This window comes from Humulus lupulus, chromosome 3, assembly GCF_963169125.1.
Source record: "Humulus lupulus chromosome 3, drHumLupu1.1, whole genome shotgun sequence".
NCBI classification, from domain to species: domain Eukaryota; kingdom Viridiplantae; phylum Streptophyta; class Magnoliopsida; order Rosales; family Cannabaceae; genus Humulus; species Humulus lupulus.
This window is the reverse complement of record NC_084795.1, coordinates 112,070,739-112,142,827: the sequence shown is the minus strand read 5'-3', so window position 1 is coordinate 112,142,827 and position 72,089 is coordinate 112,070,739. Positions and strand designations below refer to the sequence as shown.

The window sequence follows — 72,089 nt, the reverse complement described above, 5'->3', positions numbered from 1 at the left end:
AGAAAAAAAAATAAGGGTCGTAAAAATGTATATTTATGAAAAAAATCCCTAAAAAAATATGGGAAATTTAATCCTATCTAATTAAGTTTAAAAAAGTCTTTATATTTTGAAAGAAGTTAAACTCCCATATTTATGTAAAAAAAAAAAGTCATATTTTATATAATTTCCTCGTATTGAAACTATATACAATAATATGACAGAAATGTTAATTGCACATGTATCAATAATGTCTATACTTGAATTTTAAAAATGGTAATTCAGGCTTTTCAGGCAACCACCATTACTCTCCCGTACCAACTTATCAATATGGCATCTCATGCAATGAAATTCCTATATTTTGTAGGTGTGTGATTCATAAATAGGATCGCCTCTATTTCTACTCCCAAAGTCAGTAATCAACCAAAATCATATCCAAAATTTTCCTCTCCAATTTCAAGAGATTAAAAAAAATCACCAATAAATTCATAAAATTTGAAAAATGATCGAACCAAAATCCAACATTAAAACTACAATTGAGCTTCATTTCTAGATAATATTCAATCCGCATAACACAATCAGGCTACTTTTAAATGATTTTCAACAAACAAAACACAAAAAATCTCACTATGTAATTAATCTGACAAAAGCAACTAAACATCACAACTACATTTTTTGTCATCAATATAATTCCACTATGTAATGAATTAAATTGAATTTCATAAGTTTTGTTCATCAATATTTTAGCAATTTTGAATTAAGATTCATGTAAGACATTACTTGTTGGTAGCTTTTTCAGATATTTGTGCATATACAATGATCACGGACGAGAGCAATGGTTGTCACCGGAATCCATGGTAATTGACATAATTCAATTATGGAGTGAGATTTTTTGTGTTTTGTTTGTTGAAAATTATTTTAAGAGTGGCATGATTGCGTTTTGCGGATTGAATCTTATCTAGAAATGAAGCTCAATTGTAGCTTTAATGTTGGATTTTGGTACGATCATTTTTCAAATTTTATGAATTTATTGGTGAATTTTTTTTTAATCTCTTGAAGTTGGAGAGGAAATTTTTGGATCTGATTTTGGTTTATTACTGACTTTGGGACTAGAAATAGAGGCGATCCTATTTGTGAATCACACACCTACAAATTATAGGAATTCTGTTGCTTGAGATGCCAGATTGATAAGTTGGTAAGTGAGAGTAATTGTGGTTGCCTGAAAAGTCTGGATTACCATTTTTTAAATTTAAGTATAGACATTACCGATATATATGTAATTAAAATTTCTGTCATATTATTGTATATATTTTTAATATGAGGAAATTACATAAAATATGGCTTCTTTTTTTACATAGATAAGGGAGTTTAACTTCTTTCAAAATATATGGCTTTTTTAAAGTTAATTAGATAGGATTAAATTTCCCATATTTTTTAGGGGTTTTTTCATAAATATACATTTTTTGTGTTTTCTTTACATTTTTACGACCTCTATTTTTTTTTTCAATTTTACTAACTCAAATTTTCAAAAATACGATTTTAAAGTTTCATAATTACAAAAATACGGTTTCAACTAGACATCAACTCCACAACAAACAGTGTTAAAAAAGCAACATAAAATCAACTAGACAGCAACTCTATAGCAATACAGTGTTGAAAAATCAATTAGACATCAACTCATTGTATCAAACTAAAATAAACTAAAAAATAACAAAAAAAACAACATCAAAAAACATATAATTGCATTTTAAAATGTATCAAAATAAACTCAAAATATATATCAAAACAACTAAACATATACAAAAAATAGACTAAAAAATAACCTGAAAAATATTACCATTAAACACAAAGATTATTTTCAAAATATATATATATATATATAAACTCAAGGTTTACCTAAAATAAAAAATTAAGCCAAAAATATTCTCAATTAAAAATCAACCAAAAATATACCTAAGGAAAACTAAACATATACCCAAAATAAATGAAAAATCAACTAACATAACAACAACAAAATTAAAAATATACACTAATTATTTACCTAAATTAAACTAAATAAAAAAACACTAAAAATACCTTAGAACAACTACACATATACTCAAAATAAACCACAAAATAACTAAACACCAACAGCAAAAGTCACAAAACAATTAATTAATCTTAAAAAAAACACTAATCAACCAACATATACTTAATATAAATTTAAACCGTACGCAAAGTATACCAAAAGTATACTGAAAAGAAACTTAAAATTGCATATTAAAATGTGCCAAAACAAATACGCAAAATATACCTTAGAACAATTAGACATACATTATGTGTGGAGTATTTATAATAAAAGTATACAATTTTTTTACCTATTTAATTTGTAATTTTTTTTGGTAAATTATATAATAACAAGTAATGATAAATATAATATATATATTATATGTAATGTTAATACAAATTCTGATGGTACACATACAAGAGTAATAAAAGTTATATGCTGAGTCAACTTATAAGAACATCACACAGGTCCATATTTCCCTACTTAAGACCATGCATTAGGAGAGCTTGACATGTACAACTAGCAACAAAATTAAAAGCCACCATGTTGGATACACTTTTCTTGTAAACACAATATTACTAAAAGAGATTAGGAGGAAGAGGATGAAGTGCTCCAATTTGGCAAGCTCCATGGGTTAAATGATCTTAGTTTTATGACTATATGTATTGTTAAAAAAAAAAAAAAAGTCCTTATGATTGGGGAGGTTGAAGAAAACGTTAAAAGGGTATGTTTTTGTCTTAGATCTCTTTCTTCTAGTTAATATATATATAGAAGATTTCTTCATGGTTACTATCCATAGATAAGTACTAATAATTATGATGATGTACCAACATAGTGACTTGGTATAGCAAGTCACCAATAGGTAAAAAAAAATTTCTACATTAATTTCGAATTTAGTTTTTTTTTTTGCCATAATTAATGTTGTTTCCAACCAATGAAAGACACTAGCTATATTTAGAAATTGACATGCATTTAAAAAATGAAAAGTTTACAATATTATATTTTCATAATAAATAGACGTTTTTTTATCATGTAACCCTTCAAAATTTTTGAAAAAATCAAAATTTATTTTTAGAAATATTAATTAACAACTATAAATATGGATCATTGATCTTAATCTAATGGTTAATATTAAAGTAATCATTCATGGGTAGTAACCATTAAGAGTGCACCCATATATACCTATATATATATATACACTATAAAAATAAAAGGCCATTATTTGTTTTCTTTCCCACTAACTTGCTAGGCACTTATGCAGAGCATTGTAAAAATTGGTTAAGTGAGAGAATTGATTGGCAGAGAAGAGAGTATCTTAAATATCTCAAATGGCACATAATAAGGGGAAGGGGATCTGGTCATGGGGCAGCTCGGTGAAAGTAGGGAATGGGTCTTCTTCATTTGCCAACGACAAGGAAGCTTCCTAGTGACGACATCCCAAGGATCGTCTTCTTCGGTTCAGGGACCGTTGCTATCCTACAGCCCAAGATCGTCCTTTTTTGCTCCGGCTCCATTCAAGTAGACGATAAGCCAAGTTATGGGGTTTGAGTGGCCTTGGATGATGACGCTTCTGGGTTCGACCGACTATGATGTCGGCAAGTCCGATCAAAAGAATAAGAAGCAGTAGAAACCATAAAAATGTAAAACATACATGTTGATCGTATAAAAGTAATTTTTTCCGTGTCACAGTATATAAGTACAATTCTATGTAAAATTTAGCATTTTAGGTCAAATTCTCTTTTTTTTTATGATTTTAAAATAATGCCATATGTTTTAGTTGAGATGAGTGTTTTTAGTTTTATACTATTTTTAGAACAATTTTGTTATTTCACCCTAATTTTTTATTTATAATTTTATACATATTTATGTTTTTTATATTTCGATATTATATCATTCTTTTTTTTTCTTTTTTTTTTATATTTTAATTTTTCAATTATATTTTTGGGCATTTTGTGTTTATAATTTTTTTAACCTTTTTTGTAGTGTATGTATTTTTTTTTCCATTTTTTTTAGTTTATGTAATTTTTTTTATCACTTTTTTGATGTGCGTATTATTTCTTTTCAATTGTTTTTTAGTTTATATATATATATATATATATATACTAGGTAGAAGCAAATGTGTAATGCACGTGTACTTAGTTTTAAAATTGTAAACATTGTTTAGTTTTAAAATTATAAATATTGTCTATAATTTTAATAAAAACTGGTTCACTATTTTTAAATATATATATATATAATAGAATAAATTATAGTTATATAGTATATATAAATATTTATATGAATAATCTCTACATATATGACATCTAAACGCAACATATAGATATATATTTACATAGCTACATGACATATATATAAAATACAATAATATTTAAAAATAATTAATAATAGAAATAAAATGAGAATAGAAAAAGTCATAGTGTGAACAATAGTATACATGCATAAATTATTTTTAGTTTCTAATGTATCACACAATGTCCTTTGGTGAATTTGATGAAGAAAAAAAGCTCCAATCACTTGATAAAAAACAAATTATCACACAAATTTTTAAGATAAAAAAAATGATATGTATGTACGCCCTAAATATCCACGGGTTATTAGCGAGCTGGAAAATGGCTTAATTTTATCAGCCACGTGGAAGCCACCTACCCGAAGCTGCTGTTATAGGTCTTTACCTCTCTAGCTCGAGATAGCCAAGGGTTTAGTGAGTACTAAGGCATCGGGCCAGCAGTGTGGACACCACGAGCTGAGACTACATCAAGCTTGGGGTACGAGCTTGAGCTGACACCTCCGACCCTTTATAAAGTCAACCACGCAATGTAAACGTGCATATATCAGACATCACGTGTCTGCTCCATTCCTGAATTCTTGGACACGCAGCATAAACGTGCGTGTTCAGACACCCCACGACTGGTTTGGGCCATGCGGCCCATTATCCCCCTTACCTATTGATTAGACCACACTTCATTGTCAAGTTTTAGGAATTAATCATGAATGTCGCAGAATTGACATGATGAGTAAGAAGGTCACGGGATGACCTCCTTTGCCAACACCCAGGTGTCCTCTCCCTATAATTATGGAGACCCTGGGAGTTGCAAAGGGTTGGTTTCTAATTTTTAAAGAAATACCTTGTAAAGAATATCAGAGATATATCAATAATATTGGCTGGTGGACTAGAAGGATTTTAACCTTTGAATCACCTAAAAAAGTATTCGAGTTATAATCTTCCTTTGAGATCATTCATCTATTACGATTCATCATTTAACACTAATCCCTCTCCTTATTCATATAATTATCTGTTGTCGAAGAACCACGTCAACAGTTTGGTGCTTTCATTAAGAGCTTTTAGATTGGTGCTATCGCAAATACCCAACCATGGTAGTTACTCGCTCAAGACATGGTAACGAGGCGGACCAACATGATGAGCAGGAGGCTCACCATGCCGCCATGTCCGATGATCAGAACCCTGAGGTTCAGCAGCGGCCGGGCAAGTAGCCAATGGGCCAAGACGACACTGGAAGTTCGGCTCCCCGGCCGCCCAATCTGAACCCGAATTTCTACACGGCAGTAGAAATGGAAAATGCACAGTTGAAGAGTCAGCTGGCGAAAGCAAACCAGCAGATTCAAGGGGTTTTGGCCCGATTACCCCTCTAACAACCGACGCTAACGTCGCAAAGAGGCATGGTGAGACTCATAAGTCCCGCCAGGGTAACCGGTCCAGGCCCAGTCAGTCGGTCAGACCCCCGACATCAAATTCTACTCCCACGTCGCACCACCGGGAAACCACATTTAAGGAACTTCCTAAGGCCGAGCAACAATTCAACCGATCGGTCCGGACCTCAACTCCTAGCTCACTTCCGCCCTTGAGCGCACCCAGGAGGGCTCGAGGAAGCTCGCGAAGGAGATCCGGGGAGGGCTCGCGACGACAGCCCGCCCCGGGCAGCCGTCCTGTACCTCGCTCAGACCGCCGAGCACAGGACGTGGAGGATGGTAGAGCGGAGCGACTGTAACCTAGCTTGATCCACCCTGACAGGACTAGGATCGTGTCCCCAGTCAGGCACCCTCCTTCACTAATAAGATACCCATCTCCTCCCTGTCCAGTCCGAGACATTCCAGCTCATGGGAGCAGCAGGAGAAATCCTCCTTCCGTCGGACCTTCCCATCGTAGCCGGGCGCCCAGAGAAGTCCCGGATCCTCAACCCCAGCAGCGAGCTCTGAGCTTTTCAAATGGAAGTTATTGGACCGGAAGTCGTTGAAGTGGCATGTCCGGCGGAGACCTGCACCATCAGTTGAGCTCGGCACAAAGCCCTCAGGCCGTCCCGAGGGGTGACCTCCAAGATCGTCTAAACTCTCAGAGAGGAGGCCCAGTTGGAAATGGCAGTCGTCAAGGCCGACACCCTGGCGAACATAAGACAGCAGCCCGACGAGCCTTTGAAAGCTTACCTGAGCAGATTCGCGAACGTCGCTGCTCGAGTCAGGGATGCAGACGACAGCTCCAAGCTCATGGCCTTGAGGACTGGGATTCTCGTCGAAGGCAGACTCTGGGAAGAGATACAGAGAAAGGGAGTCAGCACCGTAAACGAATTCCTAAATAGGGCCCAGGGATGGATAAACCTGGAAGAGGCGCGAGCATCAGCCACGGGAACCAGCCAGGCCCCTGAGCAGCCCGCCGAAGTGGGAACGGATGTCGTGGCAGCGACACAAACCATTATGCAGAATAACCAGTTTGGTGGAGGCAAGAGAAAAGGGAGCAGCGAGGGCGGCCAGCACGGCCCAAAGAAGAACAAGTCCGTAGAAAAATTTAAGCCGGTCTACGCGACTTATACCGAGCTCACACACACAAGGGAGAAAATTTTCCTAGCAAACTCTACTCGCCTCCCCTAGAAGAAGCCAGAACCGTTGAAGCACCATAAGGGTAAGTGTAACGACCCAAAATCGCTAATAAGGCTTAAGGGCCTTGATTAGTGTGCCGGAGGGCATTAATGGATTAATTGTGATTTAAATGTGTAATTATATGTTTAGTAATGTTTTTATGATAATATGAACTAAACATGTGATATATGTAAGAACCACATTATTATGTGGGCAGGTCCGCAGAGCACGACTCGAGACGATCCTAGGGTCAGATAGCGGGGAAAGTCACAACGGGACTTAAAATATGACTTTGGATAAGTCAGGGGTACTTTAGACTATCGGGTCATGAAAATAAATATATGGAGATATATTTGAGGTTAGAATGTCTAGGCGGGAGTATTGGGGGACTTTACTGTTTTGGCCTCGGGGACGGTTCCGGCACCCTGAGCCCTGGGATTTACTTAAGGAGAAGGACAAAAGTTAGGAAGCTTTATTAAACCGACTTTATTTTCTACTCAGTTGGTTACTCTCTCTCTCTCTCTCTCTCTCTCTCTCTCTCTCTCTCACTCTCAAGGGAAACAAGGGAAGAAACACTCAGAGGAAAATTGGGAAATTAGAGCTGAAGAATTGCTGGAAATTTAGAGGAATTCAGGAGCAACTTAAAGGATTAGCTCAGTAGACAATCAAGGATTAAACCAGGGCTAAGGTAAGCATGAATTTCTTTCTTTCTGTGGTTAGAACTTGAGTTTCAGCTGGGTTATTGAGGTGTGTTCAATTGATGGTTAGGGTGGATTTGAGCTTGGAAAATCCTTGGAATCAGTTGGGTTTTGCTAGAGGAAGGGTTCTATCAAGAAGGTAAGTTTTACTCCATGAGTTAATGATTTGAATTTGAGTTTTGACTGGTTAAAATTAGGTGTTTATGTTCTTAGAGTTTTAAGAATTGAAAGTGAGATATCTATGGGTTTTTGAGCTGAATTTATGTTGAATTGTGTAGCATAAGTTGTTTAATAAGTTGTGGTAATGTTGGGTGTTGAGTTGGGGAGCTTTGGGATGGTTTAAGGTGAGGTTTCAAGCTTAGAAATGGTGGGAAATCTAGGTTCGAAGGGAAGGGTCGCGGCTCTGTTCTAGAGCGCTGCGGCCCTAGGATGAAGAAAGGCCAAGGAGGCTCGGCCAAGGGAGGGCGCCGCAGCGCCCAAAGCAAGGCCCGCGGCGCGTGTCTTTGTCTAGGATGGCCTTGGTTCTATTTTGAGGCTAGGTTCGCGGCTAAGCTTCAAGGGCCGCAGCCCTTAGTTGTGCACATGAACTTTTGAGGATTTTAGGCATGGGAATGTGGTCTAGTATGCTCGGGATTGGTTTCACCACCGTGCTTGGTGGAATTCGGATTCTCGGGAGTTAGTTTTGTAACCAGAAACCTATATTTGAATATTAATGGAACCCTATACTTTGGATGTGACTAGGTAATAAAGGCTTAGGCTCGGGAATGGACCGTGCTTGAGGGGCGTTGCTCATAACTCAATAACTGTAAGATTAAAGGTAAGAAAACTGCACCTGATTGAATATATGTGACGGGACTAAGGGTTCCCTATTGTAAATTCTTGAAAAGATGGTATTATGCCATGCAAGCCATTTAGTGAACCAACGGCCTAAGGGTGCCAATGGTTTCACTAGCGCACAGGGCGCGGCTCGGCCATTGGTAGCCGAGGACAACTTATTATGCACTGAGCTCGGTTTAAGCGGGCCGGAGTCAGTGGGATAAATAGAGGGTGCGGCCTAAGTCGTCGGCCCTGAATATTATGTGATGTGAACGATATAAATGATTGATTGCATCTAGAATCTAAGCTTATGTGCTGAATGTCTATTGTGAATTATTCGATGAAAGTTCATGCCTAATGATTTAACTGTCTGATATCATTGATTGTGTTGTATATGATGTTTTCTTGCTGGGCCTTGGCTCACGGGTGCTATGTGGTGCAGGTAAAGGCAAGGGCAAGTTGGATCAGCCTTGATTGGAGAGCTCAACGAGTGGAATGTACATGGTTAGTTGCTCAGCCGCCACGGTTGAGATTTAGGCAGGGATGCGAGACCCAAAGACTGTCTATTTTGCCTTAATATGGCTAATGATTACTCATGTACCCTTGGGAGTCTGTAAACTTACTTTTAACTCTATTTCTTTTGGGATCCCATGCATGTAACAGTTTAATTATATAAAATGAGTCTTTTGAGACCAAAACCTTTTTAACCCTAGCTCTTACATTTTTAATGACACGTTTTTAAAATAATGACTTGATTAGTTAGTTTTGCACCTTTAAAAGTACACAGTGTAGCGGTATTGGCTATCCAGGGCATTACAACTTGGTGTCAGAGCGTCCTAGGTTTAAGGGTTCCTGAAGACAGGTTGGACATGTACATTCGCTACTTGAGACAAGCTCAAATCAGGGTTCGGTAATGTGTATATGTGTTTATGTGCTTATGTGCCTAAGATGAGCTATGAATGTTGTTATTTACTGGATTATTAGGAAGCATGAGATACTAATAGGGCCTGACCCTTGACTGTTGTGTGAGAATATTGAGGCATGTTTATTAGCATTGCCGTGCGTGTACATGAATATATGGATGATTGATTGTATATTGCGCATGGATGAATGCCTGTTTTATAGCTATTGTGTAGTGAAATTAGAGGCATGCTTATGAGCAGCTAGTGCATGTGGATGGATGTTTATATGTTGAATGCTTGTGATTGGTTATGTTCCATTGGTGGATCTTGGAAAAGCTTTTACCCTGTCATCATGGTTTGACTGCCGAGTCGTTATTTGCAGATTGACTTGGATACCTTTGTGTCCAAGAAAATCTACATGACTAGCCGGCACTAGGTCCGGGACTGGTAGTGATGATCAGGGCCAGAATCCCCCGCCAGTCCCCGAGAACTAGCAGCAGTTAATGGCTGATATGCAGGCTCGATTACAAAGTCAAGATGAGAAAATTCGTATCTTACGACAGCAGGCTCCATCAGGGAGTGCTGCCCCTATTGTACCACCTGCAGTGGTACTAGTTGTGCAGACAGGGGAGGTTGGTAATAGATGGGAACTGTTATATGAGCGGTTCAGGAAGCAGCAACCCCCAATTTTTGTGGGTGGACCGGATCCGTTAAAAGCCGAGCAGTGGCTAACTATGATCACTACAATTCTGGATTTTATGAGAATTGAGGGGCATGATAGAGTGGCCTGCGCCACTTATATGTTGAGGGAGGATGCCCGCATCTGGTGGGAAGTGGCATTGCAGACCAGGGATGTTACCACTATGACTTGGGAAGGTTTCAAAGATTTTTTTAGCCAGAAGTATTACAATGTTGCTGTCAGAGCAGCAAAGGTTAATGAGTTCGTGAGTCTTGTGTAGGGAAATATGACTATTACTGAATATGCTCTGAAGTTTGATAGGCTTGCAAAGTTTGCACCAGATCTTGTGCCTACTGATGCTGCTAGGCAAGATCGTTTTATCAAGGGGCTTAATGCTATGATAGCCCGGGATGTCAGGATCACAACGGTACCTGGAGGAACAACTTATGCCCAAGCCGTTGAGAAGGCTCTTGCCGCTAAGAAAGCGAAGAACAAGATATGGAGGGAGAGCGCAGTGAGGCATGAGGGTCGCAAAACAGTGCCTCCTTATTTAGGGACAGGTAGGGGCGGAGGCCCCAGTGACTTCAAGAGAAAGACTCCTGGAACTTCGACCGCTACTGGTCCTAATAGGAGGGGTCGAGGTGGTCAGGGTGGCCGTCAGGGTGGCGGTGAGGCGTGGCAGACCTATCCAGAGTGCCCGAGGTGTAGAAGACGTCATTTGGGCGAGTGTCAGGCCAAGGCATGCTTTGTGTGTGGGGCAGTAGGGCATCTCAGGAAAGACTGCCCAATGGTGAAGAAAGGTGAAGCGGGAAAGGTGGATAGCTTGACTTCAGCTTGAGTATTCACCTTGACTCAAGCGGAGGCTGAGGCTAGTCCCTCAGTAGTGACGGGTTAGCTTTCTAGCACTGGCTTTCCTTTTACAGTGTTGATTGATTCTGGTGCTACACATTCTTTTGTTTCTAGTAGAGTGATTGATAGATTGTGTAGACCTAGTGAGTATCGGACTGTAGGGTTTGGGACTTTATTGTCTACAGGGGAACTGGTAGTTTCTAGGAGATAGATTAGGGCACTGCCAGTGTTGGTTGATAGTAGGGAACTCTCGGTGGATCTAATTGAGCTAGATATGGAGGATTTTGATATGATCTTAGGGATGGATTGGTTGGCCAGGTATGGAGCTACGATTGATTGTAGGAAGAAGATGGTTACTTTTGAGCCTGAGGGCGAGGACCCTTTTGTCTTTGTGGGTGCGGTGTCTGGACCCCGCGTACCCATGATTTCAGCATTAAGAGCCAGAGACTTGTTGCAGGGGGGATGCATAGGTTTTCTGGCTAGTGTAGTAGATACTGCTAGAGTTATGCCGGCAGGGCCGGGAGAGACCAGATTGGTGTGTGAGTTATTGGATGTATTCCCTGAGGATCTGCCAGGGTTTCCGCCGCGCAGGGAGATTCAGTTTGAGATCGAGTTAGCACCGGGGACAGAACCAGTGTCAAGGACACCGTACAGGATGGCACCAACAGAACTGAAAGAGTTAAAGATACAGTTGCAAGAACTTCTAGATTTGGGGTTTATCAGGCCTAGTTATTCTCCTTAGGGTGCTCCAGTGTTGTTCGTTAAGAAGAAGGACGGGACTTTGAGGATGTGCATTGATTACAGAGAATTGAACAAGTTGACTATCAAGAATAAGTACCCTCTACCAAGGATTGATGACTTGTTCGATCAGCTGTAGGGTAAGACGGTGTTCTCAAAGATTGATCTTCGATCTGGTTATCACCAGCTGAGGATCAAGGATGAGGATATACCAAAGACGGCCTTTTGGACACGGTATGGGCACTATGAATTCTTGGTCATGTCTTTTGGTCTAACCAACGCCCCCGCAGCTTTCATGGACTTAATGAACAGGGTGTTCAAGGACTTCTTGGATCAGTTCGTCATTGTCTTCATCGACGACATCTTGGTATATTCCAGTTCAGAGGCAGAGCATGAGCAGCATCTTCGACAGGTTTTACAGAGGTTAAGGGCGCATCAGTTGTATGCCAAGTTTAAGAAGTGTGAGTTCTGGCTACCAGAGGTAACCTTTCTTGGACATATTGTTGGGGTAGAAGGGATTAAGGTGGACCCGTCCAAGGTAGAAGCAGTTAGGGTTTGGCCGAGACCAAGGAACGCCTCGGAGGTGCGGAGTTTCCTTGGGTTGGCAGGTTACTACAGACGATTCGTTGAAGGGTTCTCGAAGATTTCTTCACCGATGACAGAGTTGACAAAGAAGAATCAGAAGTTCGTCTGGTCAGAGAAGTGTGAGAACAGCTTTCAAGAGTTGAAGCGACGGCTTATTTTTGCACCTGTGTTGAGTCTTCCTTTGGAGGAAGGAAAGTTTGTGGTCTATTGTGATGCGTCGAGGATGGGTTTAGGCTGTGTGCTGATGCAGAATGAGAAAGTCATAGCCTATGCATCTCAGCAGCTGAAGGAGTATGAGCAACGGTATCCGACTCATGATTTGGAGTTAGCAACGGTGGTGTTCGCACTGAAGGTGTGGCGTCATTATCTGTATGGAGAGAAGTGCGAGATATACATTGATCATAAGAGTCTGAAGTATTTCTTTACCCAGAAGGATCTGAATATGAGGCAGAGACGTTGGTTGGAGTTGGTTAAGGATTATGACTGTGATATCCTTTACCATCCTAGAAAAGCCAATGTGGTGGCAAATGCGTTGAGCTGGAGGGGCCCAGGACAGTTGTATGGTTCCACCCAGATCTCAAGGGAATTGGCTGATGAGATGGTCAGGGCAAAGATAGAACTAGTGGTAGGCCAGTTAGCCAATATCACTTTGCAGTCGACTCTGTTAGAGCGGATCAAGGAGGGTCAGTTAGTGGATGCGCAGTTGCAGGCAGTTAGGTAGCATGCCTTAGCGGGGACAGGTAGGGATTATTCAGTTTCTGAGACAGGTTTGCTCCAATATCAGGGACAGATATGTGTTCCGGCAGATGAGGGGATTAGACGAGAGATATTGGATGAGTCTCACACTACGCCATACTCACTTCATCCGGGTACCACGAAGATGTATCAGGATCTACGGACATTATATTGGTGGCCCGGGATGAAGAAGGATGTAGTTGAGTATGTGTCTAGATGTTTGACATGTCAGCAGGTTAAGGCTGAGCATCAGCGACCAGCGGGATTGCTTCAGCCTTTGGGTATCCCAGAGTGGAAATGGGAGGATATTATGATGGATTTCATGGGGGGATTACCCAGGACAGTTGGACTTCATGACTCGACGTGGGTGATAGTGGACAGATACACTAAGTCAGCTCATTTTCTACCAGTGAGGTTCACTTATACAGTGGAACAGTATGCAAAAATGTATGTGAGGGAGATAGTTCGTCTCCATGGGGTTCCAAAGTCTATTGTATCTGATCGAGACCCTATCTTTACCTCTAAGTTTTGGGGAGCTCTACAGAGAGCCATGGGGACTCAGCTGAAGTTTAGTACAGCTTTTCATCCTCAGACTGATGGACAGTCTGAGAGGACAATTCAGGTATTGGAGGACATGCTTAGGGCATGTGTGATTGATTTCGAGGGGTCTTGGAGTAAGTATCTTCCGTTGATCGAATTTTCGTATAACAATAGTTATCAGTCCACGATTGGAGTGGCCCCTTATGATATGTTATATGGAAGGAAGTGCAGATCGCCCATTCACTAAGATGAGATGGGTGAAAGAATGTATTTGGGGCTAGATATGGTTCAGAAGACTAATGAGGCCATTGAGAAGATTCGAGCTAGAATGCTTGCCTCGCAGAGTAGGCAGAAAAGCTACGCTGATCCTAAGCGTAGAAACGTGGAGTTCCAGGTTGGGGACCACGTGTTTCTGCGAGTTTCACCACTTAGAGGGGTGAAGAGGTTTGGAGTGAAGGGCAAGTTGAGCCCTCGGTTTGTTGGACCTTTTGAGATCCTAGAGAGGATTGGACAGGTGTCTTATAGGCTGGTCTTGCCACCATTGCTATCAGGAGTTCATAATGTATTCCATGTCTCTATGTTGCGGAAGTATGTTTCTGATACAACACATGTGTTGAGGTATGAGGACTTGGAGTTGCAGACAGACTTGTCCTACGAGGAGAGACCAGTCCAGATTTTGGATCGGAAGGACAAAGTTTTGCGGAATAAGACGATACCGTTAGTGAAAGTGTTATGGAGGAATAGCAAGGTCGAGGAAGTGGCCTGGGAGTTGGAGATAGCGATGCGGGATCAGTATCCTGAGCTATTCAGGTAAATTTCGAGGACGAAATTCTCATTAGGAGGGGATAGTTGTAACGACCGAAAATCGCTAATAAGGCTTAAGGGCATTTATTAGTGTGTCGGAGGGCATTAATGGATTAATTGTGATTTAAATGTGTAATTATATGTTTAGTAATGTTTTTATGATAATATGAACTAAACATGTGATATATGTAAGAACCACATTATTATGTGGGCAGGTCCGCAGAGCACGACTCGAGACGATCCTAGGGTCAGATAGTGAGGAAAGTCACAACGGGACTTAAAATATGACTTTGGATAAGTCAGGGGTACTTTAGACTATCGGGTCATGAAAATAAATATATGGAGATATATTTGAGGTTAGAATGTCTAGGCGGGAGTATTGGGGGATTTTACTGTTTTGACCTCGGGGACGGTTCCGGCACCCCGAGCCCTGGGATTTACTTAAGGAGAATGACAAAAATTAGGAAGCTTTATTAAACCGACTTTATTTTCTACTCAGCTGGTTACTCTCTCTCTCTCTCTCTCTCTCTCACTCTCAAGGGAAACAAGGGAAGAAACACTCAGAGGAAAATTGGGAAATTAGAGCTGAAGAATTGCTGGAAATTTAGAGGAATTCAGGAGCAACTTAGAGGATTAGCTCAATAGACAATCAAGGATTAAACCAGGGCTAAGGTAAGCATGAATTTCTTTCTTTCTGTGGTTAGAACTTGAGTTTCAGCTGGGTTATTGAGGTGTGTTCAATTGATGGTTAGGGTGGATTTGAGCTTGGAAAATCCTTGGAATCAGCTGGGTTTTGGCTAGAGGAAGGGTTCTATCAAGAAGGTAAGTTTTACTCCATGTTCCTAAGCCTCCTCTTTCCTACGGTCGATACCCCTAGGATAAAAGCCTACGCACAAAATACCAGCAAAGAAAAAAAAAAGACAAACACCCTACTGCATGCATCTAAGAAGAAAGTTTTCCTAAGCAAGAGAGAGAAAACATTTAAAGCATGCAACAAACGGAGGACTTACAGAAATTTTTTGCTGTATGAAGGGTGAAAGGAGCGTCTGGGTTGAAGCCCTGCTGGAATCGCTGGTACCGGAGTCACGGAAGAGCCCTCGTGCCTGAACCTCTGGAACGTTGGGAATAGTGACCGGAAGAAGGAAAGGGTTTTGAGACTGAGAAGAAAGAAGAAGAGCAGAAAAATTTCAAATAAAAGGGTGGCTCATGCGAAAGGTGGCCAGCCTTATATATACGTAAAAGGCCAAAGGATGAGGGCCGTTCGATTGTCTTGATGTAGGATACGAGGATCACTACTCGAAAGACGAAACGACGGCCGAAGATAGGCTAGGCCATTTAATGCGGTTCTCGGAAGACGGACCGTCACCAACCACGATGCTCCACGTATTCAATACCAACGTAATGGGCGTGATATGAAGAGTCCACAAAGAAGCCTAAAAGCCCCCACTGTGGCCCCAGGTGACGTCATATGCCACGAGTAGGGGCTTGGGGGGCAAATGTATGCCATAAATATCCACGGGTTATTAGCGAGCTGGAAAATGGCTTAATTCTATCAGCCACGTGGAAGCCACCTACCCAGAGCTGCTGTTACGGGTCTCTACCTCTCTAGCTCGAGATAGCCAAAGGTTTAGTGAGTACTAAGGCATCGGGCCAGCAGTGTGGACACCACGAGCTGAGACTACATCAAGCTCGGGGTACGAGCTTGAGCTGACACCTTCGACCCTTTATAAAGTCAACAACGCAATGTAAACGTGCATATATCAGACATCACGTATCTACTCCATTCCTGAATTCTCGGACACGCAGCATAAACGTGCGTGTTCAGACACCCCACGACTGGTTTGGGCCATGCGGCCCATTATCCCCCTTACCTATTGATTAGACCACACTTCATTGTCAGGTTTTAGGAATTAATCATGAATGTTGCAGAAGTGACATGATGGGCAAGAAGGTCACGGGATGACCTCCTTTGCCAACACCCAGGTGTCCTCTCCCTATAAATATGGAGACCCTAGGAGTTGCAAAGGGTTGGCTTCTAATTTTTAAAGAAATACCCTGTAAAGAATATCAGAGATATATCAATAATATTGGCTGGTGGACTAGAAGGATTTTAACCTTTGAACCACCTAAAAAAGTATTCGAGTTATAATCTTCCTTTGAGATCATTCATCTATTACGGTTCTTCATTTAGCACTAATCCCTCTCCTTATTCATATAATTATCTGTTGCCGAAGAACCGCGTCAACAATGTATGTATTTATTATTTTTAAATAAATATGATTTAATCATTTACATTATCATAAAATATCTTTAAAATATCTTATTTTAATTAATTAATTAATTTTTATTTAAATTTATGTTTGTTCTAGTTTTTAAATTTGGTAGTGATAACAAAAGATTATATATTATATGTTTAATATAATATTAAGTTTAAGTTTAATTAAATTTTATTTAAGTTATAAAATATATTGTTTTATTATTTTTAAATAATTATCATTGTAAAATATCTCAAAAATATCTTATTTTAATTTGTTTAATTATTTATTTATTTTATTTTATTTAAGCTTAAGTCGTGTTTACAATCTACCGTTAAATATAAGAATATTCTGTTAAATATAATAATATTCCGTTAATGTAACGAAAAAAAATAAAAAAACTGTTAAAACAAAAAATTTCTATTGTCTACACACTTATTATATAGAAAATATATATATGAACAATTTTTACATTACATATTGTTTTTTTATATTATATAATTGTTTTATTTTCAATTCTAATTTTTTAATTTTATTTTTAGCTTTACAATTTATGTTCTTTATTATTATTATTATTATTTTTTACATTTTTTTCACTTTTCTTTCTTCCTTTCTTTTACTATATGCATTATTTTTTTTTCAATTTTTGGGTTATGTATCTTTTTCTTTTCTCAATTCATTTTCTTTTATTCCTACATCTTTTCGTGACAGGTTAGTTGGGTCTTCTAATAATGTAAAAATAATTTTAACTCTTTATAATGATGTAAAGATGAAGTTGTATGGACTTTACAAGATTGCTGCTCAAGAGCCTTGCTTGAATCGCCATCTAATAGTGTTGAAATTTTTTGCAAGAGCAAAATGGTTATGCATCATCAACTTAATCTCATGAAGCATGAATGTACAACTTAAAGAAAAAAAAAGCGCACGCACAAATTAATCAAAATTTTATATAGTAGTGGTCATTTGATTTGTAAATTGATTTTTGCATTATATAATGAACTCTTTTGAATGTTTTGTGGAAGAGCTTCTATTTTGTGTTTTATTAGAATATGTACAATATCATTTAGGTTGAAATATCTTTTGATATGTACGAGATCACATGCATGAGTGTGTGAGATGTTATCTAGTCATGTTGCTAGGATATATATATATATATATCTTATATATAATAAGTATGTAGATAACGAAATTTTTTTGTTTTAACGGTTTTTTTATTTTTTTTAATGTTAATTTTAACGGAATATTTTTATATTTAACAGAATATTTTTATATTTAACGGTAATTTGTAAACACTTAAACTTAAATAAAATTAAATAAATAATTAAAAAAATTAAAATATGATATTTTGAGATATTTTACAATGATAGTTATTTAAAAATAATAAATAATTAAACAACTTAAAATATGATATTTTTGAGATATTTTATAATAATTATTATTTTAAAATAATAAATAATTAAACAAATTAAAATATAATATTTTTGAGATATTTTACAATAATAATTATTTTAAAATAATAAAATCATACGTTTTATAACTTAAATAAAATTTAATTAAACTTAAACTTACTTATTAGAATAATATCATATTAAACATATAATATAATCTACTGTGAATTAGCAACAAATTGCTTTTAAAAAAAAACTAACAAGAAATTTTAATTTAAAATCCACATATAATATTTAATATTACATTAAACATATAATATATAATCTCTTGTTGTTACTCCCAAATTCAAAAACTAGAATAAACTTAAACTTAAACAAAAATAAAGAAATTATTTAATTAAAATAGGATATTTATTTAAAATTTATATGACATTAATATTAATTTAATAAAAATAGTTAATAAACTTTATAAATAAAACTAAGCAAACGTGCATACTGCACATTGCTTGTTTCTAGCATAAATAAATATATATATATATATATAAATATATATAAAAGGATAAATAGCGTTGGAAATTTTTGCAAGAACAAAATATGGTTATTTATCATCAACTTGATCTCATGAATCATGAATGTACACTTTTAAAAAAAAACATATAAATGGAAACATGTAAATAAAAATCTTGATATATGAATGTTGACAGTGAGAACTCGTCAACTAAGTTGAGTTGGAAAAATTATCAAATCAAGATCTCTAATGGAAAAGCTATAGAAACTTAAACAATCACTCAAGAACAATGATAGAACAATAATGGAGAATTCAGTCTTTAATTCACACTCAAGCCTTTACTACAGTAAAATTTCCAACCCCCTTTCAGGTGGTGTTCCAATTCATTTTATAGTAGGCTCTAATGGCCTTAGGTACATGGTGGTCCAGGAGACCAAATGGTACATAAGTACTATGTCAGGGGAGTGGCTTCAGAGGTTGTGGTCGTACATCAGTACGGGAGCAGGTGTCAGGAGGATGTCTCCACTACTTGTCTGTACCCATGTCTGATGAGTGGCGGCAGGCGTAGTGGCGCAGGTGGTAGTGGTGTCGACTCTGACCCTTGGCCGTAGATGTACGGGCCATAACTCTTACCCCAGCAGTCCCACTGGTACTGGTGTCCGTACTCAGTACTTGGTCGTACAAGTATGTCCCATTCGACTCGTACTGGAGCCTATAAGCATAGGGGTCTCTAGGTGTAAGGAATGGGACCCTTGGAAGGCTTATTGATGGCGCGGCTCTCTTGGCTGCTCACGAGGCCGAGTGTGCTGCGGATGTGGCCCCCATGAGGCCATGGGCGAGGCCACCACGGGGCCTATTTGGCGAGGCCCCTCCATGGGCATGGGCGAGGCCACCACGGGGCCTATTGGGCGAGGCCCCTCCGTGGGCATGGGCGAGGCCACCACGGGGCCTATTGGGCGAGGCCCCTCCGTGGGCATGGGCGAGGCCACCACGGGGCCTATTTGGCGAGGCCCCTCCGTGGGCATGGGCGAGGCCACTCTGGGACCACGAGCGCTGAGGTATGGCCGAGCGACGCCATGGAGATGCGCGCGCGGTGACCGAGCAACGCCAGGGAGACGCGCGCGCGGTGGCCGAGCGATGCCAGGGAGACGCGCGCGCGGTGGCCGAGCGACGCCAGGTGGTGCGCGTGGGAGGAGGGCCTCGCGCCTGGGGCACGGCCGAGCGAGGCCATGGAGATGCGCGCGCGGTGGCCGAGCGACGCCAGGTGGTGCGCGTGGGAGGAGGGCCTCACGCCTGGGGCACGGCCGAGCGAGGCCATGGAGATGCGCGCGCGGTGGCCGAGCGACGCCAGGTGGTGCGCGCGTGAGGAGGGCCTCGCGCCTGGGAAACGGCCGAGCGAGGCCATGGTGACGGGGCTGGGACCTCATGCATCACGAGTGGATCCGAAGTTGCCGTCAAAGGATGATGGGCCTTCACGGGATCTTATATGGATGCGGAATATTGAGCGTCCACACTTGCCCCCCAGTCTAGGAGAGGACCTTTAGGTGCTCTTGTAGACTATTCACCTTGATTCCTATAAATAGGCCCTCGTGCGTGACTTAATATTTCCACCTTACTTCCTTGGCTTAGTGGTTTAGAGAACCCTTCCTTCAAGAGGTAAGGGGTTTGATCCCCCAGGACCTCACTTTTTCCATAGTTTTTTATTTTTATTTTTATTTTTAAGTATGGGCTAATTTCTTGGGGTATCTATTTGGAGACTAATACATCCTTCTGGTCTATTTTTGCAGGCCAATACTGTGGCTCTACGGTTTCCCGACTCGTCTAGCAACCTCTCTGCGTCTACTGCTGAGAGGGACTGCCTTACAGCCCGGGTCCAGGAGCTCGAGAAAGAGCTTGAGAAAACCCAGTCTGAGCTAAAGAAGATTCGGGCTGAACTTGCCACCTCGTCGAGGAGGAAGCTGAAGGCGGTTTCCAAGGCCAAGGAGCTGAAGGACCAAGTTGCCATCCTGAAGAGCGAACTCCAAGCGACCAAGGATATCGTGACGGTGTCGCAGGAGAGGGTTACTTATTTAGAGGCTGAAGTCGAGTCTATCAGGGTCGAACTCCAGACTGCAAGGGCCGAAGTCGAGGTTACCAGGACCCCTTGCAGGAGAGAAGTGCTTCCTTGGAGGCAAAGAAGACTGTCATTGAGTACAGGTCCATAGACCGCGCCCTTTACAACGTATGGAGGCAGGATCCCAATTTTGATTTCTCTTCTTTTGGTGAGCATGCCGTCGCTCGAGCGGCCATGTGGAGTGTCTCTTGTTCTACTGCATTCAAGGCCCTTTTGAGCCTGTATGATGGGGTTTGGTTGGTTCCCCTCTTTTATTTACCAGGCTGGAGGTCCTTGGGAGCCCATGTGAAAGGGTTCACTGGGACCTCTTTTGGTGCCCCTTGATTACTCTTATAATGATATTTTGACCCCTTGGGTCCTATCTATCCTTTTATATATTCTTGCGCGCGCTTATTACTTTTTTGCGAGAAGCGTCCCTCTCGTCATTATGCATAGTACTATTTTTGCAAGGGTCTCTTTTAGGACCCTTTTTGGCTAGACGGCTTGGTGGCCGCTCTAGACTTATTAGTGTTGTCACTATATATTTTTCTTTCGTAAGACCTTTTGGCCTCCTTGATGTTCACAAGGGTAGCTAATCCTTATAAACCCAAGGGATGCCTTGCAAGGTCCTCTCCCTGTTTTTTGTATTTAAGGACTTTGCCTAAGGCCCCGATATAAGGGGTCCTTCTAGGACTTCCCATTAAAGGGTCCTTTTTAGGGCCATGGTCCCTTTTGGGTCCTCCTGATGGAGGCCCTTTTTAGGATCCTCCTGGTGCATAGGATCCTTTTTAGGATCCCGGTGCAAGGGGTCCTTCTTTGGGTTCTCCTGCTTGTTGCTTGCTTTGTCTTCACGGGCCACTTCCTCCTGATGGAGGGCCCTTTTTAAGATCCCCTATTAGAGGGTCTTTTTTAGGAGCCTCTTTTTTAGGAGTCTCCTTTTTAGGAGGGCGAGGGGTCCTTTTTAGGATCCTCCGTTAGATGGCCCTTTTTAGGTTCCCCTTGCTAGCTCCATGTTATTGCCTCATGTCCTGCCCCCCAAGTGTTTGGTGAAATTCATTCCGGCTGACACTTTGGCTGATGCCCGCGTAGCGAAGAAAAATAACACATGAAGTTGCAAATAGTTTCATTCATAACACGCGGTTTACAACTGACTTTGTAAATAAAAAAGGGGGTTACATCTAACTAGGAGGTTACCTAGGTAGCCTCTTTGATTCTTACTTGCTTAAGCTAAAACAACGAAGAACAAACTAAACATAGGTTCTTTTGGCCCTGAGAGCTGAAGCCTTGCTGGTAGTACTTCTTGAGAGGCTCCGTAACCCGTGGGTCCAATCTTGTGCGGATCTAACTTGTGTGGGTCGCTCCTTCATACACAGCCATCGTCATTGGTATAGATGGTTTGGTGGCTGCGCGGAGGGACATGTTATAGCATTCCCTCGCTTCCTTCTGCTCCCCTTTCACGCATGCTACTCCTCCAAGGGTTGGGAATTTCATAGCTAGGTGATACACAGAAGTTATCGCCTTCAATTCTCTCAGAGAGGGTCTCCCTAATACCGCATTGAAGGCTGAGGTGCACTCCACCACAACAAAGTTAGCCATTATGGTGGTTTTCTTGGGTTGCTCCCCCATGGTGAGGGCTAATTCGATTGTCCCTAGGGGTTGCATCGAATCTCCCGTAAACCCATACAAAGTCGTAGTGCAAGGTTTTAGGTGACTGAGGCTCAACCCTATCTTCTCCAGCGCTGGTCGATACAAAATGTCCACAAAGCTCCCGTTATCCACCATGACCCGACGTACCCTCATGTTAGCAAGCTGGGCGGTTAGCACCAGGGGGTCATTATGAGGGAAACGCACCCCCTGTGCATCTTCTTCAGTGAAAGTTATTGAGTCATTCTCGCCTTTGAAGCTCTTCGGGGGGCGCTGCTCCAAACATAAAACACATGGTGGTGGACTTCGTCTGGCCTCCTTGGCGTACTTGTCTCGCCCCTTCCTTGAATCGCCTTCGACTCCTGGTCCTCCAAAGATGGTCCTGACCTCTCCCTGCACTTCTGGGGCCACCCGTCGTGCTCGCGGAGGGGACTCTCCTTCTTCTGGCCTTTGGTTCTCCTTGCGCACATATTTGCCCAAATGTCCACGGCGGATGAGCTCCTCGATTTCCACCTCCAAATGGCTGCACTCCGCGGTGGTGTGGCCGATATCCTTGTGATATTGGCAATACTTGCCCGGGTCTCTTTTAGACCGATCCTTTTTTATTGGCGGGGGCCTTTTAAAAGGGACTCGGTTTTCGTTCGTAACGAAAATATCCTCTCTCGCATGGGTGAGGTCTGTGTAAAAAGTGTAGGGGTTCTGTATGCGCTCGCCAGAGCGTTGGTGCTTCCAGGGATGATCGTCCCTCGTTCCCTCATATACACCCTTCTTCTTGGCACGACTTTGGTTTTCCTGGGCAGAAGGTTTCGGGGGCGATGGGCCTTTTCCAACTTTAAGGTTTTCGTGACCATCCTCCACGCGAATGTACTTTTGTGCCCGCTCGTAGAAATCATCCAAGTCCGTGACCTCTCTCTTGAGCATGTTATCCCATAACTTGCTCCCTGGGCGTACTCCAGCGGTGATGGCCATTTTTAGCTCTCGGCGGGTCAGGCTCCCTACCTTAGCCGCCTCCATATTGAACCGGTGGATATAGCTCTTCAAACTCTCATTTTCTCCTTGTTTCACATTGGCGAGGCTGGTGCCTGGCATTGTGTAATCTCGCATGGCGTGGTGCTGCTGAAGGAATTCGTCAGAAAGTTGCTGCCAAGATCGGATGGACCTCGGTCTAAGCCTCCTGAACCATTTGTAGGCAGATCCTCTTAAGGTGACAGCGAAGCAATGACATCGCGCCCCGCAGCCAATTCCCCTCAGCTTCATCAGGTCATTAAATGTATCTAGATGATATTTTGGATCCGTGTCTCCTTCGTAGGGGGTCATGTGGGGCTCTTTAAAGTTGGCAGGGAGCCTGATGGCCTGGATCTCCCTAACGAAGGGTGACTCATGGTCGATTTGTTCCTCAAAGACCTGGCCGCCTGATGCGGTGACGATCTTGCTTCGCAGGCTCCTCATCTCCGTCTCCAGGTCCTGCCTCCTCTTGCTTAGAGTGTCCCTCAGAGCGAACGGGCTAAGATCCACCTTTCCCTTGCCTTCTCGAGGCGCCACAGGGGGCGTGGTCCCTTTGCCCGCCCTCTTTTTATTGAGCTCCTCCCGTAAGTCTGAGGGTGCTCTTTTAGAGGTGACCTCGTCCTCATTGCGAGAGGCAGCGCTGGTTTCTGGGCCTACTTAGGCGGTTCAGGGTGCTCATGTTGCTTCGCTCGAGGGGTGTTACTGGTTGAGTGTCGGGTTCTCCCATCATCTACCCATACAGTGGTCTCCACCCCATCCTTGCCCTTCTCCTTCCTCTTGGGCAAGGTCACACTCGACTTACCCTGCAACAGGTCGTTCAGGACCTCTTGCATGTTCTCCAAGGTGGTTTCCAACCTTTGGTTCTTACGGTGGAGCTCACGTATTTCCTCTTCATAAAACCGAGATTTCGAACTCGAGCTCACGGAATGGACCCGGGGGTGCTTATCATGCCTACGGGCAGAAGGGCCCGGGTCCTGCCGGCCGGAGTTCGGTACCTGCGGTGGTTTTGGAGGAGGGAACTCAGTAGCATTTCCCGGTGGTGCTCTTGGAGGACTTTCTCCAGGTGGAGCGGCCGGTGACGAGGCCACCCTATCACCTCCGTGAACTTCAGGGTCCTTAGGGGGCTCCACGTCTCTGGGTGGAGGAGCGTTCTTCATGGAGGCCTTCAGCTGGACTCCGTTCAGGTGAACCTCTACTTCCCGTGGCTCCTTCAGTCGCTTCGAACGTCTTGGCATCTTCTTCTTGCCGGAAACAATGGTGGAACAGTACCTTGAAACTAACGTTCCCACAGACGGCGCCAAACTGTTGATGGTGAGAACTCGTCAACTAAGTTGAGTTGGAAAAATGATCAAATCAAGATCTCTAATGGAAAAGCTATAGAAACTTAAACAATCACTCAAGAACAATGATAGAACAATAATGGAGAATTCAGTCTTTCATTCACACTCAAGCCTTTACTACAGTAAAATTTCCAACCCCCTTTCAGGTGGTGTTCCAATTCATTTTATAGTAGGCTCTAATGGCCTTAGGTACATGGTGGTCCAGGAGACCAAATGGTACATAAGTACTATGTCAGGGGAGTGGCTTCAGAGGTTGTGGTCGTACATCAGTACGGGAGCAGGTGTCAGGAGGATGTCTCCACTACTTGTCTGTACCCATGTCTGATGAGTGGCGGCAGGCGTAGTGGCGCAGGTGGTAGTGGTGTCGACTTTGACCCTTGGCCGTAGATGTACGGGCCATAACTCTTACCCCAGCAGTCCCACTGGTACTGGTGTCCGTACTCAGTACTTGGTCGTACAAGTATGTCCCATTCGACTCGTACTGGAGCCTATAAGCATAGGGGTCTCTAGGTGTAAGGAATGGGACCCTTGGAAGGCTTATTGATGGCGCGGCTCTCTTGGCTGCTCACGAGGCTGAGTGTGCTGCGGATGTGGCCCCCATGAGGCCATGGGCGAGGCCACCACGGGGCCTATTTGGCGAGGCCCCTCCGTGGGCATGGGCGAGGCCACCACGGGGCCTATTGGGCGAGGCCCCTCCGTGGGCATGGGTGAGGCCACCACGAGCCTATTGGGCGAGGCCCCTCCGTGGGCATGGGCGAGGCCACCACGGGGCCTATTTGCCGAGGCCCCTCCGTGGGCATAGGCGAGGCCACCACGGGGTCTATTTGGCGAGGCCCCTCCGTGGGCATGGGCGAGGCCACCACGGGGCCTATTGGGCGAGGCCCCTCCGTGGGCATGGGCGAGGCCACCACGGGGCCTATTGGGCGAGGCCCCTCCGTGGGTATGGGCGAGGCCACCACGGGGCCTATTGGGCGAGGCCCCTCCGTGGGCATGGGCGATGCCACCAAGGGGCCTATTTGGCGATGCCCCTCCGTGGGCATGGGCGAGGCCACCACGGGGCCTATTTGGCGAGGCCCCTCCGTGGGCATGGGCGAGGCCACCACGGGGCCTATTGGGCGAGGCCACCATGGGGCCTATTTGGCGAGGCCCCTCCGTGGGCATGGGCGAGGCCACTCTGGGACCACGAGCGCTGAGGTATGGCCGAGCGACGCCATGGAGATGCACGCGCGGTGGCCGAGCGACGCCAGGGAGACGCACGCGCGGTGGCCGAGCGACGCCAGGTGGTGCGCGTGCGAGGAGGGCCTCGTGCCTGGGGCACGGCCAAGCGAGGCCATGGAGATGCGCGCACGGTGGCCGAGCGACGCCAGGTGGTGCGCGTGCGAGGAGGGCCTCGCGCCTGGGGTACGGGCGAGCGAGGCCATGGTGACGGGGCTGGGACCTCATGCATCGCGAGTTGATCCGAAGTTGCTGTCAAAGGATGATGGGCCTTCACGGGATCTTATATGGATGCGGAATATTGAGCGTCCATGAAGAAAGAAATGACATTTTTTTACTTACATACAACAAAAGTAAACTATAATAATACCACATATACTATTTACAAAATTATATACAATATAGACAAATTTATTAAACATAATTATATAAATTCAATCCCACCGTATAAGTCACTTTCCTAATTTATTTTTTTATATATATTTATATATATATAATTTCTTATATAAAACGTCATAGGAATTCAATTAATAAATCAAATAGTGATTATATAATATAAAAATTATTATATTATATTTAATTAAATGAGATACCACAACCAATAGACCACAATTCCATGAAATTTGAATCATTGTCTTCAAAAAAATAAAATAAATTGTCTAAATAACATTTTTTAATATGATAAGCTAATATAGTGAAAAAAATAAACAATTATATCAAAAAATAAATAAACATAAAAGTATTTAGTATAAAAGTACTCATTGAACAATAAATTAACAAAATCATTTATATAACTATAACATGCTATTTTAAGGTATTATTTTATTTTATTTTATTGATAAAGATTTAAAAAAATGATAACTATGTATAATTATAACCTACACAACTAACTTAAATATTTTTGTTTATTTTACTATACCATGATAAAAATAAATGAAAACAATGTTTAATAATAATATTATTGTCTAACATATATGTCACTGTTTATTTTATTAAAACATGATACACAAATATGACAAATGTGTACGTTTACTACAATGGTATTTGGGAAGATCATTGTACTTATAAATATTTTGAGCTAACTGGCCTCTTGATTCCAAGTGACTGTAGTATTCATCAATTAAGTACAGTGATCACTGATAAGATGAAAGTACCAAGTACAAATACTTTTATAGAAGTTAAGTTTCAACCAAATCCAGTATTACCACCAATGATAATAGATGATGATGACTCACTAAAGTTTTTCATAGAACTTCATAAGAAGCATGTTGATGAGACAATATACCATTTGCTGGTAAGCTTCAAATATGAGTTAAATAAAATTGCGATAAAAAATATATATATTTTATTAGTTATTAAAAAAAATCTTACATTATACATGATATTGCTATACAAAATAAATTACTATTAAAAAAAATTAACAAAAATGCTAGTCTTTTCATGATTCACGTTAACATGGCAGGGTATCAAAGACATGAACTACAATGGAATGAGGTAGCATATAACCTAGCAATATAAAAAATAAACGATGATGAAGAAATTCTAGCTGTAGCTGAAAATGATGATGATACATTCTTGTATGGGGAGCAAGACATCAAGAATATCATAACATGGCATGTCTTCTAGGACAAGCAAAGTATGATAAATGAAATAAGTTTATGGTCCATACAATCAAATTATCAACACAAGGTTAAAAGAGCATCAAAAAAAGATTATGTGCCGGCTTGAAATATAGTTCCCAAACTTGTGAAAAAAAAAATATTTCATTGAATAGTTACAAAATAAACCATGTAAAAATATAAATAAAAAGTAAACTAAACATAAATATAACAGTTTATAATGAAGGTTGATATCAACAACATTTAAGAATCACATCTACCAATTTAAAGCAAACAATAACAATTAAAAAAATATATTTAAAGTAAAATATATCCATTCAACATTGACAAAATAAACATTATTTTTCAAAAAATAAACATAAACATAACTCCATATTCATGGCAAGAAATATTCATAAAAATAAATATAAGAGTAAATAGTGGCTAAAATATCTAATGTTTTCAAAATGTTGCACTTTTATACCCAATATTTTTTTTAGCGGTAAATATACTCAATGTCTTCAAAATGTTACACTTTTATACCCAAACTTTTTTTTAGCGGTAAATATACCTAATGTTTTTAAAATGTTACACTTTTATACCTATTTTTTGAAATTAATTTGAGAAATAATAAGAAAGTGAAGGAAAAATATAAGATTTTAGTTACTTTTAAAATTTTAAATTATTTTCACTTTCAAAATAATAAAAAAAATTAAGATTAGTAAAATTAACTAAAACTTATATTCTTTCTTTACTTTTTTTTTTAAAAAAACCTATATTTTAAATTGATGAAAATATATAAGTTTTTAATTATTTAAAAAAAAATTAATGTTTAATTTAAAATAGTTATTTTGAGAAATAATAAGATAGAGAAAATAATTTAAAATTTAAAAAATAATTAAAATCCTGTATTTTTCCTTCACTTTCTTATTATTTATCAAAATAAAAAAAATAGATATAAAAGTGCAACATTTTAAAAACATTGAGCATATTTACCATAAAAAAAGGTTGGGGTATAAAAGTGCAACATTTTGAAGACATTGAGTATATTTACCGCAAAAAAAATTGGTATAAAAGTGCAGTATTTTGAAAATATTAGGTATTTTAGCCGTCATTTACTCTAAATATAAACATAATTGTATACTCATAAAAAAGAAAAAAAATTAACATACAAAACAATCCAGAAAATTAAAAATGACATAATGAGCATAAATATAAAAATAAACAAAATAATTACTAACAATAACCAATGCATTAAATTTAAAATAAAAATATATTATTCAGTTAAGAAAAACAAACAAAATGACGATAAAAATAATAATAAACATATTTGTTTAGAAAAAGAAAAATGAAGCATATTTGTTTATAATAATGAACAGTAATCAATGATCAATCAAAAATACAATCTTTAAATAAACTAACATAAGAAAATATTCATTTATGTGTTTCAACACTAAAAAAATTCATGCTAATAGATAGTCCAAACACAAATAGATAAAACATAAAAAACAAACATATGCTTGAAAATTAAAACTAATATAGAATTCAGGAATAACTCTAGACAAAAACAGTGAGGGGTAAATATAGATACACATTTGCATGATAACAAAATTATTTCATTAAAACTAAATAAAAATCACATCTTGACAACAAAATAAAAATATAAACTAAACATAAAAGAATGTGAAACCCATTAAATTTTTTTGAACGGAAACAAAGAAACGTCATTTAAAAAAAATATATGTAAAATATAAACTTAAACATATAAAAATGAAAATCGTTTATGATTTACGAAAAAAACAAAAAGTATCAACTTTAATCAATAACAAAAAAAAAAATACCTTGATCAATGGAGAATCGGGGACATCATCGGAATCGGACTCCGTATCTGGAACCATAGCAGCTGGCTCCTCCACAATTTTCATCTTCTTCGTTGAGCGAGCGCGAACAGAGGGCGAAGACCGACCTTTCTTCTTCGCCTGAGAAGCATGCATCTTTACACTAGGGGGGACTCTCCATTCTCATTGCTCTCCTCGAATTCTGACTCCTCCTCCATAGCATCCTCCTTCTCCGGCAACTTTGTGGAGAGTGTATCACCGATACTCCTTGCTGAAACCATCATCATTGGAAGAGGTAGAAGAAAAAGGGTTTTCACTTTTTGGTTTGAAAGAGATGGAGAGGGAGGGTCATCGTTTTGTTATATTTTTTTGGCAGATATCTTTTTGTTTTTTGAAATGATTGGGAATGTGAAAATGTTAGTATAATGGAAAGTTATGACTACAAATCAAATTCTCTTTTTCACGGATTACAATAAATTGTAAAAAAAATAAAAATAAGAAGAATCTAATCAATTAAAATCTAAAAATAGTTAAGATTTGTATATAAAAATGATATGGTGCACTCTTAATGGTTACTACCCATGGATGGTTACTTTAATATTAACCATTGGATTAAGATCAATGATCTATATTTATAGTTGTTAATTAATATTTTTTAAAATAAATTTTGATTTTTCAAATTTTTGGAAGGGTTACCTGATGAAAAATATGTACTTATTATGAAAATATAATATTGTAAACTTTTCATTTTTCAAATACATGTCAATTTCTAAATATAGCTAGTATCTCTCATTGGTTAGAAACAATATTAATTATGACAAAAAAAATAATAACTAAATTTGAAATTAATGTAGAAAAAAAATATTTACTTGTTGGTGACTTGCTATACGAAGTCACTATGTTGCTACATCATCATAATTGTTAGTATCCATCTATAGGTAGTAACTATTGAGAAATCTTCTAAAATTAATATTAGTATTATGAGTATTAATATAATAATATAAAATATTATTGTGATGAATTATGTAAAAATTCCAAAACAAATCCAAAATAATATCATATTGTAAAATTAGTCCATACCAAAACAAGGCCCAACTAAAAGTGAAAGTTAGGCCTAGCTTCCATCGTGTTGAAGAGTCAGAGTAGTCACAGGTACGTAGACTCATTTCAGTATTGGGCCTCATTACGATTCGTCTTTTTCTTCAGCCCAAACCTCGAAACTAAAAAATAAAAGAGGAGTTTACATAAATATGGGAAAAATATATATAGTTTCTAAATTTATGGAAAAAAAAATAATTATACAAAATATGGTAAGTTTTGGAGAAAAAAAGTTTAAAATATGGTAATTTCATAAAATATAAAAAATAAATTACCATATTGAAATTAAACTGGATTAGCTAGGTGATATAGGTGGAACTATTCCAACTTGTTTTACATAACATAATCATGGCTTTTTAGCCAAACTGTTCGTTACAACAAGTTTCTATATCTATATATATATATCTGGGTATATGTATGTTTATGTGTGGAAATGTTGGTAATATGCTAGAAGGTCGAGGTTTTTTTTTCAAACAAGATATTAATGGGATTGTCAAGGGTTAGGTTTCTGACATGATTTCAGGTCTAGATTTTTGCGATTACACAGCAAGAAGTTAACAAAGTTGTAATCTTGTTGTTAGTGTCGCTAGAATTGATCTTTGGGGTTTCATCTGATTAATGTGGAGTTCTTAGTTGAATTTGATTAGAAAGGTGAAAATTTTCATTTTCTGATAGATGGTATAATTGGGGGGGTTTTTTTTTTCTTTCCAAATAATAATAAATAAGTTTGTTTTTGGTCACGTTATCAGTTAATTAGCTTATGGGTCTTGTTCGATTTTTAACCAAATATAATGTTTAGTTCTGTTTATCACTTTGTTATCTGGGATAGAGAGTTTAGTTCTGCTTGTAAATTTGTCTGGGATTTTTTTGTGTCCTTAACTGAAACAAGAAGATGTCCTTTGAAGTTAACTGCAATATGAAAAAAATTGCATTACCAAATCCTCAGTGGATATATATATATGGAACAAGAAGATGTTTCTAGTATATATGTATATAGAGAGAGAGATGGACCTCAACATCAACTCCACGACCCGTCTACAACTGCGTGGGCGTGTCACTCTCCTCCAACATCAACTCCGGCAGCTCCAGATGGACTTCAGCTCCACCAAATCCGAGCTCTCCAAGTACCAGATGAATATATATATATACGTCTTCTTTTTCTTGAACTAATTTCTTTATTCTTTTTCTTCTATCTATTCTTTTTTTTTTTTATTTCTTCAAATCTTGTTTAATTCTTCTTTACATCTTATTTTGTACTTCATATTTGATTTTTCTTGGTTTTTTTTCTTCTTCCAAACATGTTTAAGTAACTAGGTACCATGACACCTGATTCATTTTATTCATATCTGATTTTTTTTAGACCTAGCTGTAACCAGTTACAATAACAATTTATTTAGATTCTTTTGTTTAGATTTGACTTTATTTTCACACCTGACTAAGTAACCGGGTACCATGACAATTGGTTCTTTTTTTTAGATTTTTTTTTTCAAATCTCGCTGTAACCAGTTACGATTATGATTAGTTTAGATTTTTTGTTTGAATCTTATTTTTTTCCAAGTCTGGCTAAGTAACCGGTTACCATCGCAACTGTCTCTGCTTTTTTTTTTCAGGCCTAGTTGTAACCAGTTACCTTCACCATCAATTTAGTTTATTTTTTTTCATATATTTTTTTCTTCCAAATCTCACTAAGTAACCGGTTACAATTCAGTTGATATTTTGATAATGGTACATTACTTAAAAAAATAAAAATGATTTTTATAGTTGTAACCAATTACTACAACACCTCTTAAATAATAAAACAGATTTTTATAGTTGTAACCAGTTACCATACATCATTAAAAAAAAATGGACAGTGGCATACGATTATTATTACAAAAAAAAATCAAAATTGTTTTGATAGTGGTAACTAGTTACTGTGGATAAAATGTTGATTAAAGAAGATAAAAAATGGAAGAAAAGAGAATAAAAAGTAACTGGTTACACTTAAGTCTAAAAGAAATCAGATATGAATTAAATGAATTAGGCGTCATGGTACCTGGTTACTTGAACAGATTTGGAAAAAAAAAACCAGAAAAATCAAATATGAAGTTCAAATACGAAGGCCAATTCATTTGGCTTTCTTACATATCAAGAGAGTGGTTTTCAGATGAGCAGCTAATGATTGCAGTGTCATATAGGCTTCCTTTGTGAGTGACAGTACAAGAAGATTGCATGTGGAAAAGTGTGGCCTCCGCCTTTTATTTCAACATGATGAAGATGAGTTTAGTTATCTCACTTGTTTTAATCTTTAATTTCATTCTGCTGCAAAATAAGATTCAGTGGTCAACCCATGTTTAGTTACAAAATCAAACATGTTTGATTTTTTTTTTTTGTGGGAGGCGGTACTATGGACTTGTGGATATAGATTGAGCCAAGAAAAAGAATCCTTACTAAAAAACTTACTAAAAAATGCTGGGTGATCTCGTATGCAGTACATGCATTGAGCCATAGTTATATTAATTTTATTTTATGCATTTATATAATAATATAAATAAAATTTTACAAATATATGAAAATAAAACTCCTATAAAACAAAAAAAATATGCTATAAAAAACTTAAAAAATAAACTGCCATATAAAAAAATCCCACGTTTGGTGTAATAAAATAAAAATAGATGTTGGGAAAGAGATTTAAGAAAGTCACAACTGTAGGGGAAGAAGTAGTTGAACTGAGTGAGATCAAAGGGAGTCAGAATTCGGGCGAAAGATGCGGAACGACAATCCAATTTTAGTCGTATGCCTTAGTCTCTGCATCATATTCTTCTTTGTTAGCGCCTCGTCTGATGAACCCCAGCTGGGATCGGCTCGTGTTGTTTTTCAGGTTTTTTTTTTTAATTCAATATTTGTATTGATTGATTCTTTTTTTTTTTTTTAAATTATTCATTTTTACTTTTTGTAAAATTTTAATGGTGTTTGTAGACAAAGTATGGTGATATAGAATTCGGATTCTACCCGAGTGTTGCTCCTATTACGGTGGAGCACATTTTCAAGCTTGTTCGACTCGGAGGCTATACCACAAACCACTTCTTTAGGGTAAGTAAATAAGAAAAGGGTTGTTTTTCATTTTGTTAAGTTTTGATTTGTAATATAACTGAATTTGGTACCAGGTGGATAAGGGTTTTGTTGCCCAAGTGGCCGATGTGATTAATGGAAGATCGGCTCCTATGAATGAAGAGCAAAGAATAGTTGCAGAAAAGACCGTCATTGGTGAATTTAGCAAAGTTAAGCATGTCAGAGGTATTCTTTCAATGGGCAGGTACTTACAAGTGCTTACCTTGATACTAAATTTTAAATCTTTCTATTATTTTTAATTTTTAGTGTATTTTAAGCGAAAAAAAAAAGAAAAAAAAGAGTACTTTTATTTGTATAGTTTTACTAGGATATTTAGTAGAATTAGTAATGCGAAGACAATGGTGTGGTTTAATGAGTAGTTTAGTATTGTTTTGCAAAAGACTTATGCTTTTATATTTGAGGTTTAAATGCAAGTAATTAGAGTTTGTTTCCATATCTATAAATGTATATTTGACTGGAAATTCTCCATATTCTTTATGGTTCTATCTTATCTTTTTTGTACATACACTTTAGTTTGATCTTATGTAGGTGGCTACGAATTTTTTTGTTCTTCAACTTGTGAACTCTATTTTAGCTCTTTATAGTCTTTTCTTTTGAATAGACACGAGGATCCAAATAGTGGCGGATCTTCGTTTTCAATACTTCTTGGAGATGCTCCTCATCTTGATGGCGAGGTATACAAATTACAGTACTTGCTAGACACCATTGATGATAGTCGCATATGACATAATTACTTTTTCAGAAATCTGACGTAATCTCTTGCAGTATGCAATATTTGGCAAAGTTACTAAAGGTGATGAAACACTGAAAAAGCTTGAGCAACTCCCTACTCGTCGTGACGGGATCTTTGTGATGGTATTTTTATTTCTAACACTTTTCCATACTGTATGATCTAGTTGAATACTAACTTTTAGAGTGAGATTTTATTTTGATTGAGGGTGTTGTATCAGAATTATCAATTTCTTCAAAAATATTATAGTTTTGGTTGCATGTTCTGCAAGATTTGCATATGTTGTTATGGGATTTGCATTCATAATTCTTGTCCAAACTTTCAGGTTCAGTGATAAAATTTTCCACCTGCTTATTGTATCCTTGTAAGATAGATAAAAGTTGTCATTTTTTGGTTTAGCAATCATTTGTTTGTTGAGAAATTTGTAAATTATGGAGGATTTCAAAAAGCTACATTCTTTCATGTAGACACAATCTTTGCCATTTGTACTAGGATATTTCCTGACATCTATTTGTATGTGTTGCTGCATGATAATGTTTTACCATTTTTGTAACACTAAACTAGCAGGAACAAGATATTGATCTGTTTACTTAGTTCCTTTGATTGGGTGGGAGATTGGTATGTTGTAGATTCCTTATTCTCTTTGACCCTGATGCAAATTTTTAACACGTGTCTGACTAGTTGATAGACCACCTCTGACTTTTGTCTACACGCACAGGGGTAGGAAAGGTAACAGTGGGGGGGCTATAGGGGTTAGTTAGTTGAGGAGGTTAGCATTCTGTTATGTGAGTGGTGCTACTGTGTAATAGAGTGTAGGGTACCAGCTGAGGTACTCAGATATAAGAAGGAGAGGAACTCATTTAGGGGTGTGGAGAATATGGTAGGGTGTAACCCTTTGGGGAGAGACTAGGCTCTCGAATTCCTAGAGATCAATCCAGAAATATTGATTCATTTTTTTGCCTATTTTCTTGTTATTTCTCTGCTGTGTTCTTGTTTGGCTGTGTATTCGACAGGTTGAGTCTACCAAAGTGGTATCAGAGCATCATCCATATGGGACCCAAGCAGCAATTACAAATGGAAGTCTTAGACGAGAAATTGGAAGCTGTCCAATTGGAGTTTACGAGAGGCTTGACAGAAGTTCGGACGGAGTTCCAGCAGCTACCGAAGGAGATTGAATCTCTCAAATCGGAAGTTTAGCGACTACCGGCGATTGAGAAGATGGACTTCATTGTTGCTCACCTTGCTCAGATGTGGCAAGCTACGGGGAAGCCGACGACGGATTCGACGGCGATGAGTGCAGATCGCTAGCGAGGTGCGGTCGAAGGGGAGGTTTCATCACAACCCACTCCGATTTCACCTCCGATCCTAGCTGCCCCATGGATTTCGACTTCATCGGCGACAGATCATATTCCATCACCACCGATGGTTTCGCCGAACTCAGGGTTCACAACTCAAGGATATGGGATGGATTTTCGGCCACCTCGGATGGAACTTCCGCTATTTTCTGGTGAAAATCCTGACGGGTGGATTTACAGGGCTGAGAGGTATTTCCTGCTAACCAGGTTGTCGGAATCGCAAATGTTGGAGGCAGCAGTGGTCGGGTTGGAAGGCGATGCCCTGACATGGTTTCAGTGGGAGAATCAAAGGAGGCCTGTAACGTCCTGGGCGACTCTCAAGCAGAGGGTTCTTCTCTGTTTCCGGGCTGTTCCAGTCGGGTTAGTCTCGGAGGAGTTTATGTCTATGGTTCAGACCACTTCTGTCAAGGACTACCGCCTCCAATGGGAGGCATTGGCTTCGCGGGTGCTGGATGTGCCCGAGCACATTTTGGAAGGGAGCTTTGTGAAGGGTCTCAAGGAGGAGATTAAGGGTGCTTTACATATTTTGCAGCCCTTCGGCTTGGTCCAAATCATGGAAACAACCCAAAGAATTGAAGAGGGGCACCAACTCTTTGCAACGGGCCAGGGCTCAAAGGTCTCGGGTGATAAGACACAATTTAGTCCAATTATACCTAGTCGAACTGTATTGAACCCACTCAGCACCAGACCGTTGCAGCCGATTCCAGCCACTACCTCGGTTTTTTCCACGGGATCGAGCACAGGAGTCTCAAAAGCAGTGAAGCCTACACTGTTCCGCCGACTGACTGAGGTAGAATATCAAGATAAGAAGGCAAGGGGGGTTTGTTTCAAGTGTGACAAGAAGTTTTTCCGTGGGCATGAGTGTGAACAAAAGTCACTTCAAGTGTTGTTAACTATGGATGAGGAGGAGCCCGTTTCACCATCGGAATCACCACCACCAACCCCCGATTCTGAGGAAGCATTGGGTTCGGAGGAGAGTTTGGCTACTTTGTCCTTGAACTCCCTAGTGGGAATTTCATCTGCCTACACAATGAAATTGGCGGGTCACATTGGGTAGCAGCCAATCACGGTATTAATAGATAGTGGAGCTACTCATAATTTTATTTTCCATGGATGTGGTGACAACTACGGGTATCCCTATTACTCCAACGACATGTTACGGTATTCTTTTGGGGACGGGAAGGAAGGTAAGGACTGAAGGAATTTGTGCTCAAGTGGAATTGGATTTGGGCGCATTGAGGGTAGTCATAGATTTTTTGCCCTTGCAATTAGGAGGTGCGGATGTGATACTGGGCATTAAGTGGCTTGAGACATTGGGAAATATGCATGTTAATTGGAAAACAATGGTTATGTGCTTTGAGATGGCAGGAGCTTGGGTTACTCAAGGAGATCCAAGTTTATGCAAGTCCCCTATATCGTTAAAGGCAATGATTCATACCGTGGAACATGAGGGCATGGGGGGGCTGTGAGGCTCCAAGAAGCGAGCGGGCAGCAAGAGTATTCGCAGCCTGTGGTAGATTTACTTCAACGGTACAACAATGTGTTTGACACGCCGACTGGTTTACCACCCCGTAGAGTCCGAGAGCATTCCATTACTTTGAGGGAAGGAGTGGGGCCGATTTCGGTGAGACCCTATCGATATGCACAGGTACAAAAGGATGAAATTGAGCGACCAGTAAAGGAGATGATTCGGGCAGGGATTATTCGGCCAAGTACAAGCCCTTTCTCTAGCCCAGTTTTGTGAGTCAAGAAGAAAGATGGGAGTTGGCGATTTTGCGTTGATTACCGAGCACTTAATAGGGAAACGGTGGCGGATAAGTTTCCTATTCCAGTGATCGATGAATTGTTGGATGAACTTCATGGTGCACAAGTATTTTCTAAGCTGGATTTGAAATTGGGGTACCATCAAATTCGGGTTGCTGCATGGGACATCGAAAAGACAGCTTCGAACACATGAGGGTCACTACGAGTTTTTGGTCATGCCCTTCAGCCTCACAAATGCCCTAGCCACGTTCCAAGGCCTCATGAATGAGGTCTTTCGGAAATTCTTACGGAAATTTGTCTTGGTGTTTTTCGACGATATTTTGATCTATAGCTCATCTTTGGCGGAACACTTATGTCATCTTGAGATGGTTTTGACGAAGCTGCATCATCATGGCTTATATGCCAATAGGAAGAAGTGTCTATTCACCCAAGCTCGTGTAGAATATTTTGGCCATGTCATTTCAGCTCAAGGGGTGGCAGTGGATCCGAGTAAGCTCGAGGCGATGAGAAAATGGCCTGTTCCAAAGTCGATTAAGGAACTGAGGGGGTTCCTAGGACTCACGGGATACTACAGGAAATTCGTCAAAGGATATGGACATATTGCTCGGCCTCTGATAGACCAATTGAAAAAGGATGCCTTGGGCTGGACTTCGGATGCGCATGAAGCGTTCATTCAGCTCAAGGAGGCCACGTGTCACGTACCTGTTTTAGCCTTACCACATTTTTCTGTACCATTTGTGTTGGAGGCCGATGCTTCGGGGTCGGGGTTGGGCGCTATTCTGATGCAAAACCAGAGGCCAATAGCCTTTTATAGTCAAGTTTTGTGTCCTCGGGCTAGGACCAAATCGATTTATGAGTGGGAGTTGATGGCGATTGTGTTAGCTATCCAAAAATGGCGACCATACTTATTGGGGTGTAAGTTTCTAGTCAGAACAGATTAAAAGAGTCTTAAGTACCTCCTAGAGCAAAGATTAGTTGCCACGGAACATCAGAAATGGCTCACGAAGTTGCTTGGTTACGACTTTGATATACAATACCGACCCGGATTGGAAAATAAAGCAGCTGACGCTTTGTTGAGGGTGTACAGTGAGGGCTTCTTGGCTCCTATCTCCATCCCTAGTGTGTTATCCATGACTGATCTACAGGCACACATTGCGTCGGACCCAGCCTTGTCTAAAGTAGTTCGGGATTTGGAGAAAGGATAGGATGGTGGGGGATCTTCCTTGGTCCAAGGCTGTTTAAAGTTCAAGGGCAGAGTAGTACTTCCAGCCACCTCTCCATTCATCCCGTTGCTTCTTCAAGAGTATCACGGCACTAAGGTGGGGGGACATTCAGAAGTTTTCAAGACTTTACAGTGACTGGTAGCGGATTTGTATTGGTCGGGGATGCGAAAAGATGTCCAAAAAATTTTCTCGGCATGTGCGGTTTGCCAACAAAGCAAGTATATGGCTCAGTCCCCCGCGGGATTGCTGCAGCCCTTCCCTATTCCGGAGCAAGTTTGGGAGGATATTTCATTAGATTTTATAGAAGGTTTACCAATCTCGAATGAATTTGATACCATTATGGTGGTAGTGGATCGTTTGATGAAGTATGGGCATTTTGTTGCACTGAGGCATCCATTTACAACAGTTATGGTGGCTGAAGTTTTTGTCAAAGAAATAGTCAAGTTGCATGGTATTCCTCGCTCCATCGTGTCGAATAGAGACGATTTTTTTGAGCCTTTTTTGGAAAGAGTTATTCTGTTTGCAAGGCACACTTCTTAAACATAGCACAGCATATCACCCTCAATCCGATGGGCAAACGGAAGTAGTTAATTGTTGTTTGGAAACATACCTTCGCTGCTTTTTGAGTACCAAGCCCAAGCAGTGGTCTAGGTGGCTGTCGTGGGCTGAGTATTGGTATAACACAGCTTTCCACTCATCAGCGGGTATGACACCATTTAGGGCCTTGTATCACCGTGACCCTCCTCTTGTTCGTTTTGAGGCTGCAAGCATTCGGGTTTCTGCAGTAGACTAGAATTTGAGGGATCGGGATGACATACTCAGTTTGCTTAAGCAAAATTTGCACCGAGCTCAGCAAAAGATGAAGATTCAGGCCGACCGCAAACGACGAGATGTTCAGTTTGAGGTGGGCGATTTGGTTTACGTCAAGCTCAGGCCATATAGGCAGAGGACAGTAGTAAAAAGATTGAATGAGAAGTTGGCCCCTCGCTATTTTGGACCCTTTCCAATCACAGCCAAAATAGGTGCAGCGGCTTATCGACTTTAGCTTCCACCTGATGCTTCGATCCACCCAGTGTTTCATGTTTCCATGCTCAAAGCTGCTCTTGGTCCGAACCAGCAGGCTACTGTGCTTCCTCCTGGGTTGTCCGCGGATTTGGAGTGGTCCTTAGAGCCAGAGGCTGTGTTGGAAGTGAGGCCAGGTATGCACAAGGCAGCACCACAGGCACTAATCAAATGGGCACACTTACCAGCTTTTGAAGCAACATGGGAAGATTTTCAGGTTATCCAGGATCAATTTCCCCATTTCCACCTTGAGGACAAGGTGAGACTTCTGGTCGGCGGTATTGATAGACCACCTCTGACTTTTGTCTACACGCACAGGGGTAGGAAAGGTAATAGTGGGAGGGCTGTAGGGGATAGTTAGTTGAGGAGGTTAGCATTCTGTTATGTGAGTGGTGCTACTGTGTAATAGAGTGTAGGGTACCAGCTGAGGTACTCAGATATAAGAAGGAGAGGAACTCATTTAGGGGTGTGGAGAATTTGGTAGGGTGTAACCCTTTGGGGAGAGACTAGGCTCTCGAATTCCTAGAGGTCAATCCATAAATATTGATTCATTTTCTGCCTATTTTCTTGTTATTTCTCTGCTGTGTTCTTGTTTGGCTGTGTATTTGACAAGTTGAGTCTACCACTAGTATCCTGATGCAGGGTCTTTCTATTAGCTTAGAGTGGGTCGTTAATAACAATAATTGTCATTTTACATACTTTTAGTTTTGTTGTCATTTATGTTGCTAAACCAATCATTTTTTTTAAGACCATGTAATGGTGAACTGTTTTGGGCAGATGAGATGTATAACCATATTTGGATTGAGAGTTTTCTTCTCTTTTGTTCCAGTTTAAGTTTGTGTTAGCAGGTTGTGGCTTAAAGAAGCCTTGTCTATGGGTTCAGTCTCAAACCCCCCGAGACTCCTTATCTATATAAGTATGAATTGAATCTGAAAATTTGGTGCCATTATTTTATATATATTTCTAAATTTCTTCAGTTTAGATCTCAGTAAACGTATTAGAATCTTGGATTGTATATGGATATGTATAGATACAAATATGTATATATATACAGATATATATTTCTTGCTGTTGCATCCTGAGCCTTGAATGTGTTAAGACCTGAAAAAATAAGCAAGAACAAACCAGAAACCAAGCACAACACTAGCAAGACAGTAAGTAATTGAAGCACAAAAGTTCTGGAATTTCTATTAAGAGGAATAGGCAAATGCACTCTCACAGCCACTGGTGGTATTCGAGAGACCACCAACTCTCCACACATTTAACAACTCACTCTAGGATACCCTTACAAACCAAGCCCTTACCTATTTATAAAATAAACCACAACCTATTCCCATTCCAAAACTGACATCAATAACACACAACTTAAATAACATAATAGTAATTAATAGCAACCCATTACAATTCTATAACCCCAGAATATGAATCAGCACCTCTGTTTCTTACGTCTAACATAAGTGATGTGAGTTGGAGGCCTAACATTACCCGCCACCCAAACTCGAACATTGTCCTCAAGGTTGAAATGGGGAAATTGCTCTGTAAGCACCTCAAAGCGCTCCCAAGAATCCTCAAAAGCTGGCAGCCCCTTCCACCTGATGAGAACCTCAGTACCCATATAGTTGGGATGTGTGGAGGATCGCACACTAACCACTTCCAATGGTTCCACCAAAAGCTCCATGTCAGAAGAGAGATGAATAGGAATAGCAGGAAAAGATGCATGCTTACCCACTGCTAGCTTAAGCTCAGAGACATGGAAGACATCATGAATCTTGGATGTAGGGGGTAACTTAAGCTGATATGCGACCTTTCCAATGCGGCGAAGTATCTCAAAGGGGCCATAAAATCTGGGAGCTAGTTTTTCATTGATTTTGCGAGCGAGGGACTGTTGTCAATCAGGCTTGAGTTTAACATAAACAAAGGTCCCGACCTCATAATTCACATCATGACGTTTTGAATCAGCAAAGGATTGCATCTTTTGTTGGGCTCGAGAAAGGTGAGACTTGAACTCCGTCAAAATTACATCACGTTGAATCAGTTGTTGCTCTACTTCAGCATTGGCAACAAAACCTAACTCATAATGGATCAGGGGTGGAGGGTCGCGACCATAAAGAGCTTTAAAAGGTGTCATGCCTGCCGAAGAGTGGAAAGAGGTATTGTAGCTATATTCAGCCCAAGATAGCCATGCAGACCAACGAGAGGGTTTATCCAAAGCAAAACAACGCAAATAGGTTTCTAAACCCCGGTTGACCACCTCGGATTGGCCATCAGTTTGTGGATGATAGGAGGAGCTTCGTTTGAGTTCAGAGCCTTGCAAAGAGAACAACTCTTGCCAAAAAAGACTCATAAATATCTTATCCCGATCAGAAATAATACTCCGAGGTACGCCATGTAAGCGAACCACACCCTGAATAAAAACTTCCGCCACAGAAGGGGCAGAAAATGGATGCTTCAAAGGAATAAAGTGTGCATATTTGGAAAGTCGATTGACAACTACTAGAATAGAATCATACCTTTTTGATTTAGGTAAGCCTTCAATGAAATCCATAGTAATATCATCCCAAACTTGTTGTGGAATTGGCAAGGGTTGAAGAAGTCCAGCTGGAGACATGGCTTCGTACTTGCTGCGTTGACAAACATCACATGTAGCAACAAAATTCTGGACAGAACTTTTAATGCCTTTCCAATGAAACTCAGCTGCCAAACGATGATAAGTACGACGTATTCCAGCATGCCCTCCGACCACCCCGCAATGGAATTCGCGAAGCAATAATGGAATATAAGAAGAATCAGCTGGTAAAACGAGTTTCCCATTGTATCTCAAATGGCCCCCAACAAGTGAATATGCAGAATAAGAAGCGGGATCTTGCGGCACGCAGTGCTTGCTATTAGAAAGAAAGGCATCAGCATCAACTTGCTCCTTGAGTTCCTCAAAATCTTGAATGATTATGGCAGAAAGTGTACCCAGCGAGACTTCAACCGGTAATCGTGAAAGGGCATTAGCAGCAGTATTGGCACTTCCTGGCTTGTATTGAATGTCAAAATCATAGCTCATAAGCTTTAATAACCATTTATGATGCTCGCCATCGACAACTCGCTAATCTAATAAAAATTTTAAGCTGCGTTGGTCCGTATGAACTATGAACTTTTGACCAAGAAGATATGGGCGCCACTTCTTAATAGCGAAAACAATTACCATTAGTTCTCTCTCATAAACAGATTTAATGCGAGAGACAGAGCTAAGCTTGTGACTGTAAAAAGCAATGGGACGATCTTCTTGCATACTGACAGCTCCCAACCCAAAACCAGATGCATCTGATTCAATCACAAATTGCTTAGAAAAATCAGGTAGCGCAAGCACTGGTACACTGATCATGGCTTCTTTAAGTTGGCGGAAAGCTGCCTCTGCTTCCGCATTCCACCCAAAAGCGTCTTTCTTCAGTTGCTGAGTTAATGGCCATGCGATCTTGCTGTAATCTCGCACAAAACGACGATAATAGCCAGTAAGGCCTAGAAAACCTCATAAGGAACGAAGACTGGTTGGTTGAGGCCAGTCCACCATGGCTTGTACTTTTGTTGGATCAGCTGAGACTCCGGTATCATCAATGATATGCCCTAGATACTCAATCCTCGTTTGAGCAAAAACACATTTCTTAGAATTAGCATACAATTGATTGGCACGCAATAAAGAAAAAGCACACCGTAAGTGATAAAGATGACTTTCTTCAGATGAACTGTATATCAGAATATCATCAAAGAAAACAAGAACAAATTTTCGGAGATATTCACGAAAAACCTCATTCATCAAGGATTGGAAAGTGGAGGGGGCATTGGTAAGCCAAAACGGCATGACAAGAAACTCGTAATGCCCTTCATGAGTGCAAAAAGCAGTCTTGGGCATGTGTTCTCCACGGACACGAATCTGATGATATCCGGATTTAAGATCGATCTTGCTAAATACTCGGGCTCCATGTAATTCATCCAATAATTCCTCAATAACAGGGATAGGAAATTTATCGGGAACTGTTGCTCGATTCAAAGCACGATAGTCAACACAAAAGCGCCAACTCCCATATTTTTTCTTCACCAATAAAACTGGGCTAGAATACAGACTCGAACTCGGTTGGATAATCCCAGCCGCTAGCATCTCAGCCACTAATCGCTCAATTTCATCTTTTTGAAACTGAGGATATCGATAAGGACAAACCGAAATTGGTGAGGTGCCCTCCTTGAGAATAATGGCATGGTCCTTGACTCTAGTTGGGGGCAAGCAAGAAGGCATGTTGAAGACATCACTGAAATTAGTTAAGAGAGTGGCCACTGTTGGCGACGATATAACCGGCGAAGCCGAGTTATCCAAATCAGGTGCCAATAAAGTCATGTGCCCAAGTTCCAACAGCAGACCATGCCCCCCATGAGTGATCGTTCGCATCATGGCGTTTAAGGAAACTTGAGCTTTGCTCAAAGAAGGATCCCCCTGAAGCTTAACCCTCGAGCCTCCCACTGAAAACCTCATACACATGGTACCCCAGTTCATGTAAGATTCCCCAAGAGTAGACAACCATTGGTACCCCAAAATTACTTCCGAACTGCCCAAACGCAGAGGAAAGAAATCTGCAATCACATCAAATTGTTCCAGGTGTAAGCAAACTTGTCAGCACACCCCCATAGTACGAACCTCATCACCATTGCCCATAGCGACTTCAAACTCTCGTGTATGGCTAATAGGCAATTTTATCTCTTCAACTAGGCTTGTTGAAATAAAATTATGTGAGGCTATAGAATCAATTAAAATCACAACCTCTCGTTCGCCAATCAGCCCACGCACCTTCAGAGTGTGTGGAGAGCATAGACCCACTAAGGAAGAAAGGGATAACACGGGAGATTCTGGTTCATCCTCCACCACTGAGTTGTCGGTAGTGGCTTTCGCGATCAGTTCATCATCACCTGAATCTTCTGGTTCCTCATTGACCCATAAAACTTGAAGTTCCTTCTTCTTACAGCGGTGTCCTGGACTAAATTTTTCATCATAGCGAAAACAAAGTCCCTTCTCTCGTCTGGCTTGCATCTCTGCATCAGTTAATCTGCGAAAAGAAGATTGGTTAGGGGGTTTTGAAACTGATATATTAGAGGAAATTGGTCGATTAACAGGTATGGTGGATGCGTGAGAAGATCGGTGAGTGAAAGTAGCACCAGAAGGAGTACGCTGCCCCATTGATAAATTGGGTCCAGATCAGTATGACAAAAGGGCCTGATTTTTGTCTTCAATTTTCTGGGCTAATTTCATTTTCCTGACAAGGCCCATGGGCTTCAAAATTTTGAGTTCAGCCCTAATGTCATCACGTAGCCTTTTTATAAAAATACTTTCCAATACTTGTTCCGATAAATTACGGGGAGGGGCTGAAAGTATTTCAAACGGCTTTATATACATCTGAACTGTGGTGAGTTGCCAAAGAGAAAAAAGTTGCTCGTGAAGTGACCCTTCTTGAGATGACTGGAAACGTTCGAGAAGCATGTCACGGAATTCGTTCCAGCCGCGAAAAGGTCGTCTTCCATCCTCCCAATAATACCACGAAAGAGCATCACCCTCAAGACACACCACTGCTGCGCGAAGCTTCTCTGAAGGAAACATGTGGTTGATGTCGAAATACCTCTCAGCTCGAAACAACCATCCATTTGGATTAACCCCATCGAAAATGGGCAGCTCCAACTTCCTGGGTAACAAATCAGACGAGTTTCTAGGCGCAAGTAACTCCGCAGAATTTTCGACGTCCATACTCTTCTCCTTATCACTACTAGAAGTTGCCGCTGGATTCGGACTTGCACCAGATCCAGCAGAAGGTTGAGGACCCAAGTTGGGCCTTTGATGAATAAAGTCAGTGAACTACCTAACAAGGGCGCAAATACTTGACTCCAGGTTTGGAATTTTATCGATTCTGTTGTGTAGTTTTTCAATTTCGAGTGCCTGGAACTCAGATTGCAGCTGGCCAAATTCAGTGTGAATGGCCTCCAATTTTTCCTCCAAATCGTCGACCCAATTCTTCACCCGTTTCACGCCTGCCATAGTCCAGGAAGGAGACTGCTCTGATACCACTGTTAAGACCTGAAAAAATAAGCAAGAACAAACCAGAAACAAGCACAACACTAGCAAGACAGGAAGTAATTGAAGCACAAAAGTTCTGGAATTTCTATTAAGAGGAATAGGCAAATACACTCTCACAGCCACTGGTGGTATTGGAGAGACTACCAACTCTCCACACATTCAACAACTCACTCTAGGATACCCTTACAAACCAAGCCCTTACCTATTTATAAAATAAACCACAACCTATTCCCATTCCAAAACTGACAGCAATAACACACAACTTAAATAACATAATAGTAATTAATAGCAACCCATTACAATTCTATAACCCCAGAATATGAATCAGCACCCATTACAATTCTATAACCCCAGAATATGAATCAGCACCCATTACAATTCTATAACCCCAGAATATGAATCAGCACCTCTGTTTCTTACGCCTAACATAAGTGATGTGAGTTGGAGGCCTAACAGAATGTTCTTCCTTTAATTTTTGCAGCCAACTGAACGTATCACAATTCTGTCATCATACTATTATGGTGAGAATTTTCTTTCAATTCATTTACTTTATTTTACTGCTGCCACTTAGAAATTAGATACATAATATTTGAAAATAGAACATTTCTATCACAGGTTAATGAATCTTTTTAAAGAGAAAAGAGTCTTGAGAAGGGTCGTATGGAATTTGTATAACAGAGGTTGAGCTGTTGTGAATCATTTTCTATAGTTTATCTGCATTATAGGCGTCTAATTTACTCATTGTAATCTTGGGTTTTATATCCATTTTGCTATCAGATAAGCAGATGGAAAGTTGTGAACTAGATAGATCAATTTTAAAGAGGAGGCTGGCCGCATCTGCTGTTGAAATTGAGAGACAGGTATTTTATCATATTCTCATTTACATATATGCTGAAAAATATGTCTATTCCATGATAACATGATTTAATCCTGTGTCATTTGCAGAGAATGAAATGCTTTCCGTGACATACAACAGGGAGAGAAGAACCAAATCAGTGAGAGAACCTTCGCTGGCTTGCTGAGTTGCCTATTTATTCGTGTAGTTTGCATTTTATGACTCGGTATTACTAACCAGTGGTTCTTCTAAGCTGAGAAGATATAGATAATTACTTTAACGGAACACAGAACCCACCTTTTTTTTTTTTGGTTTATGCAGCCAACAGAAAACATAAACTACATACTTCATTCTTCCCTTTCCTTTATTTTTGTGTCTTTTTTCCTCTCTTATCCTACCCTTGCATCACTTATTTTCTTCCTTCTCCCTCGTGTTGTCTGACACTTTTCTTATGCACATCCCAATCATTATCTTCTTTTTTGTTTAATGGCTACTGGTATTGATGCAAATGAATGAGGCTCTTGCAAACTGGTGAATTCATTTGAGTCTCTTCTATTTTAGAATGAGGAGATGGTGGACAACATGGAGATGAGGCCGTGGGAAGAATTGGCAGCCTTAACTTGGTGAAGCCTCTCATTTTTTACCTTCACAACCTTAGATTCTTCTCAGCTTCAAGAACAATTCCTTTTGCATGATATAATCCAAATAAGTGGACTACTTCTATACAATGCTATGATAGGACTTTGTCAACCCGTCTCTGCCTGTTGTTAATGTTTTTAAGGAGTACAGAACTTGATTCGCAGCACAAAGCACAGACTATTTCGATTCCTGATATCAATTTGATGATGTTGGTTTTGAAATTATTTATTATTAATATCGTATTATGTTATAATCTTAAAATCAGACCAAGACCAAGTATTTGAGTCTTTTATGCGAAATTGTTTGCTTAAAAATACCAGAAGAAGAATGCAAGACAAATGCGGTAAACCCTGTGACAACAATAAAACAATATTACTGAAAATTATATATTTTATAAATTTTAAATAAAAAAAAAACAAATGACACCAACTCTACTAAACACCTCTAAACATAAAAAAAAAAAATGAATGAAGAGCCTATTAATTTTTTTCGAGAGAGATTAGAGGTCAAGGGTACACCTTTCTATTTTGTTTTGTTATTTTTTTTTCTGTTTTTGATGGCTTTATATTGTTATTTTAAAGGGGTTGTATTATTTTGAACTTTGTATTTTGTCTTATTACTTGTTTGGATCACGTATTTTGATATTATTTTTTGGATCTTATATTCAAAAATGAGTTTATGGATCTATTTGAACTATTTTACAAAATATATAATCTAAAAAGTAATTTATCAAAATATAAAGTCCAGGTGATAAGATAAAACACATGGTTTAAAAAAATATAAATCCTATTTCAAATGGTAATATATGGCAGTACAATGATCTAAGATTATTCCAATTATTCTATAATAAAATTCTTTATCTTCGCTATTCATAGTTACTCGTTTTCTTTTTAAACAAATCCGGGCCAACTATTCCCGATATAATTTTGCAAGATCCTATAATTTAGAATCAATTCATTTTCATATTTAGCTTATGGCTTTAATAAGGAAAATAATTATTTGTATAATACTTATCATATATATGATTACTAATTAAATGACCGAATGGAATGATTAGAGGAAAGATAATATGATTAGTTACAAAATGGTTATCAGTAACAAAACGACTGGACTAATTTAACATGACTTAAACAGAATTAACCACAGTAATACAGACAAAATAACTAATTAAGTGTTACTGCACTAATAAAGTTGTTTTTGCTTCTCCAAAGCATAGCTCAGACAACTTTTAGTATATTGAACACTCTTTATGTATATATATATATATATATATATATATATAAATATACACAATGAAATTTATTTCCAACAATTTATCTTTTTTCTCTAATAATCGTCATTTCCACTAGTTCAAACTAAAAATTCCCTACCACCATGTTCCCCCACCTCATCACAAGTACATTATAAAACCCCACAAAACCAAGAAAAAGAGGAGGAGACTCATTTTGGCTGTGATTTTGTTATTGTTGGAGGAGACCTTTCAGCGGACATATTTTGTAGACATTCGAACACTTTCTGTTTTCCCAGAAATTCAGGCACTTTTTATATAGCTCCCAAGTGATTGGAACTAATTATCCAAACATTCAAAACATCTATGTAGCCGGTGCTATCTTCCGATGAATCGAATTGTAAATTAATTGACAGCTTTTAAAAAAATGCAATTCACCTTTGAGAGGATGAATTTCACAATGGACAAAAAACCAATAAACTAGGCGTGAGAAATTAACCCACTTTGGTCATATGTCTAGTTAGTACGAGAGCTACATTGTTTTTGTGAATTAAAACAAAAAACAAAAGATTGATTGATAGAGTAATTAATCACCGACTGATATGTCTTGTTCAATATACATGAGTATTAAAATGTGAAGAAATGTACATTTTCTCAACTTCATGTTTCATAATTTTCAGTCGAGAAAAAGACATTACATGTGCTTTTTGTATATATGTGGTTTCAATATAGGGTTGATTTATGAATATAACTAGCTAAGAAGAAATTTTATCTTCAACCATTGTCGTTTTGTCGTTAAGTAAACGCAACTAGCATTTGGGTTGTTCACATTCAATAGTGGCGTTGTGGTACATGTATCACCACCATATTAAAAATATTTGATAATTAATTGCTGCCATTTTCTAGCACAGAATTTCTTTTTTTGTTCTTTTTTTCATGCACAAAAAGAATGAGAAAGTAAAAGTTATATTAAAAAAAATATTGGACAGCTTTAATTCAATAAAATTATAAAACATTATGACTAAAGTGTATGCTTTTGTATCTGCTCGTTGGAAAATAATTGCTAACTAGTTCTTAATAATTCAACCCACTTTATAAATATAATAATATTAATATTTTAACACCACTTGACACAATTTGTGTAATTTAATATTAGATTTTATATATTTTAATTTAAAATAAAATACGTGTGACTCCATATTTAATCAAATCATTCACATAAAAAAAGTATTATGTTCCGAGATACTCCATAACAGTAGTATCTTTTTGTACAAGAAGTTCTATTACTACTATTACTATTAGCAAATTTTTTTCACTATTATTAACTAGTCTCAAGAACACATTTTTATTATTATTGTTGTTTATTAACAAAAAGAAAGAAGTTCAGTAAAATATGAGCCAATTTCATGATTATCATTAATAATTATGTAATTACTATTCTAATAAATAATTAATTAATCTATTAAAAATTATGTTTAGAAATAAAATCTTAATTCTAAAATTGAAAGTAGAGTTATAAATTTTTTTTTTTTTAAAATTAAAAGTTATTTAGTCACCTGCTTTAATTTTATTTTTATTTTTGTTTGCTTAAAATTATGAGTATTATTATATGGCATTTTAATGTGCCTAATATTACTTGATGTGGCATATTATTATTAGTATAATTTATTATCAGATTTTACATATTTTAATTTTAAAATAAAATATGAAACTCGATAATGATTTACATTAATAACGATATACCTAATCAAATAATATCACACCTTAAAAGTACATTTTAGCAATTCTCTAAAATAAGATGCTTTAACTTGTTTAACTAAGAGAAAGCCAATAAAGAAGGAACATGCCCACATGGCTACATAACGAACTAAATGGTATAAGTCTATGTAGAGAGTAGTGGACCAAATTTCTTTGAACTAATTTTTGTTTTACTCTTGTGCTGCGTACATGGGTTGTTGGCTCATTGTTCTAACTATTTGGTCTTGTTCAGATGGATATTTAATTTATTAATTCAAATATTTTCGAGTCACACTAACTCTTAATATATAATAAGAAATATATTAGACAAATTAAAGATTATAAAATTATATTTTAAAAAATGGTTTTTGGTAAAATAATTTATTTTTTGAAGTCATTTTTACTCTAGTCTAATTTTGATAACTTTTATAAAATGACATCCGACACTCCAAACAGTTGGTCGAAATTTTAGACTGATGTTATTTTACAAAATATTATCAAAATTAAATTAAAGTACAAAATAATTTAAAAATATGTCATTTTCACCAATTAATCTTTTAAAAAAATATATCATAAGAACTGATATTAATCGTGTGGTGGGAGATGATAGGTACTAGGCTGAAGTAGTGAAGTAATTGTGTCAAAGAGCAAAGGGAAACACAAGTACTAAACGCATGTAAGAATTTAATTGGCTAAATAAGTTTTTTTTTGTTGATAAAAGTAAAGTTCTAAATTTAAGTAGAATATATTGTTTTCATTTATTACAAAAAAAAAGAAAAGAAATCAACGTAGTATAGTGTTCACTCATAATTGAATCTACTTTCAAATATTAATTATTTCTACTTACCACATTTTGCTTCAAAAATTTGGGGAAAACAAATGATGTTGTTATTCACCGCTTTTGTTGGGTACAAAGTGCAACTAGCTACTTATTTTATTTCAAATTCATAGAATATACAATTTTGAAACATGTACAATATGCTCTGTACATATATAAATAAATAAAGGGAAATTTACAAAAATGCACTAAAAGTTAAAAAAAATCTGAAAAATACGGTACCTTACAAAAATACGGAATTTTTGGATAAAAACACGGAATGGCAAAATTGTAAATACGGAGTGGCAAAATCATAAATAAAAGCTGTAAAATACAATTTCTTGTGATCAACGTTTACAAACTAGTAAATATATGTTACGAACTTGTAAATATCTGTTACGTGTTTGTAAATAATATTTTCAAAATCACTTATAGAATTGTAGATTTTTTTTTTTTTTTGTAGATAAAACTTACAAACAAATTTGTAACTAAATTTTTTATTTTTGTAACAATAATTTACAAATCTAGTTTTACAACTAAGAAAGATATTTTTGTAACTAATATTTACGAAAATATTTTATAGTTAAGAAATCATAAAGAAAATATACATAAAATTATTATACTTTTTCATATTATTACAATATTGTACCAAAAAATTACATGAAACATCATATTTATGCTATACAACTTAAAAATATAAATTTAAGATATTCATTATTTATAAAACACTTTATTGAATATAGTGGTGAAATACAACATTTTTCTTTAAACAAGTTTTACATTTTTGTAACAACAATTTACAAAACTAATTTCACAACTAAAAAGTTTATTTTTGTAACTCACATTTACATAAAAATTTATAAATTAATTTAACATGATTATTACAAAGATTTACAAAATTAATTTTTTAACTTTAAATATATTTTTGTAACAAAACTTGAAACTTGGATTAGATTATGATTTTGGTTTAACATGGAGTGTTGAGACTTGACTAGCTATGATTTAAAAAATATATATAATATTTTTATAAAGAATAATAATATTGTGATTATCTTTAACTATATATTGTAACATATAGTTATTAATGTTAATTTTAATTAACAGTATATTTGTAATTTGTATAAATATTTATTTATTTTTTGAGTAATTGTATAAATATTAATAAATATATTTATTTTAAATAAAATAAATTACTTTATTTTATTTTATTTTATTGAAGGTAGTAAGTATAATTATTATTACTTTTATTATTATATTATTTGATATGCCTAATTCTTATTAAAAATTGAAATAAAAAAGTAAAACAAAGGGTTAATATATATATATATATATATACACACGGGGTGATAGGTAGTAAATGCCGTATCTTTGTAATTTGTTAACATTACCGTATAAAACGAATTTTTTTTTAGATTACGGTAGAAGATGTAATTAACCCATAAATAAATAATATTGTTGGGCCTTGTCGGGTTTTGGAAGCATATCATTATAAGTGGTGTACGTACCGCTGCGTGCCAATGTAAATAAGAAGTTATATATAAAAATTATAGGGAAAGTATACAATTGTGGCGTGATTTTTGTCCCTATCAATAAGAGTGATTATGTTTTTGTTATAAGTCAAGTTTTTTTATATGATGATATACTTTGTATTTATAGTAGGCATTTCACTAATTTTCAAAATCTTTTGAATAATTTACAGTTCTGAAAAATAGAGTTCAAAATAGTAAGTTGCGCACAGTAAGTTGAATTATATTTTTGACACCATAAATTATTTAGAATTTCTTGAAAACTGATGAGATATCTGCTATAACTATAATGTATATTATCATATAAAAAAAATTAGATTATAATTTATCTACGTGCTGAAAACAAAGATGCCCCTACTGGCAGAGATAAAAATAGTGCCCTTACTATATAATTATCCAAATATTATATAGGAAAATTTACAATTTTTTTATATTTAAAAATAATTAAAAAAAAAAGAATTGTTATTTTCCCAACTAAAGTATTCATAAAAATATAGCCTTGTTTTATAGCATACTGATTTTATTTGCAAAAAATACTAGGCGGTAGAAAACAAGTTGTCTTTTTAAAAAAAATAATAATGATAATAATAGATATAATAATTCATTTTTTTTTATATAGAAATACATTTTTGTAACTAATATCTAAAGAACTATTTTCATAACTAAAAAAACACATTTTTGTATATAACATTTTCACAATTAATTTAGTAACTATTAAATGTATTTTTGTAACTAGAATTTTAAAAAATAATTAAAGAATATAATTATACAATTTTGAAACTAATGCTATACAAACAACTAGATTACATAAACAATTAGATCCGAACTAATATTTACAAATATATAAATACTAGATACAAGCGTGTGCTTAGTTTTATTTATAGACTTTATTAATTATATTTATTAAATTTATATCATTATCATATAAATTTAAAATAAATCAACAATATTATATATAAAAGAATGACATAAACATATTATATGAAAAATTAAACAAAAACAGTATTTATGATTTAAAAAAAAAAATATAATATGATAACCTTTTTAAATATAAATAATAATTTTTGTAAGAAAAATTGAGATTGTGCACTATATATTATAATTATAATTATATTTTATAATATTTAAATTTATATTAATATAAGTATTAAATATTAAGTATTGTATTAAATATTATTATAATGATAATATTTTATAATATTTGAATTCATATTAATATTGTTATCCAAAAAACAGACACAGATGGCGTGGCAGGAAATCTCTGAACACGTGGCTGACACCTGGCAGAATTCTGTTAAAGTATCGACCAGTAAGATATTGCAAGCATAACGGTTGAGTTTTTCTTACGACCAGCCTGGTCGTATACTCCGCATATTTCAAGATAATTTTGTAAAGATCATAGTCAATCCCGAGATTGTCTCCAATAATTCCTGATGATCCGATTAATTAGGAGAGAATATCTGTAACAAATTAATGTAATCCTCCTTGAGCCTATAAATTGAGAAAGATAGTTCAAGGAGGGGACTTTTGGCTTTTTGATTACTTGAGAGTATAGATTTACGAGAGAATTAGAGCTAATACATTACGATATATTGTTTATTTGTCAGAGGTTGGTGAAACTCATAGAACCCTAGTTCTTTGATCACTCCTTTGAAACCCATATCAATAATAGCTCAAGTGGACGTAGGTTATTACCAGTTTCTGGGGCCGAACCACTATAAATTATTGTGTGCTTTACTGTTTTTTTCATTATATTCATTCCAACATATCTGTCCACATCAAGCATTTTCCGACTCCGTGTCAGTTGACTAAAATCAGGGTCAACATTCTGGTGCTTTCATTGAGAGCTTGGTATGATATTGTTAAAACAGTAATGGCGAAAACCACAAAGAAGACTGAGCAGGCGACTGGCGCTGCACCATCTCAACCGCCTCCTCCTCCAAACGTGACTGAAGATGAGCCACATTTGGAATTCGATGAGGAAGAACTGGATTCCGAGACACTGAGGAATACCCTGGGGGTATTGCAGGATGAACTGGCCAATCTGAGGGCCAGCTAGGAAAGCGCTGCTAAGATTATGGCGCGGCAGCAACAAGAAATTGAGCGACAGCGCTAGGAGTTGAGTGAGAGATAGGCGGAGATGGACCACCGTCAGAGGGAGGCCATGGCAGCCCTCGAAGCAGCCCTACAGTTGGCTAGGAATCAGGCTGCACCTGCCTCACAGCCTGATCAACCTACAAATGGGCCATCCCAAAGGGGACCCAACCCTAGCCCACCGATCCAGCCCTCGAGCCCTCAGAGGCCCGAGCAGCCACCAATGCCTCAAGACGATGTCCCGCTAAGGGATCCTGAAGCGCAGCCTCCATCCCAGGCTGGTCGCGACATTCCCCTGCAGCCAAGGCAGAATAGGGCCAGGCAGCAGCCCCGCAGTCCTAGACGCCATAGGGGCGAAGAGCCGAACCCACCGAGCAGAGGGCAGCGTCCTTCTGGTAATAGAAGGAAGTCAGAGATAAGCTCTGCGGTCCGGGGCCCCCCACAGCATGATAATGCACGGGGACCTACCGACCAATGCAGGCCACCCTCTAATGCTCGGAAGTTCCAGTCCGAGGAGGCAACCGAGGGAACAGTCGATCCCACCATATTCAGTCGAGGTTCAGAGATGGCCATGGTTACAATGAGGTCGACTCAGGCAGAGGAAATGTCGGTCGGAGAAATGAAGATAGAGGTGGGGGCAGAAGCCCACCACCTAGAGAAGACCAACCCGAGAGACGTGACTCTGGGGGGCAACCCAGGGAAAATAACGTCTTTAGCTGGCTTGGAGCTAGCAAGCAGCGGCGAAGAGACGAGGATTTAAGAGACGTACTCAACGATCGCCGGGAACGGCACGACGAGTGCGTTCCCCCAGCACCAGAGGCCCCGACGATTTCCGAAGCCGTGCAAGCCCAAATAGATGCCCTGAACCAGGCAGTACAACAGCTGGTCGGGGGAAGGACGTCTCATATCGAGTACGACAAGAGAAGAGGCACTCCTTTCATTCAAAGGATAGCTATGGAAGAAACTCCTAGCAAGTTTAAGATGCCCACGCTTCCAAACTTTGATGGGTATGGTTTCCCGGTATCTCATGTCAACAAGTTTGAGATACAGATGGACATTCAGAAAGTGTCTGAAGACGCTCGGGGCAGGATCTTTCTTGCAACACTTTCTGATGCTGCACAGGAGTGGTTTTCCAAATTCCCTCCTGCGAGTATTGTTTCTTGGGAGATGTTCGTGAAAGAATTTTACGGACAATTCTATGCGGGTCGTGTGCACCCAACTGAGGCGAATCAGCTGGTCGAGATACGCCAGCAAGAAGGAGAGCCACTGAAGGATTACGTCCAGCGCTTCATGCGAGCTGCGGCTGGAGCCAAAACAGTGGGTGATGAGGGCAAGATGATGGCCCTAACTGCGGGAGTTAGGCGTCCCATGCCTTTGTGGAGTAGCCTCAGAAAGCATGGAGTTAAAACTACTCAAGAATTTTTGGATCGAGCTGATTGCTACATCAAGCTCGAAGACGCCATCGCCAGTGAAGGAAAACCCCCAGGCAAGGATAAGGGGACTGCCGAACCCGCCAAAGCCGCCAATGGGTCAAAACCCAATGGCAACGGCAAAGGCAACGGGAACGGCAATGGCAAGAATGGGGGGAAACGGCTGCATAATGAGCCTTCCACCTCCGAGAATAAGCGAGCCAAGGGCAATCATTATGAACCACGGTTCACTAACTACACTGCCTTTGTCGAGTCTCGGGGAGAGGTTTATCAGGCCATGAGTTCTAGTGTGCCTTATAAAAAACCTACTCCCATTCGAAAAGATATTTCAAAGAGAGACACTACCAAGTTCTGTCGTTATCATAACGACTACGGACATGATACAAATGAGTGCAACCAGCTGAAGGATGAAATCGAGTTCCTTATTAGACAAGGAAACTTGAGAAGATATGTACGGGCCTCGGGAAATTCCTATCGAGAGGCTCCAGGTGGCAACAAGCATGCGCTCGCACGCCAATGCTCGCCACCTTTGCAGCCTGACCCCATAGCTGGCACTTTACTCACCATCTGCGGAGGCCCACACCTCGCGGGAAGCAGTGGAAAGGCGAGGGAACGATATGCTCGGACCCTACGTCACGACCAGGACATCGAGATGATGACTGTGGAGGACAGGGCATCAAAGAAGGCTCAGTCGGAGGATGGTGAGATAACCTTCTCTGATAGCGACGCCCAGCATGTCCGGTTCCCACATTCCGATCCGCTGGTCGTGGACGTTCAAATCGCCAACATGATGGTGAAGAGAGTACTAGTTGATACAGAAAGTTCAGTAAACATCCTGTACAAATCTTCGCTGGAACACATGAAGTTGTCCGTTAAGGACTTGGAGCCCTGCAACCAAACGATTTACGACTTCTCTGGTGAAGGACTCACCCCAGCAGGGTCAATCAGACTTCCAGTAACAGCAGGTATAGCGCCTGCTACCAGGACATTACTCGCTACTTTTATAGTAGTCGACTGTCCTTCGGCGTACAATGCTGTCATTGGAAGGCCCATACTGGTTGACCTTCAAGCCGTCACCTCAGTATGGCACTTGGCCATAAAATTCCCAACAGACGCAGGGGTAGGACGCGTATTGGGAAATCAAAGGGAAGCAAGGGAGTGCTACAACGCCTCAGTCATAAAGGCGAAGAAGGGAACGTCGAAGAGCACTCCCCCAGATAGGTTACAGATGGCTATCGTTACACAAGCCCAATCCGGTGATGGAGTCACCAAATAGGGTGTTGACCAAAGTGAGGATAGGGATTTGGATCCTCGCTTTGGGGATTTTGAGGAAGATGTTGGACCCGTCGAGGACCTGGAAGAGGTCCAACTTGACGAAAAAGACCCGACCAGAGTTGTAAAGGTCGGGAAAAATTTAGAAACAACAACGAAGCATGCACTGGTGGAATTTTTGCGAAAGAACCAAGAAGTTTTTGCCTGGTCACACAAAGACATGGCTGTGATAGATCCTGCAGTTATCAGCCATGCCCTGAACGTTGACAAGAGTTTTCCACCCGTGCAACAGAAAAGAAGGCTGCTCGATAAGGATAGATCGAAAGCCTTAAAGGAGGAAGTCAAAAGACTGAAGGAGAATGGGTTCATCAGGGTGGCGTTTTATCCATCGTGGGTCTCTAATCCAGTACTGGTTCCCAAGCCTAACGGCAAATGGCGAACCTGTGTGGATTTCACAGACCTTAATAAAGCCTGCCCAAAAGATTGCTTCCCACTCCCAAGGATCAACCAGCTGGTCGATGCAACTGCAGGACATGAGATCCTCTCCTTCATGGATGCATACTCAGGATACAATCAGATCAGTATGCATCCCCCTGATGAGGATCACACTAGGTTTCGGACCGATACAGGGTTGTACTGTTATAAAGTAATGCCCTTCGGACTGAAAAACGCTGGTGCGACTTACCAACGATTGGTTAACCACATGTTTAAGGAGTTAATCGGAGTAAACATGGAGGTGTACGTGGACGACATGCTGGTAAAGTCAAAAAAGGCAGAAGGACATGTAAAAGATTTACAAGAGTGTTTCAACGTTCTGAACAAATATCAGATGAACTTAAATCCTCTCAAATGTTCCTTCGGAGTAGGATCAGGGAAATTTTTGGGGTTCATTGTTAATTCAAGAGGGATCGAGGCCAACCCCGAAAAGATCAAAGCCCTGATCGACATGAAATCACCGATGAAAATTAAGGATGTGTAAAGTTTAACTGGAAGAATTGCCGCACTAAGTAGATTCATTTCCAAGTCGACGGATAAATGCGTCCTGTTATCCCCAAAAATTGGAGATCAATGACGTGGCAATAAAAGTGACCTGGTAGACTGGTGAAGAGTTTGGACTGCTTGAAAGATGTCATAACCAAGCCAAGTGCATCCTAGGAGATCCCAAGGGTGTGGTCCGAGGAGACCCCAAGGGGGTGGTCCTAGGAGAGCTAAGGAGAGTGCATCCTAGGAGATCCCAAGGGTGTGGTCCGAGGAGACCCCAAGGGGGTGGTTCTAGGAGAGCTAAGGAGAGTGCATCCTAGGAGATCTCAAGGATGTGGTCCGAGGAGAGCCCAAGGGACTTTGGTCCTAAGAGACCCCAAGAGAGTGGTCCTAGGAGACCCCAAGGATGTGGTCCGAGGAGAGCCCAAGGGACTGTGGTCCTAGGAGACCTCAAGAGAGTGGTCCTAGGAGAGCCCAAGAATTTGGTCTTTATGCATATGTCCAACCAGTGCATGGTTGTCCAAATAAAGAAATGGCATGCTAGAGGAGAGTGTCATGTTAGAGGAGAGAAGTGCATGTCCAGCACTTGCATGTCCTACCAGCAAGTGTATGTCCGACCAGCATGTGTATGATCGACCAGAGTGGAGGTGAGGTGGATCAACTAGCTAGAGGAGGACTAAGTCAAGATTCCCAGAAACAGCTTCAACAAGATATGAGAGAATCTCTCATTCTTCCCACAAATGGGGGGTTTTGTTACATTTTGAATGTTTTTTGTAATTTAAATGTAATAAATATAATAAAATATCCCGATTCTAGGGGATATCAGATGTATGACCCTAAGCCTATAAATAGAGGGCTTATGGGATTAGAGAGGGGTTTTTCTCCTTCTTTCGAGACTTTTGGGAAATTTGGGTATGAGTATTCTAGAGAGAGAAAGTGCTGGTATTTGAAAGGATTCATGTATTTTTGCAATCTGTACTGAAGAAACTCAGTTGGCTCAGTCCATCTGATCTTGAGTACAGATCTATAATCACAACTCTAAGTGGATTAGGCTATTACCAACATATTGGGGCTGAACCACTATAAAAATCTTGTGTGTTCTTTATTTTCTTTATTAAACCGTCTGTGTCGTTTAAATTCCCTTGAAGGTTTGTCATTTTTGATGTTCTCACGTCGTTGGCCAAAAACGCGGTCAACACGTCCCTTTCTTTAATCTACTTAGAGGCAACAAGAAGTTCGAATGGATCGGAGACTGCGAACAGGCTTTCCAAGCCTTAAAGGCCCACATGGCACAACCTTCTGTCCTATCAAAGCCCATAGACGGAGAAACTTTGTTCATTTACCTGGCGATCACCGAGTTTGTTGCTAGTGTGGTACTAGTACGAGAAGAAGAAGGCATACAAAAGGCGGTTTACTATGTAAGCAAGAGGTCAATTGGGGCCGAATTGAGGTATCCTCCCATCGAAAGATTAGCCTATTGCTTACTCTTGGCCTCAAGGAAGTTACGTCCTTACTTCCAAGCCCATCCCATCACAGTCTTAACTGACCAGCCCCTTCGGTAAGTTCTGCAAAAGCCAGAGGCGGCTGGACGCTTATTAAAATGGCCGGTCGAACTTGGGCAGTTCGATATCACATATTCACTGCGAGCAGCAGTAAAAGGGCAAGTCTTGGCTGACCTTATCGCTGAATTCACTAAGCTCCCAAATGACGAGCAATGCGAGAAACCTAGTGTGCCTGAGCCCCAAGTTGAAGCTCCTTCGTGGAAGTTATTCACGGATGGATCGTCCAACGAATCTCACGTAGGAGCAGGAGTGATATTGATAACGCCAGAAGGGCATCGGTTTCACTGCGCTATTAGGTTTGATTTCACCATGTCAAATAATGAGGCCGAATATGAAGCACTCCTCGCAGGATTAAGGTTAGCCAAAGACATGAGTGTAAAAGTGCTTGATATCTACAGTGATTCACAGCTGGTAGTGAATCAGGTCTTAGGGAAGTATCAAGCACGGGGCCTCAAAATGGTGGCCTACTTAAACAAAACTAGAGATTTGTTGGCGCAATTCGAGAAGTATACCCTCCAGAAAATTCCCCGAGATCAGAATTCAAACGCAGACGCTTTAGCCAAACTCGCGAGTGCAATAGACACTGGCACTTTAAATATAGTGCCAGTAGAGAGATATGTGAGCCGAGCATACGAGCAGACAAAACCAATATGGAGATTCGAATGGAGGATACATGGATGGCACCGTACTTGGAGTATCTCACGAATGGTGTACTACCAGCAGATAGGAGCAAAGCTAGAACTCTTCAGAGACAGGCTGCTAGGTATATACTGGTCGATGGTGTTCTTTACCGAAGAGGATACTCCATGCCATTGCTCAGATGCATTACACCAGAAAAGGCTAAAGAACTAATGAGGGAAGTACATGAAGGCTTCTGTGGGGACCACGCTGGGGGGCAGAGCTTATCAAAAAAGATTCTGAGGTAGGGTTATTTCTGGCCAACTATGAACGAAGACTCAATGGAGTTTGTGCGAAAATGCGATAAGTGTCAAAGATTTTCCAAGGTCCCACGTGCAGCTCCCAATGAGTTAAAACAGATGCAGCGTCCTTGGCCTTTCGCAGTATGGGGGATAGACTTGATTGGATCCTTGCCAACAGGAAAGGGTGGAGTAAAATACGCAGTCGTAGCAGTCGACTACTTCACCAAGTGGGCCGAAGCTGAGCCACTCGCTACCATAACGACCAAGAAAGTTCTTGACTTTGTCATCAAGAACATTGTTCGCCGGTATGGTTTGCCTCGGAAAATTGTCTCAGACAACGGCACCCAGTTTGACAGTGACTTATTCACAGACTTCTGCGAAAGGCATGGAATCGTCAAAAGCTTTTCTTCAGTCGCACATCCACAAGAAAATGGGCAAGTCGAAGCAGTGAATAAAACACTTAAAGATACCCTGAAAAAAAGGCTCGAAGACGCTAAAGGAGCATGGCTAGAACAGCTGCCTGAAGTACTCTGGTCGTATAGAACTTCTCATCGAACAGCGACAGGTCATACCCCGTTTTCCTTGGCGTACGGGTATGAAGCTATGTTGCCAGTAGAGTTAGATCCGCCCTCACATCGAAGGATCACATACGACCAAAACCAGAATAGCCAACTGATGATGGAGTTCCTAGACTTGCTTGAAGAAAAACAGGAAAGAGCCCAACTCCGAGTAGCTGCGTACCAGCAAAAAGTCGCCCGGTATTTTAACTCAAAGTGAAAGAAAGAAAATTCAACATCGGAGACCTAGTACTTCGACGAGTATTCTTAAACACCTGCGACCCAACTGCTGGAGTACTCGGACCAAACTGGGAAGGACCTTACCAGATTGAAGAAGTCTTTCATCTAGGCACCTACAAGCTTGCACGCTTAAATGGAGATCTCGTTCCACGCTATTGGAACGGAGAACACCTGCGCAAGTATTATCAATAAACAGTCCTTTTTAAAGGACTGGCTTGTATGAATTTTTACTTTTTACAAGTTTTGGAAAAGGGTTAGCCATGTTATATGGCTAATCGCTTATAAGTGTAAGATCTTTTCAAGATCACTCGTAAAGACATGTTTAGTTCATTTTTAATACGAGAAGTATAAGGGACTCTGCGCAGCCAGTCATTCTTGCCAACCTTTGTAAATTTTTTTTACAAGTATTTGTTCATTACGTGTGTTGTTTTGCTGTATTATAAGTATTGCATTTCCTACCGAGCAGTAATGTTCATACAGGTCGTGGTCAAGGCAAGTGACCAAGGACCTAAAGCTCCTTAGTCACTTGGGGGCATATAAGGTACATCGATAACAAAGCATACCAAGAGGTATGTAAACACATGAACAAAATGAGTGAAAGCATGCTACGGTACTTAGAGTATTTTTCAAAATTTATATTTTGTTAAATCAAGCCAAAGTACAATGCTAAGTTCGGTCATGCGAACAGATGTTATAATAAGCAAAAATATTATAATGTCAAAAAGAATTCTCTTACACTGTAAGCAGTATTGCTTGGATGTAATTGTTTAAAGTAAAAGGAAAGTATGCTGCCCATGCAGCAAAATTACAAATAAAATATAGTCTTTACATCACGACCCATGGGTCGTATAATCAAAGAAAAGAAAAAGAATAAAAAATTCAAGGAGCATTAGGAGCAGGAGGATCTTGGTCAGCGCTCTGGTTGACTACGTCCCCGGTGGCTTCTCCTCCCTCCACTCCGGCAACTAGCTGAATGCTTGCGGATGCAAGAACTCTAGCTCTTTCTTCTTCGGCAGCCAACCGAGCAGCACAGCGGGCTAACTCGGCATTCCTGGCGTCGTCTGGGAGGTAGCTGAAGTCGGCACCTTGGTTGTGTTTCCAAAAATCGTAGAAACACCGAAGTGTCGCATTCTTATACCTCTCCAGATCCTTGGCGTTGGTGAGCCTAAGCTGCTCCACCTGGCTTTTGAGGACGGCATTGGTCGCGTCCTTAGTGAGATGCTCCTCCCTAAGTTTCTTAACTTCGCGCCAGTGGATTCGGCTGGACTCTAGGTATTCATCCCTCTGCTTCCTCAGAGTTTCTTGAGAAGCATGCTTCTCTGCCAGTTCAGCTACCGCTGCATCCCTCTGTTGGGTGACCACCTCCAACTCCCTGGCATGCCTAGCCTCCGCGACCTTAAGCTCCTCAGTAACCTTCGCCCGGGACTGTTCGATGCTAACGATGGTACGAGTGCGAGCAGCAGTCATTGTCAGCATGGCCTGCAGTCAAAGAATAAAAGTTAGGCTATATTACAAGAAGGAAAGATAAAAGCCAAGAGAAAGAGTACTTACACTAGCCACTTCGTTAAGGGCCCTGTTAAGGATCTGATCGACCCCCATGCTCTCATCTTCAGCCATTGCTTCCCTGCAACGATCATGCTTCAGAATATGAGCAAGGCGATCTTTAGCTGATCGCAGGGAACGGCTCGAGAGTTTGGCCCTGGGAAGTTCTGCTTGCGGGGCTTGTTCTTTTTGGGCCGCAGGCGAAGGGTTGGCAACAGGGGTAGTCTCCTTTTCAGCAGAAGCAGGAGGTTAGGCAGAAGGTTGGCCAGTAGGCCCGTCCGTGGAAGGAACAACTGTTCGCCCCTTATTGGCTGAGGGTGCTTGGCTTGATTTGCCATCGTGCCGCCTAGCTGATTTCCTCCGTCGGACCAGGGGGACCTCCTCTTCCTCCTGGGTCTGGTACAGATCGAAAACATTGGGGGAAGCCATCTCTACAGATAAAGAAAAACATGCAAACAGTAAGACAAAGGTGGATAAAAAATCATGGCAAATAAGAAAAGAGGTCACAAAGTTTAATACCTGAGCTACAACTACTTGTCGCTACACTACTGACTCTATTAGTCATACACTCACTATCTGGCACGAAGAAGTTTGGCCCTAGATTTGGAGTATATGTAAAATTGCCGTCCCTGTCAAACAAGTGACAGGGAATTGGCAAGTTATTTAAAAGCAGAATAACAGTACCATTTTCGTCTGAAAACTCATCCAAGTCTATGATGTGCTCTGTTGCCTTTTGTTTCCCTTTCCCTTGGGGCGCAGAAGGCCTCTCTGCTGAAGGGTTGCCAGTGGGTTCCCTGATCGTAACCCCCGTTGGCCTCCTTCGGGGAGGAGACGCTGGGGGTTGCTGCTCGGGATCCCCCTCAGCAGTGGCGTCTGCCACCACGGGTCCTCTCGTTTCATGGCGAGGAGCCAGGAGGCCAGATAGCCTCAAGTTTTCATCACTGACCAGGGACTTAACGCTTTTTTCAGCGTCTGCTATCCTGGCCAGTGCGTTGGACCTCAACACCATGTCTGGTGTTGGGTTCGGGCGTAACCATGGTCCTGAAAGACACAATATACTTTAGAGAAGTGTAGAAGAATTTGCAAAGGAAAAGTAGTGACCAGGGAAAAGTGACATTTACCTCCTCGAGCGAAGGCCAGGTTGTTCGTAGTCATGTCAGGCGTGAGGAAATACTCTTGATTGTACTTCCCCACGTTGGAGATATGAGTAGTGTCACTCAGGAACGTTCGGTTTGTTTCTTGGTGACAAAGATGAAAAAAGCCCGTCCCGTATTGTTGAGAGTTGGACTTAAGGTCAAAAAGGAAGTTGACCTCGTGAGAGGTGGGTTCTGGCCATTTTCTATGTTTATAAAGGATATAGAGTGCGACTAGCATTCTATATCCGTTTGGGGTAATTTGAAAGGGGGCAACACCGAAGTAGTTGGCCACCCCCTAGTAGAATGGATGTAGAGGAAGGATAGCCCCCGCCTCTATGTGATACCTTAACCAAGCGCTGTAGACGCCCCCAGGAAGGTTAACTCTTTGGTCAGCAGCTGGGATTTTGAGATTAACTCCGGTAAGGGGATACCTCCTAAGGTAATTGGCAAGCATCCGGGGAGTCACCTGGCTGATAGGAGAAAGATACCACTCGGCATTAGGAAGGTTTTGATGCTGAGGGCGAGCCCTGACTTGAATGCGAGGGTCTGGGGCAGCATTTTCTCGACCACTGGTTGAGGGAACCCTAGCCTGCGAATCAGGCTGGGCAGGTGAATTTGGGTTGTTTTCGGGGTTTGGTTTTTTCTTGCCTGGAGATTTAGAATGGGCCATTTGAGGTGGTGATGGTTGAGGTCTAGAAGAAGTTCTTGGAAACAGAATCTCGCTAACACGCTGGGCCGGCTGTTCTTCGCCTTCAAGCAGTTGTGCAAGAAGATCATCGTCGATTGGCTGCTCACCTCCCCACAAATCTGGCATTAAAATATGCGAACAGAAGAATGGGGAGGTGAGGACGAAGAATCTAGAAAGTTTTTTAGAATAGCGTTGGTTGAGTATAAAAGTTAAGCTTTTATACAACAACATTCTAACAAAAAACTAATTTTTTCACACGAACAGTTTGAAAAACAGATCAAAAAGTGGAAGCAAAAAGTTTTTTTGAAAAAGCCTTTTCAACTCCTTTTAGGGCGGGAAAAACTTGGTTTTTCAACTGGCATAAAAATCGAATTTTTACTTCGGTTTTACGTCGTAAAGTCGTGATCTCAACTATCAAACTAACTCATAACTCCTTAATGGCAAAGAAATATCATCCTATACAACATCACCCATTAAACCCCTTACTGTCATGCATCTCAACCCAGAAACGTAAAAGCTTAACAGTCAATCCACAGAGACATGCACGGAAAAAATAAAGAGCATTGAAGTTCTGAGACTTACCAGAGAGAAGATTGTGGAGATTTAAGAGAGTTTCGAGCGTCGGCGAACTGATGGACTGGATCTTGAAAACATTGGAAGATGGTCTCCAGAAGAGAATGGAAGTTCTGATTTTAGGGTTTCTTGAAGGAGGAATGACTTGCGTAAAAAGGAAAAGAAGACTCTGTGAAGCCTATATATATATTTTGTCCGTGGCATGAAAGAGGAAGTAATCATCAGTTCCTCTTTTTCGAAGCATGGGGAAGGGTGATAGTTGTCGAAAGGTTACTTGGGAACTGAAAAGCCGTGATTAGACAAGGGCAGGTTACTTTTCCCAAGGTTGCACGAACTACTCTGACAGGTCTGGTGGGATAATCGAAGGGTCGTTTCCTAAAAGTTTATTTATTGTTGGTCATAATAAATAAACTTGGGGGGCAAATGTTATCCAAAAAACAGACACGGATGACGTGGCAGGAAATCTCTGAACACGTGGCTAACACCTGGCAGAATTTTGTTAAAGTATCGACCAGTAAGATATTGCAAGCATAACGATTGAGTTTTTCTTACGACCAGCCTGGTCGTATACTCCGCATATTTCAAGATAATTTTGTAAAGATCATAATTAATCCCGAGATTGTCTCCAATAATTCCTGATGATCCGATTAATTAGGAGAGAATATCTGTAACAAATTAATGTAATCCTCCTTGAGCCTATAAATAGAGAAAGATAGTTCAAGGAGGGGACTTTTGGCTTTTTGATTACTTGAGAGTATATATTTATGAGAGAATTAGAGCTAATACATTACGATATATTGTTTATTTGTCAGAGGTTGGTGAAACTCATAGAACCCTAGTTCTTTGATCACTCCTTTGAAACCCATATCAATAATAGCTCAAGTGGACGTAGGTTATTACCAGTTTCTGGGGCCGAACCACTATAAATTCTTGTGTGCTTTACTGTTTTTGTCATTATATTCATTCCAACATATCTGTCCACATCAAGCATTTTCGACTCCGTGTCAGTTGACTAAAATCAGGGTCAACAAATATAATTAGTAAAAAATTAGGATTATATATTATTATCATAATAATATTTTATAACATTGAAATTTATATTAATATAATTAATAAATATATATTTTTAATTAGTTTTAAAGGTATATTTTGTTAAATATTTAGAATATTATGTTAAAATTAACAAAATAAACCGTTAAAAAAAAGATTTTTTTCGGTTATCTACACACTTTTTATATAAAAGATGGGCAATTCTTTAGTCCATCACTTGGATTTGAAGGACTTAGTCCTTCATCTATTTTCAACCATTGGATCCATGGTGGATGGTGGGATTGTGGTGTTTGGTTGAGGATGTGTTAAAATACACATATACCCCTTGATAACTCTTAGGAATCGACTACCATTTCCACTCTTAATTTTTTTTTTCTGTTTTTTTTAATTGAAAACAAAAAAGAGTCGTTCTTCCCCTTCGAATGTGCCTCGGTCTATCTCTCCCTCCCCATTGCTTTTTTTAGTTAGAGTTTTGTGTTAAATTTGTTGAGTAGTAAGTGGATTGGCGCGGTTAATTGATGGTGGTGGTTGAGTGAACTAATTTTAATTTTGAATGTTGTGGGTTTCGTTCATTCTTCTCATTTGTCTTTTTCGTACATTGTCACGGAACAAAGCTACCTTGTTTTCCATCTGCGGGTACATTTGTCTTGCATTTGTTCTTCTCATTTTTCCCATTTCGTGCCTTAATTTTGTTCGTCTTCTCATATTTTAAGTGTCATCATATATAAATTCTGTTCTGATAACTAAATTTGGTGGATGTAGATCATTTGTATCTTGTCTTGTTTCGTTGATTTTAATCCATTCTCTTGTTCATTCTCACTCCCGTCAAGCAACACACCCACTCAGAGGTATTTGATCATCCCAATTGGTGTTCGTGACAGAGGCACTCTTCGCTACTTCCACCCATTCTTTTAAAGTCGTGGAGAGGTAATCTCTCTCTCTCTATATCTCCTTTTTTATGGATTCCGTTAGAGCACCAAATGTTTGATGCAATGCCTATGCCTATTTGCACATTTTTAGATTTTATTTTGTCTGTGTAAATGAAGAATGAATTGAATCTCTATGATGTAATTTTGAGACTTATACATGTATTTTGGCTGGAGTGACGTTTTAAGCCATATATTTTCAATTGACTTTGTTTTTTTTGTTTTTTTAAAGAAAAAGTTGTTCTGCATTTGAAAGTAATGATTATTTATGTATGGCCATGACTAGTGTTGACTTGTGAAATTGATCAGCGGTCGTATGTGTAGTACACGACACCTTTTGAACGAAATAAATGACAGAGTACGATATCTTAAATAAACACACATGAATTTTATAGTGGTTCAGCCCTATTCTGATGAACAATAATAACCTAATCCACTTAGCTTTTAGTATTGAATCACTCAACAATTACACCGTTGAACCAAAATGTAACGACCCAAATTCACTAACAAGTCTTAAGGGCCTTGATTAGTGTGCCAGGAGGGCATGATGAGAATTATGTGTGATGATTATGATTAAGATGCAAGATTATGATTTTAAGCATGTTATATGACTATGTGAATTATATTATGTGATAATTATGATGTGTGAATCGTACCACGTGGGTGCTGTGATACTAGTGTGATGCACGTGCCGAGACGGTCCTAGAAAGCTAGATAGTGGTAACTGGTAATTTGGTAACCTGTGTAACTATTAGTAACTATAGAGAGTAACAAGTTTTATGGGGAAAGTGGTAGAATTGCAAAGCTGGTGAAAAGACAAGTGTACCCTTGAGGCTTAGTTAGAAAAGGATATTTGAGGAAGGTTAAAAAGGTCTTTTGGCAGTAATATAGAGTCTTTGGCTGAGGGAAAAAGATATGTACGATTTATTATGCTAAGTAAAGCTGAAGTTAAGTCTTGGAAGGCTAGAAAGGTCAAGAAGGAAAGGGAGAATCAAGAACCTAAGAGGCAAGGTGGGAGAGGAACTGAGCTGAGTTCCTTGAGGCTAGAGAAGGGCTTAAGGAGGTGGAATCAAGCATATATCAAGGTTTATACTGAGGTAAGGGATTGGTCTCTGTTTTGTTAAGTTCTGAATTTGGTTTTTGAAAGAATTGAGAGATAGCCATGGTTTTTCTTGTATGGAGTTCAGCTGGTTTGTTAAGGTGGAATTCAGCTCAAGCTTGGATTGGAGGAAGCTCAGGTCGAAATTCTGTTTGAGGTAAGGGTATTAAGTATGTTTGCAATTTCATAGCTGCTATGGTTTAAAGATTTAGGGCCCTGGTTTGCACTTTTCTCAAGTTTCAGCTTAGGTGTTAGAGTTTGAATTTAGGTATGAATTCTGTGGGTGATTGTGTAGTTAAGCTGGGTTATAGTGTTTATAAGTTGTTGGTTGGTCTATGTGGGGTTTCAAATGAGTTTTGGGGCTTGGGTATGAAGTTGGGGTGAGTTGGAGTGAGTTAGGCTAGGGAAAAACGCGAAGGAAAAACCCAGAATTCTGGGCTGCGAAGGCGTGCCGCGGCACGGGTTTTGTGTACCGCGGCTTGGAGTCTCTGACTGGTGGGTGCTGCGGCACAAGGAAGTGGTGCCGCGGCACAAGGCTAATTTCAGGGTGTCACATTTGGCAATTTTTGGCCTTTGCCCCGGGGGTTCGGGGGATGTCTCCGGGGTGTTGTTCTAGGGTTTTGGGGGTTCCGAGAGTGTGGATTAGGTTCCGGGAAGGTAGTCTTGGATTGGTTAATGACAAAGAATATTATTTTTGTGTTGTGATTAGGACTTTGGAGAGGCTCGGGGTAGAGGACCGTGCTCGCGGCTTCGTGGCATCGGAAACCAGTGAATTGAAAGGTAAGAAAGCTGCACCTGAGTATGTGGTTAGGTTGGGACTAAGTGTTCCCTATGTTGGTATGTATTGTTATGTGAGCGTGATTAACCATGTGGTCACGATGGGACTAAGTTTTCCCAATATTTGTATATCATGTCGTGAGATGGTGTTATTACGCCATGGGATATGCGATTACCGGCCTAAGGGTGTCGGAATCAATATTTGCGCATTGAGGCGCAGCTCGGCCACTGGGAGCTGAGGCAGCTTATTTATCACTGAGCTTGGTTAAGCTGGCCAGAGTCAGTGAGTATTACACTGGGGGCGGCCCTATTGAGCCGAAGACAGTGTGCTAAATAGAGGGTGCGACTAAGGGCGCCAACCCTGAATGTTATTTGATGGGTATGACAATCTATTGGTTATGAACGTGAATATTGTGCTATGAATATAGTTAATTGACTGTCTGAATGACAACTGTTATTGCTGATTGGATGAATGTATGAAATGTTGAATTCTCGGTTGAGCATTGTGAAATATTTGTTAAGTGTTGCTGATCTTACTATGTTATCATGCTTTCTTGCTGGGCCTTGGCTCACGGGTGCTACGTGGTGCAGGTTAAGGCAAGGGCAGGCTGGACCAAGCCCGAGGTGGAGAGCTCCAAGGTGAAATGTACATAGCTAGCTGTTCGATCACCACGATCGAGGAGTGGACCAGGACAAGGACTACCTAACTGCTCGTTTTTTCCTTAGTATGGCCAGTCAATGTATTTAAACTTTGTAACTTTTGTAAATGGCTTTTAAACTGTCGTTTTTGGGATCCCATGTAAATAAACAATGCTTAGTAATGAAAATATAACTTTTGAGACCAAAATACTTTTAACCCTAGTTCCTCCACTGTTTCAGTAACACGATTTTACTTAAATAACTTGATTAGCAAGTCTGGCACCTTATAAACTCACAGTGTAACGGTCTTGGCTATCCAGGGCGTTACACAAAATATCCACTCGTTCTCACTTGCCCATAATTTCTCCCCAAATATTCTTTAGATCTCCAAAATTCTAGAAAAAGTGATTTAGCCCAGAGTCCAAAAGTCCCCGTAAATGAAGCCCTGAGTCCTTTATTTATAGTACCCAGGGGCTGTTACATGACCAATAGTACCAAGATCGTGGTTTTTTACACGATTATCATGTAATGGAGAGACGTATCCACCTTCCCATGATCATGAGATCGTGGGTCTTCTCGTTGTTTCTTTAGATCGTGGTAGATAATGCACGATTGAAACTTCTGGGAAAATGTTAAGTCTCTGTTGGTATATGAGACTTAGGTGCTAGGCCCGATGACCAAAGCTTGGGTGCTGGACCTGTGAGCTTCTGGGTGCTGGACCTGTTGACCCTCTGGGTGCTAGGCATGTTGATCTTTGGGGTGCTAGGCCTATTGATCTCAGTTTGAACGAGAGTAATTATTTCTCAGTGAAGTGTACTCGGGGGTTTAGGCCGACCACCCTATGAAAGATAGGGTGGCCCGACCACCCATGTGGCTCTTGGGTCTGCTTAGGCCGACCACCCTAGGGGTTGAGGTCAGGTCGTCCACCTCTAGGGGTCCTTGGGCATACTGGGGCCGACCACCCTAGGGGTTGGGGTCAGGCCGACCACCCCTAGGGGTCCTTGTGCATGTTGGGACCGACCACCCACGGGGTAGGGGGTCAGGCCGACCACCCCTAGGGGTAAAGGTAAAGTTGACCATCCCTAGGGGTTTTAGGCTTGGTCGACTTCCCTAGGTCCTGGACCTTTCTTTTTTGCCCGTCGGTGTTTTCTCAATACTTTGTCGTTTTTCTCTGATTTGTGATATAACGTGTCACATTCTCATTCGCCACGTCTTCCTCGTATTCAACATTACGGTAAACTTTATCCATGCCCAAGAAACATACCGTAGCAGTACTTAGATAGTCAAGTCCCTCGGGACATTACATAGTACCTTTTTTTTTTACTATCGATACTTTGCTCGGTACGAATTTTTCAGGGACAATTAGTAATTCCTAAAAATAATTAGGTTTTTCAAAGAAATTTAATTTCCTAAAAATCTAATATGTTTTTCAAGGAAAATTGAAATCCTAAAAATATAAAATATTTTTCAAGGAGTTGTAAAGTCCTAAAAATATAATATATTTTTTAAGGATATTAATTCTTAAAATTAAAAAATATTTTTCAAGGAATTTTAATTCCTAAAAATATAATATAGTTTTTCAAGGAATTTGATTTCCTAAAAATATAGATATTTTTCAAGGAATCTAAATTTTAACCATATCAGATATTTTTCAAGGAAATTTGAATTTCTAAAAATATCTTGTCTGCGTGAGAGGTTATAAGTAGATCCTCTCTCCTCATTTCTGCTCCATGCACCACTTTCAAACAGGATTCAAGTATGATTTTTCCAGTTCCTCATCAAACTCAGATCTTTGCTAAGTACTCTCTTCTAATCTTCACATCATTTAATTTAAATGTGCTTAGATTCATAATAAACACTTTGCGTTTTTGAGGAATTTTTGTCTGAATCTTCTTGTATTGTTGTATCTTGATCCAAAATAATTGGCTTACTCGAATCAAGATTTCTCTGTAAAATTCCTTAGCCTGGGCGATTTACAGGGTTATAAACCCCAAACTAGATGATTTCCAGGGATGCAGGACCCAAGGCCGACCACTCACTAATCCTGGCAATTTTTGGGACTCCAAACCCTAGTGCCTGCGATTTCCAGGGATAGGATCAGGTTTGGACCGAGCACCTCCATGGCACCCAATTATGGATTGAGTATCTCTTGGCTTATCCTTGTGCAATTTCCAGGCCTAGGAACAGGTTTAGGCCGAGCACCTATCGGGCTCCCAATCCTTGCCTTAGGCGATTTCTAGGACAGTGTTTGGGCCAA

The 72,089-nt window shown here is 39.7% G+C and overlaps 1 protein-coding gene across 5 annotated transcripts; it reads left to right on the top strand.

The window, feature by feature from the left end:
* Positions 1-32,844: 32,844 nt before the first annotated feature.
* Positions 32,845-47,337, top strand: LOC133823068 (peptidyl-prolyl cis-trans isomerase CYP23). Of its 5 annotated transcripts, XM_062255649.1 has the most exons (10): positions 32,845-33,079; positions 33,178-33,291; positions 33,366-33,514; positions 33,932-34,004; positions 34,096-34,185; positions 46,046-46,085; positions 46,164-46,244; positions 46,342-46,424; positions 46,510-46,559; positions 46,961-47,337. In XM_062255649.1, the coding sequence occupies exons 1-9, from the start codon at positions 32,966-32,968 to the stop codon at positions 46,528-46,530; spliced, it is 765 nt and encodes a 254-aa protein (XP_062111633.1). In that variant the 5' UTR covers positions 32,845-32,965; the 3' UTR covers positions 46,531-46,559; positions 46,961-47,337. The 5 variants fall into 5 exon arrangements, 4 of the variants coding, with proteins under 4 accessions (XP_062111633.1, XP_062111632.1, XP_062111635.1 ...); XM_062255648.1 differs by having other exon boundaries at positions 32,846-33,079; positions 46,510-47,262; XR_009888126.1 differs by lacking the exons at positions 46,510-46,559; positions 46,961-47,337 and having other exon boundaries at positions 32,850-33,079; positions 46,180-46,244; positions 46,342-46,413.
* Positions 47,338-72,089: the final 24,752 nt, after the last annotated feature.

What these genes read in the sequence shown, in the direction of transcription:
- LOC133823068 (XM_062255649.1), top strand. Translation starts at nt 32,966, where the DNA reads ATGCGGAACGACAATCCAATTTTAGTCGTATGCCTTAGTCTCTGCATC. An exon ending in CGGCTCGTGTTGTTTTTCAG is followed by an intron (nt 33,080 to 33,177) that starts GTTTTTTTTTTT and finishes TGGTGTTTGTAG; the next exon opens with ACAAAGTATGGTGATATAGA. An exon ending in GTGACGGGATCTTTGTGATG is followed by an intron (nt 34,186 to 46,045) that starts GTATTTTTATTT and finishes TAATTTTTGCAG; the next exon opens with CCAACTGAACGTATCACAAT.